Source organism: Budorcas taxicolor, chromosome 11, assembly GCF_023091745.1.
Source record: "Budorcas taxicolor isolate Tak-1 chromosome 11, Takin1.1, whole genome shotgun sequence".
Lineage (NCBI taxonomy): Eukaryota > Metazoa > Chordata > Mammalia > Artiodactyla > Bovidae > Budorcas > Budorcas taxicolor.
The window spans coordinates 128179480-128247458 of record NC_068920.1 but is presented as its reverse complement, the minus strand read 5'-3'; the positions used below and the strand labels follow the sequence as shown (position 1 = coordinate 128247458).

At 46.8% G+C, this 67979-nt stretch overlaps 1 protein-coding gene across 1 annotated transcript; it reads right to left on the bottom strand.

The window, feature by feature from the left end:
- Nucleotides 1–30751: 30751 nt before the first annotated feature.
- Nucleotides 30752–57946, bottom strand: CAPN14 (calpain 14). The gene is made up of 21 exons (XM_052649417.1): nucleotides 57722–57946; nucleotides 56438–56507; nucleotides 55458–55576; nucleotides 55207–55343; nucleotides 54616–54790; nucleotides 53949–54014; nucleotides 51758–51843; nucleotides 48530–48604; nucleotides 46884–47047; nucleotides 45398–45561; nucleotides 44886–44894; nucleotides 42817–43022; nucleotides 41382–41418; nucleotides 40608–40664; nucleotides 39692–39749; nucleotides 37024–37088; nucleotides 35231–35299; nucleotides 33992–34070; nucleotides 33070–33186; nucleotides 32652–32707; nucleotides 30752–30778 (listed from the first exon to the last, which is right to left on the bottom strand). Exons 1-21 carry the CDS (start codon nucleotides 57944–57946, stop codon nucleotides 30752–30754), a joined length of 2061 nt encoding a protein of 686 aa, XP_052505377.1.
- Nucleotides 57947–67979: the final 10033 nt, after the last annotated feature.

Sequence of the window (67979 nt, the reverse complement as noted above, 5' to 3'; positions counted from 1 at the left end):
TGCTTGGGAGGACTTTCCCGCTCGCCGCGGGGGTCTGCCCGGGGCGCTCGTAGCCTGGTCCCGCTCTCTGTGCACCCGCCCTAGGGGAGCTGGCGCTGGGACCTTAGGACGTTGGCAGGCCTGCCGCCTCACCCGGGGGTCACTCTCCTGGCTGTTCAGGGCCAAGGCCGAGTTCAGCCAACTCCCCAGGGTGTTTCTCTGCCTGCCTGCAGGTGCCTGGCAACTTTTTCTGCTTAATGGGAACACTGAATTGGTCTAAATTTAACTTTAAAGAAATCCTTTTAAAAATTAAGGTGCAATTACCTCCCTTAAGAGTTTTCTCTCCCTAAGGATCAGGGCTCTGTGTTTGCAGAAAGGGAGTGGGGGTGGGGTCCAAAGTTGGGTCAACCATGTGGTTGACACTGCAAAGTCAACACTGCAAAGTGACTTGGGGGGAGGCGGGTAGTGGGTGCAGAGGGCTATCTTTCAAAAGCCCTTTTCCCCAAATGCCTTTTGGAAGTGCATCCTTCTTCCTCTTGAAGATTAAAACTACTTGAGTCCAGAGGCAGAGCGCAGTCTGAACTGGATTCCTACATGGGCCTCAGCTAGGCTGGAATGATGCTGATAACACTGGATGAGGGGTTCCTGGCCCCAGTCAGCCGCAATAGCTGTGTGAATCATGGAGACCTCAGGAGGCTTAGATTCCTCATCTGTAAAATGGGGACGATTTACAAGTGAATGAATAGCTGTGAAAGCTAAGTGCAAGGTGCTGGTGTTACTTGATCATCTGATCCCTGAAAGAGGCGGAGAACGACACCTTGCTCTCCCTGGGGAACAGTGCCGTCTTATGTGTCAGCCTGACTTGGAAGAATGCTTATCTCATCAAGTTGTTAGTGAGGTGAAAGTGATGCACCTACTACTGTGGCCATCATCCTCTTTGCCTCTCCCCACAGGGCCCAGCATAGGAGGCAGGCCAGGTGTAAAGTAGGGCTCCAGAATTCACTCTTCAGGAAGACAAAGCCAGCAAAAAGTGGAGTCAAAAATGGAGGCATCTGCCTTGTATTTGGTACATTGTCTTTCAGTCACAGAACAGTCTTTCCTCCTAGCCCCATCGTGTTCTTGGCTAGGCTGTAGGTAAGAAGTTATGGGTGGGAACAAAGATAGAAAATAAAACAGCCCAGAAAAGCTGAGCACTCTTGCCAGCCCATCTCAAGATTCAGCTGAGCTCTCAGACCATCACACAGAACCATTTGCCTGTATCAGAACTCTGTACTCTGAAAGGTGGGGGTAGGCCCCCCAGCCACTGCTTTGGCTGGGCAAAGGTCCAGGTAGATCACGGTCTGGGAGGGCTGGGGGCAGCAGCAAGAGAACCCCTCTCTGCAGTATCATGAGCTTCCTGGATCCCTTCCAGCAGCCTTGCCCTGGACCTGTGGTGTGGGGCCTGCAAAGTGTTCTGCAGCAGGCTCTGCAGGGGACCCCCAGGCAAGTCGCTGAGATGCTGTCAGCTCCAGGCAGGAGCCGCAGCTCCATAGTCCATTGCTCAGCGCTTTGTGGTGCTGCTTCTGAGTAACAGATGGCAAACAGTTACACAACACCACCGCCAAGCTTTAGAGATGGTTGCAGCAGCACACACTGCCTGCTGCTGAGGATGTAAGGTGCTTTGTGCTGTCTGGCATCTGGGGAAACTGAGGTCCTGGTTCTCCCATGGCAGCTCCATCCGGGGCCTGTGATACCTGGGAGTGCGGTTATCAACTTTCAAGGTGCTTGCTTCTTAATTACTACTTTGTCCTCCATTCAAGTGGAGGAGATTCCCTGGGCCTATGAAAGCTGTCAAGAGAATCCAGTTTTGCAAAGTGTCATTACCTGATCCAGCCAAAAGCCATATTAGTTTGGGTTATCAAGCCAGTCACTGTCATTAGGGTTGAAATTGATTTCAGATGGGACTTCAAACATCTGGAAGCCAGGTTGAGTCTCCATGCAGGGCCCAGCCCTTTAAGTCTCTCCCAGCCTATCCAGGGATTCCCTCAAATATTTAAAACTTTAATAACCAGCTTAAGTAATGCAGAGCACAGTTGATCCCAGTGGGGGATTAGCTATCATTGGTGATTAATTCAAGTGACTTTTTTCTCATCACAGTCTATATGGTGAAGAAAAGCTCCTAGCAAAAGATTTAACATGACAGGAAAATAAGTACATTCTGAATTAGGACTGTCCTATTGCCCTTTAATGGTCTACCCTCAGGTCTTGATAGTCTGGAGCAAATTCCTCATTTCCCAGGGTCTGTTTCCCATCCCTAAGGTCCTGCCCTCTCAAAGGCCTTCTAGCTCACACCTATGGGGTGGTAACCTTCCTCATCCCTGAATTGAAGCTCTTTTTTTTTTTTTTTTTTTTGCCACTGTCAATTGGCAAGTTCTCTCCTAGCAGCCGAAAACATTAGAGACTGAATTGGGTATTGGAGCAGATGTGAGTCATCCGCGTTCGTATAAAAACTATGGAATAAAACCCATTATGGCCCGGGAACACTATGTGAAGCAGCATATGGAGCCAGTGTAAGCTGGGAAGAGGAAGAAGCTGTGAAGTCCAGGGCATATGCTCCAGCGCCTTTGGCTGTGGGTTTTCACACTTTGCTTCTGGTTGCCTTTAGCTGTCCTCCTGTCACTCTCACTCAGCTCACTGCAGAGACTGCAGCCTTTTGTTCCTTTCGGATCTGATTCCCCACACCCCTCCTCTCTGCCCACTGCGTGACTTCAGTGAGAGTGTGTGTGTGTGTGTGTGCGCGTGTCTTCCATCTGCATGCTTATTAGACCTGCCACCACCAGCGAGATGCCCTCTGTGCCCAGCCTAATGAGACTGCACCTACAGAGGCCCAGCAGCTTCCTGCTGAGAACTTTACCCCTTCTGGGCCACAGGGAAATGTAACCGAGAGCAGGGCAGAGGAGCACAGTGATGAGCTGACACACAGGCATGCCGGCCCAGCACTGACAGAGGTCTCCAGCAGCGAAAGGTACAGCAGGAAGAATTCAGAGGTGTCTGCCTTTATTCCACAGCCGTACAAACACAAGTCTTTGCATCCTGCTTTGTTCAAGTTCTCTACCTGTAAATAATACATCAGCTCCCTTTTTCTCTGTGTTCCTCTTCTTTTTCCTTGCCACTGTAGATTCTGTCAAACTGTACGTCCCGTGTCTCCTGCAACTCCTTTTTATAAAGTGAGTGATAGGATAGTTCAGGCTATGTGGTAAATGAGAATGAGCTGTTACCAACCCTCTTACTTCCTCTCTATGCCACGTTGGTGAATCTTTGTCAAAAGAATAAAGCCAACCGGCTTTTCCTCTTATCTTCGCTGAGTAGATGGGTGGCTTTATCTGAGGGATCTGAGCCTCACCTTTCTGGATCTTTCTCTATCCATTAAACACCTCCTTTCACCACCCTACTCCCTTCAACCCCTCCTTTCCTTTTTTTTCCCTTCTGTTCCACTGTATAATTTGCCTCCTGGAAAGGGATTTATATCTTTGCATTTCAAAAGCCTGCTCCTTTCTTTCATTATTTGAAATGCCCCCAAACTTTCTTTGTTCCTCACCCAAATGCCAAGTATAAAACTCACTTTTGCTGCAATGATATGCCTTTGCTGGTTGTGAAAGTGGTGTGATCTTCAGAGCTGGTGTCCTGCAGGGACCTGAGCCAGGGACCACCCCTCCCCCCATGGAAAATGTAAAGTTCTAACAGCATGAATGGATGACCCAATTAGCTTAAAGAAAAGTAGAGGGAAATTCTTTAACCTGAATTACCTAGCAGGGTCTCTGAAAGAGGGGAACAGGAGCAGAAAAAGAAATGGAGAGATCCAAACAGAGATTTCATTCATTCCCCAGGACCCAAATTTCAGAGAGCCACATCTAATAGTCACGTGCATCATCTCTGAGAGTCAAAGACAATCTTGTTGTTTAGTTGCTAAGTTGTGTTCGACTCTTTGCGACCCCATGGACGGCAGCACATCAGGCTTCCCTGCCCTTCACTATCTCCCTGAGTTTGCTCAAACTTATGTCCATTGAGTCAGTGATGCCATCTTAAGTTTAGAGCATCAGTGAAAGGTAGAAGTGGATAGGAGAGATCAATTCCTGGAAGAAATGGGAACAGGATGAGTCCTCTCCAATCTGGCAGGAATTTCAACAATGAGAGGAGCCACGCATGCCCCAGGGGTAGAAATGGGACGAATCTGGCTCCCAAGACAACCTGCTGTGGCCAACGGCAGCTTTTTGTAATCAAGTCATTAGGAAGTGTTGCACATTGAGCAGGGTGACCACATGCCCCAGTTTGTTTAGGGAAGTGTTTTCCTGGCATAATTATTAATAGTGCCCCCTTTCACTTTTAAGAAATTCCTATTTTAGGCAATAAATTAGATGGCCACTCTAATGGACAGGGGGATTCCACTGATGTTGCTAAAAGAGGATTGATCATTTTAGGTGACCAAAGGGTCTTTGCTGTTGGAATTCTTTTGGGTATGTGCTGAGCTTGGGGTAGCCTCAGTGTTCCTGTGGGGCACTGTTCTGAGTAAATGATATTCAAAACATTTGTTCAAAGGAGAGAGACAATGTGGACATACTGAGCTGGCTTTAAACGGGAAATCATTGTGCTACCCACATCAGTCAGTGGATGTCTGATCCTATCCACCCAACTGAAGGCACTTTATCCGCCTAGAAACTCACACATCTCAGGAAACATCCTGGCACGGATGTCTTTTCAAAGGACAGGAGGTTCCTGACATTGGATTCTAATTATTCCTCCAACTCTCTCTTCCTCTACCCACATGCCTCTGTGGGCCATGAATGAGTGAAGTGGGATGAGGTCGGGGACAGCATAAACACAATGAAAACAATGGGACTGACATTCAGCTTGTTGGAGACACAGTGGGAAGTGGTGGGGTCCATTTAGGACTCACAAGAAAGTAATCCTAATTGATCATTGCGCGTGAAGATGAAGCAGTACCAGAATTTTCCAACATCTCAACAGAAACACAAGTCCAACTTCAGGATATAGCTTGGATTTTAACTGTTGTAAACTAATTCAATTCCCACCCTTCCTCCAAAATAATATTAGGTAGGCTAAACTAAACAGATCTGCAGACTGGATCCAGGCTGCTGCTTGCCAGTTTACAATCCGTACTCAGGCAGAAATGTTTCAATAAGCACTGAGATTTCCTGTGTACCATCAGTCCACTAACTTAGAACAGACACACCCAGTGAAGACAAAGGAGAAATAGTGGATCAAACTATGTTAGAACCAGAAGGGGTCTTGGAGACCATCTACTTCAATGCTTCTTCTTTTGTAATTGAGGAAAGTGGAGCTTAGAGAAGCTACCTGATCTATTTCCAGCAAGACAAGTTCTTCAGTAGAGCTTGTATTATAACACCTCTACCCCAAACCCCTAATTCTCCCAAGTGACACCCCTCATTAGGTTCAACAGACCAAATGAAACAGGGAGCTGAGATGTTTCAGGGACTACTAAGCCCAGAAGTTTCAGGTAATCAGCCAAGCAATCAACAAAGATATTGTACACATAGATTCTGGGCAATTTGCTGTAAGGAATACCAATAAATACCGCCTGTTCTCATCTCCTCAAGAAAGTGTAAGCTGGTGATTAGGATGCGGGCTTGAGTGCTGAAAGATCTAGTCCATCCTCTCAGTTTCCACTGAGTTCCCACTGAGTAATGATAGGAACTCCAGGTAGAGGTGCTTCAGTCTGCCTGAGAATGAGCTAACGTTGCAACAGGAAAATCGTTTTTGTAGCCATACTCTGCACCTGTCTTCAGATACCCTTGCTAAGTTCTGTACAAATATTAATTAAACATAGATTATTTGAAAAGTGCTTTTAACATTTGAACTCAACAGGGCTGCCTCAGAGGATGATATTAAAACTAACCCCCTGTTGGCAGGATGCTGTTTATAAAAAAAATAAAAACTCTTTCCTTTTTGCAGTTTTCCCCAACATAGACAATTTATTTTGCCCATCCTCTGGCTAGCTCACCTTTTGTGTCATCATTTTCATGAGACAAGTGAAAATAATATTTCCCTTGTGCTCCTTAGAGCCAAATCCCTTTTTTTTTCTGGCTTGATCCAAAGAAGGTGGGTTTGAGCAGTAATAGATGGCTGATGTACAGGCCAAGCACAAATTCTCAGGGAGAAATAATGCATCTCTTGGGGGAAAAAAATAGCTTATACTTATGAGGTAGGAGATTTTCAATTTATAATGGTTTTCTATTTCCTTCAATTGCTGGGATAACTGCATAACAGAAAGGTTAGGTTTTCCATATATAAGGCAGACCTGCCTCTTGGATCTGGAAGGTAGATTCAAAAATGATGAGTGATAAGCATCCCTCTGCCTCCCCCTGGACCACTGTCCCAGGGATTTTGATGCAATGCAAATCAAAGGGTTAAAATCCATTACCCAGAGAGATGGCAAAGTTCCTTTCAGTGACTTCTTCCCCCATCACTGCTCTCAGGCCTGAATTCCAAATTGATTTCCTTAATAACTATTAAAGATCTTTTTAATTAAACCAGGCATCCTCTTCCTTGGCAAACTTTTCTCGATGACATCTCTGGTTAATTAAAGGTTTAAGCTGCAAAGACGTATTACATAAGAACACAGAAAGCTGCTTTGTGGCATGCCTGTAAAAGACCCTGCTGGTTCCTGCTGCAGAAACCAGGGCTGCAGGGAGGTTCCTGGCTTCTTTGAGGGTGGTGTAAGGCGTCCCAGGAAATGTTCATAAGACAGGTAGTTGGGTGAGGGGGGAGTGTTCTTTTTTTTTTTTTTTTGGTTTCCCAAGGTTCAATTTCTCCTTTTAGGCTTGCATGTAAGTGTCCATCAAATGTTTTTCATTAAAAGCATGGTTCATTTGGATCATAGTTTACTGATACTAACAAGAGATTTTTTTACCTTTTCATCCAAAATTCTTGAGGTAGGAATATACTTGGTAATCAGAGAACAACAAATAAAGCCTCTTTTCTCACCAACAAAACACAGCCACCTCTATGATAGACTGAATCAGGTTCTAGTAAGAAGGGGAATAAATTATGTACGTGTTTACAATAGTACATTGCTCTGATCCATTCACCTTCTTTGCCCTGTTTCTTTTTTATTTTTCACTTTTTCTCACCAGGACCCCTATTTTAAAAATGATAGAATAGAGTGAGATGTGCAGGATATCATTAAGGAACACAACTCTGCTTCCTGCAAAATTAAATAGCTTTTCAGTTTGGAATCAAACCCATGAACTTGGCTTTAAGATCACTGTAGTCTAAAATATGGCTCTCAGATACAGATGTATCAGAAATACCTCTGATGGCTGTTAAATCAGATGCCTGTGTCTCATCCTAAGCCTGCTGAAATTCTCTGGGTGGTGTTCCTCGGCACCTTGGTTTGGGAACCACTGTTCTAATCAATACCTTCAAGTTGAGTCAATGTCACCTCTTGATCTGCCTGGAAATGTTAGAGATGGTTTGTCATTCCAGTGCTTTGGTCGGATAGATGACTCAGACAGGAGACACACAGCCATGGGAAATAGAACCTCACCAGTACTGCTGAGGAAAAGTGATTCCAATTTGACAAGACACCAAGCAGGGAATTAAAAAGATTTTTCCACTCACACATTGTCGTTGGTCAGTGGCTCACAGCTCCACATCAATGGGCTCAAACCATTAGAGAAGATCAGGATCACCTGGAAAACTTGTTTTACCAGTCATTTTATTAAAAAATACTCTCAAACGTATAAGAAGTTAGACTAAGAGTCTACTCAACAGCCAGGCACAGATCACACGTACCCCCAAGACTCAAATATTAACATTTGACCATATGTGTGTATACACACACAAGCCTGCAGCTATAATTGCTGAACCATTAAAAAGTAAATTACAGACATGATATGTAATACCTAAACAATAACTCAGAAACACTTTGTCACACAGTCCTCCAAATTAATGACATTCTGGCCGTAACCACAACATTACGATCACACCTAACTGAAATAAAGTTGTGTCACTGGAGAAGACCCTTGAGAGTCCCTTGGATGTCAAGGAGATCAAACTAGTCAGTCCTAAAGGAAATCAACCCTGAATATTCATTGGAAGGACTGATGCTGAAGCTCCAATACTTTGGCCACCTGATGTGAAGGGCAAACGCTTTGGAAAAGATCCCGATGCCGGAAAAGATTGAGGGCAAGAGAAGCAGGGGGCGACAGAGGATGAGATGGTGGGATGGTATCACCAGCTCAATGGACATGAGTTTGAGCAAACTCTGAGAGATAGCGCAAGACAGGGAAGCCTGGTGTGCTGCAGTCCATGGGCTCACAAAGAGTCAGACCTGACTTAGGGACTGAACAACAACTGAATTAAAAATAATTTCCTAAGATCATACAACACTCAGTTCATAACCGTGTTTCTAGGAAATTAAAAACACAAAGCAAAACTGAAAAGCAAACCTTTCTGATCAGATTCCCAAAAAAGTTTATTCAGGTAGGTGATGATTTTTGATTGAATGATGAAGAGGTTGGTCTTGCCAATAGCCAAAATGCAGTTTACTTTTTGTACTTGAAAATTGCTTGGTGATTTGCAAGGCACCTAGTCATTATTTCATGATGTTCTTAGCAGTGATTCTTATCTAAAGTAGATAGGAGTGATGAGGCAACTGGGACCAAGAATTGTCACAACGTGCCCAGGTCCTGCAGGTGGATCTCAGTGACAGCTTGGACTCTGACTTGGGGTAGTAGACACAGCACTGACCTAAGAGCCTGGAATTGGGAATCCTGGTTCTCCTACTGCTTCTAACCCTGCCTGTGGAACTTGGAGCATTAGGCCAAACTTCCCCAGCCTTCAGTGTCTTCACCTGTAAAGTGAGGCACTAAGTTAATGGTCTCTAAGGTTCTTTCCACTTCAATGTCTCTTTGATTCAGTGCCCTTCTGGCCCCTCCTCCTAAACCTTTGGCTTATCTCCATTTGGTTCTGCAGCAGATGTGAAAAGGGGTAAATTGAGTCACAGGGAAATACTCATTAATAACACGCTGATGAGAAGAGGTGTACTTGACTAAAGTCTTCCTGCTTGCTACAGCCAAGTAGGTCCAGGTCCTTCAAACTAAAGGAGGGTATGAGCCAATATCACAAAACTTCAGTAAGTCAGATGGGACAGAGGATGTGTGAGGAAGATTCTCCTTCTCCTGTCTGAGCCGGGAAGGCAACTCCCTGGAGAGAAGCCATTGGGCCGAGATGCTGAGCAGTTGCCTCTGATGCTGACTGCCTTAAAGCAGCATGTTAGAGAAGAGAGAGAATCTCTATACAGGAGCAGGGGCCCACACATCCTCTTCCTCACTCCTTGAAAAGAAAACTGCAAAAACCTAAGAGAATATTCCTGGCAGAGTCCACAGCTTCTAAACAGAAAGGGTAGGTTCAGCTAGAGAACCCCGCATTTCATTAACAAGTGACCCCAGCTTCCCCACCCTTCCCTGTATAACAAGGGCTCCATACTGCCTTAACCCCCTTCCTGGTTCTCCCAAATCCCCTGGAACTGGTCCACGGCAGACCTGTGATCTGACAGGTGAGGACTAGAGCTATTTAAAATTCTTCACTTGGAGGAGACGTTAATTTTATATGTATCATGTGAATTTTTTACAACCAGAACATATTCATGCATTGCTTATGTAATTAAAAATAAATAATTAAAATCTTTGATGGCTGATGGGTTTTTCTCTCTGGCCTCTCAAAGACAAAGCAATCCCCAGGGTGCAGCAAATAGATCTGAGGTTTTCACGGGTGGTGTGTATGTATGTGTGTGTGAGAGAGAGAGATGAAAGGAGAGAAGGTGGTATAGGCTCACATTTATAGGAACTGAATAGAAATGATCCAGTAATGCTCACACAACAACTATAAACATATTTAAGCACTTACATACAGACCATGGGTACATTAAGAGGCAAATGAAAACTAAGGCTACATCACTACGGTGGAAGCTGGACCAGTGATGGGAGGTGGGAGAGAAAGATGTAAAGAACCAACTCCTCTAATTCAGTCTATTTTTCCCCCAACTTCTCTCAGAATATCCTCTCCTTTTTTGCCCTCAGTGTTCCCAGACCTGTCCAGTTGGGAGGCATGTCCTCATAATGTCACTCACAAAACATCTCCCACCAAGGCTCTGAGCATGCTCCTTCTGCAGGGTCCTTTTTCCTCACTAGGAACTTAATCACCACCAGCAGCCTGTCCTGGCCACCTCACCTCTGAAGATGCCCTCTCCACCCTGGGAGTCTGATCTGGTCCCATCCTGCTCGAGCATTCTGGCCACTAGCCCCAGATGTTGAATTGCCATCGATTTGCGATGACTTGTATACTTAAGCTTTACAATTTGTGTGTATATGTTAATAGTTGGTATGAATACAGCAACTTTTTGTTTTTTAAAGAAAGCAGTCTGTCCCTGTCCTTTAGGGAAGGAGCTCACCGGCGGTCAGGTTGACTGCCCTCAGATGACAGCATCCTGCCATCTCACAGAGGGGAGGTAATATCGAGAGCTTCTCTCCTGAAGGAGTCACACACTAGAGTGAGCCCTCCTGATGGAAAGTCAGACGGGAAATGACCTCCATGCTTAGCTGCTCGATGTCCTGCTTCTCACTTAGCCTGTCCTCAGAGGGTCTCTGGTGATCTAGTTTTAATGACACACTGCATCTCCTGAAATCACCTGAGGTGGACAGCATCCCTCAAAAACATGGGACTGGAAAGGACAAGTTCTAAACCTCGAGGCTGAATAAAAGGCCTTCAGAACAACAAATGCAAAGAGGGGGCAGGCAGGCCACCTACACCTGGCATGACATGATGTCAAGCCAGTCTTAGCGGCTTGACTTAGCGGCTAAGCACACAGGGACCAGAGTCAGAGCCCTGGGTTCTAATCCCACCTCTGCCATCAGCTGCAGACTTTTGTCAAGCTACTGAATCCTTCTGGCCCCCAGGATCCCCAGGCCAGAGTTGGTCAGACAGACCTCTGCTTGTAGTCTAGGATTTGCTGCTTCTTAATTGTGTAATGTGGGCATGTTATGGAGCCTTTCTAAGCACCCGTGTCATCATCTGAAAAAAAATGGCATTACAAATAGCTCCTTGCAGGGTTGTTGTCAGGACTTAGAGACAACAGATCCAAAGCACCTGGTGCAGAAGGCAATCAATACACTAGTCATCCATCATCACCACTCACCACCATGCGAGGATGACTCGACAAGCTATCACCCTAAGGGCAAGGACCGTGTCTTCTGACCTTGGCACCCCGCCCCCACCACTTAGTGACATGATGAAAATACTCAATGCTCCATTTGTTTGATGAATTTTTAAAAGCCAGCATCTCCTTTCATTGTATTGACAGAAAGAAGGACTCTGGAAAGAGATGCCAACTCCCCAGTAGCACCAGACATGATATATTGGCAGCTCTGGAGGGTACGTGACTCTGTTTGGCTACCTGCATCTGAACCCTGTTCTATTTAGGGGGAATTCCCTCCCTGATAAGGAACTGGAACAGCCTGTCTCAAAAGAGTTGAAAAATACCAGCACATCCTTTCCCAGCCTCCCTTGCAGCTAAAACCCAGATTTATGCTCTCCTGATCAGACCACTTGGCCAAATTTTCACATGGGAGCTGATGAGACAAAAGAGAAAGAACAAAGGGGTGTGGGTGTCATGACGGCTGAAATGCTGAATTTCTGGCACAGAAGAGGCCTGGTACTCACAGCAACAGCAGAAGCTGAGTACCTGCACAAAAATGGCAGTGGTGCAAATCTGGTATCTAGTTGTGTGCTCATCAGACCAGAGCAACTGGAGGCAAACCTCTCAAAGCTTAGCCCTGGTTCTCTGCGAGCTTCCCAAATTCCTTTTAGTATTCTGCTTCTATCCGCCAGAGTAATCTTCTGGAGCTTGCAACCCAGAATTTGACTGATCAGACAACATGCTTAATCTCAGGAGTTGCTTCCCCATCTTTATAATAAGGTTAATTCCTTAGGGATAGAAAAAGATGGCTTATGTTCAGTCCCTGGCATCAGAGAACTCAAGAAATACTGTTTCCCTTAAACACAAGTCCAACAGCAGTCAGAGCCTCAAGCTACACTGTTTTTTATGTTCCTTTTTGACACTAGGGTATCTATGGTATCTTGGGGATCCACAGAGTTCTAGAGAGGTCCCATCTTGTTGGTTGATTCTCTGGCTAGACTGAGATCAAAAGGCAAGGAATGAACTGTACCCCAGGTTTACATGTAGAATCACTCAGAGCCATCCAGAGTGATGGGACCAGACTCCAAGACAGGACTAGCTATTGCCCTCAGTTCAAAGAAATCACAACTAATATCTCTAAGTTCCCTGGAATCCTTCAGATGAAATGGGTGGATCCCAGCATGAATAAATACCCTTTTAATGCTTTCAAGATTTTAATTTCTTCCATTTTCAAAATTTGCTAAAATTGGGGTAAGAAACAGTTACATTTATTATCTCTTATGCTCACAGACTGGTTTCTGTCCCTTTGTTAAGGCACCTGCACCTCAAGGGAACCGGCACCAGGTGGAGATAGAGAGCCGTGTGTTCTGACTAAGGCGCCTTGACAGAAATTCTAGGGTGACTTGTAACTGCTTTAGACTCACCTTGTGGATTTGTAGATGACTTTGAAATCCGATAACTGCAAGAAAATGAAAGCCACTCAAACTGGCTTAAGCAAAAAGGGGTGATTCACTAGATGTACAGCAGGGGATCTCACAGGACCCAAGGACAGTAAGGACAGCCAGATCTCAGAAGAATCCCTCTCTCCTTTTCTGTGGCCAGAGGAACCTTGTCCCTAATCCTCCCAGCCACCCCCTTCACTCTTTCCTCCTAGCTCGCTACCTTTATTGTTTCCTCATTTCACCTCTTCTGTCCTCTTTACCTAAAATAGCAGCCTCTCGATTCCATCTGTCTCTCTGGTCCTGGTGACTTTTCCTTTTCTTCATAGTGTTTACTACTGCCAGAGCATAGAGTGCATGTTATTTATTTTATGTTTCCCTTTTGCCCCACTAGAATGTAGACTCTACGAGGAAATGGACTGTGGTTTACTCATTGCTGCATCACTGTGTCCTGAGGAGGGTGCAGTGCATAGAAGTAACTCAGCGAATAGCTCTGAATGGGTGGGTGGACGAAAGAATGAGTGAATAACCCTTGCCTCCGCTGCTGCCCGAGTGCTGTTCTCGGTGCTCGTGCAGACATGGCTGCCTAGCACAGGTGTCCGTGTCCTGCCCTCCCCACTCAGGCTCCTGACTAGCAACTAATTCAGTTTCTTAGTGCAATTCTTGAAGATAGAATCTGATTGGCTGTGCCCAACCTATAAATGAGTTCCTTAAGAGTCCACCCGAATTCCAAAGACGTTGGGTTGCATAATGGGGTTCAGAGCACCAAAAGGCAGCCCGGACTATGGGCAGAAATGATTTGTATTCCTATGTTAAAAACCATTATGGGCATGTGCTAAGTTGTGTCCGACTCTTTGTGACCCCATGGGCTGTAGCCTGCCAGGCTCCTCTGTCCGTGGGATTCTCCAGGCAAGAATACTGGAGTGGGATACCATGCCCTCCTCCCCGGGGATCTTCCTGACTTAGGGATAGAACCCCCATCTCTTATGTCCCCTGCATTGCAGGCAGGTTCTTTACCACTAGCACCACCTGGGAAGCCCATTATGGACACAGTCTTTGTTTAAGAGAGTGTGTGTGTGTGTGTGCGTGTGCGTGCACGTGCGTGTGTGTGTGTGTGTTCACAAAAACCAAAGAGTGATTGCCCCAAATAATCCATGAGGAACTTGAACAGTCACTCCTTGTTTTCTGTGATGACATGCATACACACAAAATTAAACAAAATCCACACGGTTGTGTCTTTCTTCATGAATTCCCAACTGTTTCTACAAAAGCCCTTCTAAGTGATCTTCTCAGGAGCCCTGATTGGAAGGCTAAACTTTGCATGAAACCTGGACCCCAACTCAACCCCGAAGCAATTAAGCTTTTCCCTTGACAGACCCTTCGTGCTGTGGTTTCCTTCTGTCCTAAGAAACCCTCAACCATTTCTCTGCTGAACATCCACTTGATTATGAGCTGAACTCCTTTCGTCTGTAACTCCCCGCATCATCAGTTCTCTCCGTGTCTGGTCCCAGTTGGCCTTAAACTGAGACAAAGCCTCTACTGTGAAACTCCTTGTTTCGCTCTCTCCCACACTTCACAGAGGAAGAAAACACCCCAGCCAGCTTCCTCTTCTCTAGAAGCTAGAATAGGGTACAATCACTGCAATGTTAATTAACTAACAGACTCTTGGTCTGGTTGCCCTGGCAATGCTCGCCGAAGTGTCAGAACCCTTCCAGAACAGCACGTCCAGCAGGCAATTAACAGTTTTCTTCACACATATAAGCCAAATGCAAGAGCGCCTGGTACAGAGATGGGCACCCAGGGACTCTCCATAAGCACCTGCTGACTAGGTGACAGTGCCTTGGCCAACGGTGACGGTGCCTTAGCCAACAAGGACAGTGCAGAGTCTGCTGGCTCAAACATCTGAAGGCATTTAGAGCTGGTGGCTGAGACACCATCCAAGGGGACTAGCAGCCAGTGTGATTTTACAAGAACATCAGCGTGGTGCTAACACCTTAGAAATAACCTAGAAGAACAGGGGAAATTCTGTATAAGCCCTTTGCCAGGCCAGGCTGCCCTTGGACTGAAAGAGGAAAGAGCTAGGTTGATTCCTTCTGTGCCTGTCAATGCCACGACAATCTCCCAAGGCAGCAGCAAAGACTTTCCACATTGAACCTCAGCCTCAGCAGTTCCCCCATAGCAGGCTATGAGCCCAAGTCGTGCTGGGTCAGATATCCAGTCAGGAAAGTCTCCCTCACCCAACTGTGAGTAACAGAGAATGCTGACTTTATACATAAAGACAGGAACTGGCTTTCAGCTTAGCTAGACAAGCATGATATTTCCAGCCTGCTTCTTCTGAAGCTGTGTTTGTGGCTCCCATCTTTAAGAAAGGTGAGTACACCCAGGTTCATCTCAAATTCAAATGTAAACTGTTTGCTCCATGACATGCCCAGTTGCTTCTCACATTTCTTTTTGAAGATAAAGAATGAATGAGACCCACTCAAGCTGGCCTACTTAAAGGAGAGTTTATTGAAAAGATATAGAACTCACAGTCACCCGACTCAGGCAAAGAAGCAGCTAATGTCATAAACACCAGCAGGATGATGGAGCTGGGGCTGAGCCAACTGTGCTCCAGATGGAAAAAGGGGGTGGGTTTGGAAACCACTGAGAGCGTGCGGTTTGCTGAGAGAGACAATGAATGTACATAACCTGTGTGAGTTAACTTATTTTACATGATATACAGAAGCTGGCTGGAGAGAAGGGCAATGTTAACTCTATGCCGAGAGGGAGTCACAGAGAACATGGCTTGGAACTGGGGCTTATTAGAAGGTGGATAGATGTAGACCTGCAGGAATGGAGGGGAATGGAGACTCAAATGTTGCCTGGGGTATGTTTCAGGCTGGAGGACGAGTTGTCACACTAGTGTACTTTATACATAGCCTTCCGATTGCCCAGCGAGGAGTCAAACTTGAAAAAATAAATCAGGTAATATGGAAAGTGCGTGGAGGTACTCATTTAACTTTGACCAATGTGTGTCAGGTGTCTCTTCTGTGACAGGCACCGTGATTCACCACAAACCCACAGCGCACAGGCACTGCCCTGAAGGTGCTTAGGGTGCAAGCTCACCATCTTTACAGCCCGTGGAACAGTCTCCGAAAGCAGAGTCTGAAGAACACCTGGTCAGTGTCACCTGCTCAGCTTTGGGAATCCAAACACAGATTCCCAGGCTTCTCCTGGGACAAACCAAATCGACTCTCTGAACTAGAACCCCCGAATCCTCCTTTAAAGCAAATCCACCAGAGAGTGTGTATGCATCTCAAGCACTAGAATGGAGTGAGGGGGCAGAGGAGAAAATAAGTATTTTACAAGTGACTGTACACCAGGCGTGGCAAGCATTTTTCATAGTAATTCCTGTAATCCTCCCAGTGACACTACAGTGTTTATATTACTACCTCCATTTTATAGATGGAGAGAGGCTAAATGTTTTAGCTAAGGATAAAACGTGTAGGTTAGAAAATAGAGGTTCCAAGAAAATTTTTTAAGTTCAGTATAACAGTTAAAAAATTGAGGCGGACCACCATGTTTTAGCTCACCCACAGAATGCCATCAGTCGTTTTGATGAAAATGCCAGATGAAGATTTACAGATGATTTTCCCAACAGAGACAAGCAGGCATAGCTCCTATGGGCAGCTCCAGGACAGGCGACATAGTCAGGAAGGAAAAGGGAGAATCAGGAAAGAAGACCATCGACTGTAAATTGGAAAACTGAGTCAGGTAAATCCGAAGATCACCACGAAAGGGCCACTGGAGGACTTCACGTGCTATCACTTGGTAAAGTCATTGACTGGCAGATAAAACTGCCTCCCTAGCACTGAGACTCTGTGAGAATTCACTGGCCCAGAAGTACAGACCCTGCAGAGTCACTTCTAATAGGGAGAAACAGTAAGCAAAACTATCAACACCCTTTCTTTCCCCTCCACTGCCATTTCAATATAACTTCCTGGGTCGGGCAATCCCTGATCCTTCCTGGATTGCAGACCATATCCACCAAAGCAGACACAAACCCAGAGAACCAAATCTGCAATGAAGCCACTGAGAGTTATAAGGAGAGAATTGCCAGGTAGAATGAGCAGGCTTGAGACTGCCGTAGACAACAGCGGAGGTTTAACTTCATCATGCAGGGGAAGACTGGCAAGCATGTCCCAACAGGCACGGATTATTGCAGTGGAGGTGAAATATTTCATAGTATATTTTCAGACAGAGATGCATGCAGAGGAAACTGTTCCAAATATATATACTTTAAAATATCTTTGCAGTAACAAGCTAGGTAGGAGCATGTGGGTAATTGATACATATGCATGAGAGCATAATTAAGAACTATAAGACCTGGAAGATTTTCAAGCTCTATGGCAATTATAAACTATGAAAAAATACCCTTCCTTGGGGTGTAAGGCTATTATTCAAGCATCTCGCCTCATTATCATCGCTGAAACTTACACAGCACTGCACAGAAACAGAATAAACAAGGGGTGAGTTGTCATAAACTAATAATGACTCCTGGCTTTGTGTTTTTCTGAGAGTCTTCCCACACAAGATCTTATTGGATCCCTACATGTATTAGTTTTCTATTGCTGCTGTAACAAATTACTACACATAGAGAGGCTTAAAATAACCTTTTTTTCTCTTAAAACTCTGAAAGTCAGAAATTCAAAATGAATCTTGCAGGGCTACCTCAAAGTGTCAGAGGGGTTAGGGAGGGTTTTCCTTATGAAAGCTCTGGGATAATCTGTTTCTTCCCTCTTCCAACTTGTAGTCCTTGGTCTGTGGCCCCTTCTTGCACCTTCAAGGCCAGTCACACAACATCTCCTGGTGTCTCCCTGCTTCTGTGACCACATCGTCTTCTGTCCCTCTGATCCCCTGCCTCTTCCTTACAAAGATCCCTGCAATTACACCAGACCCATCTGCATAATTCAAGATAATCTCCCCATCTCAAGGTTTAATTTAATTCAAATTACAAAATTTAATTACATCTGCAAAGTCCCCTTTGTCATATATGGTCACACAGTTGCAGGTTCCAAGGGTGTGAAAATCTTGGGGAAGAGGGGGGCATTGCTCAGGTAACCACACTCTAAAAATCCTATGAAGCAGGCACATCTAAATCCCATGTTGCAGAGGAACAAACTGAGATCCAGAAGGCTTCTTGACTCGCGTTTGTTGGGTAAGCTCATTCACGTGTCCCACCAACATTTACTGAGTGTCTTCTGTGTGGCAGACGGTTATATACACAGAAGAGGAAAATCTACCTTGAGGAGCTGGTAGGAACAATAAACAGTTATTTAAAGACTCACATAGGTACAAATGGGCTTCCTAGGTGGCACTGGTGGTAAAGAAGCTGCCTGCCAGTGCAGGAGGTGGCGAAGACATGGGTTCGATCCCTGGGTCGGGAAGATCTCCTGGAGGAGGGCATGGCAACCCACCCCAGTATTCTTGCCTGGAGAATCCCAGGGACAGAGGAGCCTGGCAGGCTTCAGTCCATAGGGTTGCAAAGAGTCAGACACAACTGAAGCAGCTTAACACACACGCAGGCTCATAGATACAGATGTATTGTGTTGTAAAGGAATGGGAAGGTAGGAAAGAAAAGCGGCAGAGGAATCATCATTTAGATTTGTGGGGAGTAGGGACAGGGGAAGCCTCCCTGAGAAAACAGTGTTTATGCAAAGACCTGAAGATGTATGGGAGGAGATAGCCAAAAAGAGGGGGGGACAGCATTTAATTTTGAGGGAACAGAGAATGAAAATTCCCTGATGTTGGGAGAAATCTATAACAGCAGGACAGACCAGCATAGTGAGAAAACGTCACCTCTGCCTGGAAGCATTTCCTAATCCTAGACTATGGATCCCCCCTGGATTGACATGACCGCTTGCACTGTCCCCTTACCAGAATACCATGCTGACTTCTCTTTAACCAGACTGTGAATGATGGAGAGCAAGACTGGGTCTGTTCATCTCTGAATACCTAGCCTGGCACAGGTCTTAGCATGAAGTAGGTTCTCAATAAACACTCCTAGGATAAATGTACAAATAAGTAATGTATGGTATTTGGATCCTTCTCTGTCTCAGGACCTGCAAACTCAGGCCACAGGCCCACAAAGGCAGAGCCCCCCAGCCCTTCCAGATACACAGGCTCCCGCGGCAGCTGGAGGCCTCCCCCAAATGGAGAAGGTGGTAGGAAAGCTGATTTGCCCATAAGTAAATAACTGTTGTAATTATGGAACATTATTCTCAACAGACCAGCAGACGGAAACCAATTTGCATAACAGACACAGTTATTCATGGAAATGTTTGTGATTTATCTACCAAAGCAGATGAAGACCCTAAAATGAACGTGTATATGCCAGCACCAAGAAGCTAAATGCTCACTTCATCCTCTTCTCAGAAAGGTACCCACGCACTGCCAACAGGTCACATTAGGCATCTTCAGATCTCTTTACATTGGGGAGCTCTGGAGAAAGTGCAGATCTAAGAGGGAGAAGAGGATGGATGCAGAAATGTACACTGACCAGCATTCTCCTTTATGCCAAGAGGTGAGGGATACCAGTGCCCAACTGATGGGTACCTTATATGACTCTGGTGTGTTCTGGAAACCTATCTCTGGAGTGCATCTTGGAAAGAAGCAGGGAACAAATGAAATCTGGCAAAGCAAAGTCGGTTCTTAATAACATCAGAACTTTGCATACATCAGAATCATTTTAGTGATTTTTTTTGTGTATGAAAACTTGTACTTTCATGTCTTGGCCCCAGAATTTCAGATTTACGTGGTGAATAAAGGTGCCTCCCTGCATTCCCTGAGAATCAGCCATTCTGAAGTTCAACCAACAGAAAATCGTCTATAAGCTGGGAGAACATGCCATGCCCTGAAAGTGCCACATGTTAAAATGAAGAGGGTGATCTATGGGCCCCTGAAAGCTGTGCAGTTAAAAGCCCCAGGCAATCTGATATAAGGTCACACTGGTCGCACACACTGAGGAGGTAACCAGGTCCTCTGAAAATGAAAGGGAAAGTTGCCCAGTCACGTCCAACTCTTTGGGACCCCATGGACTATATAGCTTGCCAGGCTCCTCTGTCCGTTGAATTTTCCAGGCAAGAATTCTGGAGTGGGTTGCCATTTCCTTCTCCAGAGCATGTCAATTACCCAAATCCCAGAGTCCACTTGTCTAAACCAAGTAAACAATCAAGAACCTCAGTTCTGAAGCAAAACTGAGCTCCTTTAAAGACCACTTCCCTTATGAATGGGAGTGAATAGTGAGAGCTCTTACAAACCATTAGGAAACTAAGCTGCAGGGGACAAGCAGGTACTCCCCAAATGGAACTTCAAAAATGTGGGAGTCTGAGGGAGAAATTCACACTTGAAGATAAAGACCTGGGGTTGACCTTTAAGGTCTTCATTTCTTCTAGAAAATTAATTTCTAAATGCCTATTCACTGAGCGCTGAAGAACTGATGCTTTTGAACTGTGGTGTTGGAGAAGACTCTTGAGACTCCCTTGGACTGCAAGGAGATCCAACCAGTCCATTCTGAAGGAGATCAGCCCTGGCATTTCTTTGGAAGGAATGATGCTAAAGCTGAAACTCCAGTACTTTGGCCACCTGATGCAAAGAGTTGACTCATTGGAAAAGACTCTGATGCTGGGAGGGATTGGGGGCAGGAGGAGAAGGGGATGACAGAGGATGAGATGGCTGGATGGCATCACTGACTCGATGGACCTGAGTCTGAGTGAACTCTGGGAGCTGGTGATGGACAGGGAGGCCTGGCATGCTGCGATTCATGGGGTTGCAAAGAGTCAGACATGACTGAGCGACTGAACTGATTCACATTTAATTGCTTGACTTATAAAAAAAAGAATTATTTTTGAGGAGTGGAAAAGCTTTCTGTTTCAAAATCCCAAACTTAACTCAAAGGCTGGCCTTTCTTAAGGCCTCTGCACACTTTCTATTGTTTTTGGCTTAAAGGATATTTATGTAAGCTCCCACGGGCTGCCAGCAACATTAAAGGCAGCAGTTATTAGTGAAATAAACCAACACACATGGTGCTTTAAGGGTAGAACAGATCACAGAGAATCTCTTTGATCAAAACTAATGGGAATCTACACTCCTGATGGGGATTAACTGTCTAAAAGGAAATATTTCCTGGAGTAAGTCGGGCTGGGGCAGTGACTGAGAGTTTGCCCTGGTGAATTACAGGCCCTCCCCACAGGCTCAGGGAAGCAGCCACTCAAAAACGCAATCAACGTATAATGATCTGTAAACTTAGCGCAGCCTTCGACAGACGCTCCATGTGTTCAGATGGAGATGATGTCATACAAGTGCCAGCAGATGGATGGAAGTAACTGACAGCTGATGGGGGCGCAGTGGGAAGGCAGAGCCCGCCGCGGTTGTGGAGCGCTGTCCAGGGAGACGATGGGAGTGCGCATCTGGCAGTGCAAATATTTAATCACTCAGAAGGCCTGTGCAGCAGGGGCACAGGCTTGTCTCACTCCCTGGACTTTAAGTCTGTTTAGCCATTTAATGACCTGTTTGCTTTTCCAGGTTCCCAGAGGAGGTGCTTCTTGGAGGGTGGACATGAGCATTTGGTCGCCCTAAAGGAGCCTCCTCTGGGTGGATGCATTTCCAGAATGCATTATAAGGACATGAGCAGGCACTGGGGACCCAGTTGTCCAGAGACTGGTCACTTCCGGGTGACCCGGGGTTTCTGACCTGAAGCATCTTGAGCTGTGAAAGTCACACTACCGTACAGCCCCTCGGAGGCCCAGACAGGAGCTGATCTCTTCTTTTCCTCAACCTCCCACTACTTCTTAATAAAGGGACTTCAATCATGGCTCACACAGTAAAGAAACTTCCTGCCACGCAGGAGACACAGGTTTGATCTCTGGGTTAGGAAGATTCCCTTGGAGACGGAAATGGCAACCTACTCCAGTATTCTTGCCTGGAGAATCCCATGGACAGAGGAGGCTAGCAGGCTACAGCCCATGGGGTCACAGGACAGGACTGATGCTACTTAGCATGCTCAGAGGGCTGGTCTTGTGTAGTGTGAGTCAGAGGGGTTGGCAGTGGGGTAGGGACCTCGCTTGTTCACCGAATGCCCCCATTTGCTCCTGAAACCAAATGCCTTCTGGTTGAGGGAGCGACACTGAGGAGTGAGGGGCAGCTTGAAGTTGCCTCCTCTTCCTTCTCCTCCTCTACCTCCTGTAGGAAACCCCTGAGGAGGGATGGCTGGGCAGGGCACAGGTTCTGGGGAGGCTGCCGCTCCACCCTTGCCTGTCCCAGAGCCACGCTGTCCCTGTCACACGCTCAGCGTGGCCTTAGTCTGTGTGTCTGATGACATGATGTGGGACAGGGCAGCCTCCTTGCTGCTTTACCTCCAGAACAGCTTGATCTGCAGCTGCCAGGATGGGGTTGACAGCAGCTTGTCTGGAAAGGCACCAACCTGGGGTCAGGCCCATCTGGGAGTCTAAGAAACCTGAGGAGAAGGCCCAGAGAGAGTTGAGTCACGAGGACCTGGCACTTCCTGTGGACCTTGAGCAGGTCACTTACAATCTCTAAACTCTTCCCATTTCTACCCCTGCCAACCTGTCCTCTGCTAAGCTGCTAGAACAATCTCTCCAAATCACCCTCTATCCTCTACACCACTTGTGATCATAACACTTGTCCCTCTTCTGATGAATCCACTTTCTAATCTTCGGTCCTTTCCCATGCCATTCCTTCTACCCAGCTCAACCTCTACCACATCCTCCAGGAACTCTTCCAACACTCCCTGAGTGAACCTGAGCTCCCCAGGTGTGTTCTTACCCCACAACACTGAGCTACTTTCTAGTATTTTCCTCCAAGCAGATTGCAACCTCCTTAAGGAAAGGAGCTAAATTTTCATCTTCATATGTTAGGATCTAGGCCAGCACCTGTATGTCTACTTTAAAAAAAAAAACTAAATAAGAAAATAAATCAAGTAGAGTGAGTAAGGGGCTTCCCTGGTGACTCAGATGGTAAAGAATCCCCTGCAATGCGGGAGACCTGGGTTCAATCCATGGGTTGAGAAGATCCCCAGCAGGAGGGCATGGCAACCCACTCCAGTATTATTGCCCGGAGAATCTCATGGACAGAGGAGCCTGGCAGGCTACAGTCCAGAGTGTAGCACAGAGATGGACACGACTGAAGCAACTCAGCAGCAGCAGCAGCACAGGAAGTAAAATAAAGTAAATAAATACCTGCCTTGTTTGTACTTGGGGTTACTGAATAAACATCAGCTGTTATAAGTGCATGGTCAGGCATCATTTTACTAATGAGGAAACTGAGGCCCAGAGTTTAGGTGACTCAGTACATCTCACAGCGAGTACGTGACGGAGACGGGACACTGACCCAGGTTTCTTTGCTCTCTGACACGTAGCCTCTTCAGGATGACGTCCACAAGAGTCTGCGGGAAGGCGATGGTAAGAAAGTTGAAACACTGGTCAGGCCGATGAGGACAGCAAGAAATTCTGTCAGGTGGTTGCTGAAGTCACTTGACTTTCTGCCCTTTTAGGACAAGGGGAGAAGGGTGGCAGGATCCCTGGGATGCTGCCCACAGTGTATTCTTGGGCATCATTCAGCACTCTGCGTGTGAGCTGACCCACCTGGACCAGAGGTGAGGGGGAGCCCCGAGGGACCCCTCCACCCACCACACATGCAGACACAGCACCCGCATCTCAGCAGCTGGGCTAGAGAGTTGGAAGCATGCAGTCCTCCCACCCCCAGTGCCCAGTCCCCGCTTCTGGCCCCAGGTGTCGTGGGGGGATTACCTTGCTGCAAGGATAGCGTCCAACTCCACTGCCCACAGATCACCAAGCCGAAGGGCTTTCAGAGCAAAGCAAGAGCCGCAGCTCATGTGGGTGACTGGATCAGTTTAAAACACAGCGAACGCAAGCTGGGGAGAGACGCTCAGGATATTGTGAAAGGACCACACCACCGAACCCTGGGTGTCCTGTCTGTCTGCCATATCAGCCCTTCCTGCTGTTGGTGTGGTCACAAGTGACAGAGCTGAGGCTTTGAGTGAAAGACAGAAGGGTCTGGGCCCAGCCACACAGGTGCTCTATCAGTGAGCCTCAGGCAGGGACAGCGGGGCACAGCTGCAGATCATCAACTTAGTCAGCTGAAAGCCGAGGTGCTTATCTGCGTTTCCAGGGGTTAGAATGGGACCAGATGGGCGTCGCCAATGGGCAGCTGATTAAAGATCGAGTGTCTCATGGGTCTCGTGTACGTTTGGCGTAGCCTGAATATTTGATGCTTCACATGCCTCATGTATATTTAGTGCGAATCATGAATATTCAGAGCCCACTCTTCTCCATCCCTTCCTATCTACGCTCACACTGTGGTTCACTCTCTTTATCTATTTCTAATTGGTCTTTCAAGCCATTTGCTTCTATACTAATTTTTATCTATCCTCCTTATTTGTTTGGTTCCCTTATTTTCTAGAGTAGAATCAATTATTCTCAAATAATCCAGCAAACACACATGACTCCAGGTCTATGCACTAGAATAGTAGCCCCCACTTTACAATTTGCAATTCTCTCTTACACTCACAATCTTACGTAATCTTTGCCACCATCCAGGGAGGCGGAAGTCACCATCCCAAATCAGAAGATGACTATACCGATTCTCAGAGAGGTCAAATACTTTCCTAAGACTACCCAACCTCACCTCCAGTTGCTGGCAGAAGGGACGTAAGTTCACACAATCTGGCTTCTGGTCAGGCGTGTTGCCCTTTTACTAGCCCACTCCTGAGTCATTCTTAATCCCTAAGGACCCAACTTTCACAGCAGAACTTGAAGGATTCAGAATTCCTTTCAGTTCCTGAGCGTCCAGCCCCACATAGCCTGATCTGAAGAAACCACTGAATCTGGGAGCCTGGGTGTCAGACACACATGCACCTGGGCAGCAGTGAACAGCCCTGCGCGACAGTCTCTCAGTCCCCTTTCCAGTTATCACCTACAAACCAAACTGCAAACACACGACCTCCAGAGTCCCCAGGAGGGCTCTCTGTAGCTCCCTCCTCTAGACGCCCTGCCCACACCCAGAACACCATGGTCCTTCTGGCATGAAAGGCCTGGCCAAGGCCCTCTAACAATCTCTGACTCCTCTGATTCCTGGCCAAAGACCAGGAAAAGAATGTTCTATGTCCATCAACCATCCAAGCTGTACCCAGAGAACCCCAGACCATGCAAAATGGGAGTCAGCCCTGCTGTGGGGCCTGAACGAGTCCACTTCTCTGGGTGTGTGTGAAACCAAGGGTGAGAGAGCGGAGGGGCTGGCCCAGGGCTGCAGGCTGGTCTGCCCGTTCTGCCTGAGCAAGGCTGCTGCGGCCGCTGTGTGGCCTTGGCTGGGCTGCCTCTCCTGTTACTGCTCAAGAGCAATTTGGCCATTAACTGAGTGAGTGGACAGTCAAGCTCGATGACAGTCCCTCTTGCGGGTGACTTGATGTGAAGTCAATGGGAAGTCAAAACAAAGACAAAGATCATTTTGATCCTTTCATTCGGCCAAAAGGAAAATGAATCTGGGAAACATTCTTTGTATGAAAGCTCTGAAAGCCATATTTTCCAAGCAGAACTGAAGCTTGGGTTTCAGGCATCAGAGCCCTGAGGCCTCTGGTTTGCCCTGGTTCAGAAACCACTTGGCTTCATGCCTGGGGGAATCCTGGGGTCACTGCAGAGTGGAGACGGCCCCTCCTGTGGGTCCACGGTAAACCATAGCAGAGGCCTGGCTTGGTGCTAAGCAGTTCACCATCGTAACCACACATGACATGTGATCCACACCATCCTGTGGACCACAGAAACATTGGCAACTCGCCAAAGGTAACTTACGCTAGTAAATGGTGGAGCCAGACTCAGGCAGCCTTTTTTTTTTTTTTCAAGCCCAGCCTGTGCTCTTGGCAAATTTATCTCCAGCCAGAGGCAGATTTAGAAGTTACACAGTCCAGCCTCCTCCAACTGCACATATAACTTTTGTAAATAGTTGAATTGAGAAATTAGGAAATGCATCTAAGGCCCCTTGGAGAGCTTTCCAGAACAAAAAACACCCAGATTCCCCACCCAGGTGAGCCTTGCTCCTTCCACCTCCCTTCCCTGCCCGTGTTGGGCTGCGCGACTGCTGGCCTCATATACTTCTGCCAGCAGGGGGAGCTGTTGAGGCTTAGGCTGGAGATGTCTCAACAACCAGGACCCGCCCCCTCCCACTGCCCACAGAGCGGCCACTGCGACCCTGAAAGCAAAAGTCTCTGGAACTTTCCCCAACTGGTTAATACCACTGAATTCTAAATGTGTAAGAGAAAATGATGCCAGAGTCCCCGGAATGTCAAGATGTGGAAAGTGTTTTCAGATAGAGCTTGATAACGCTTTTCACAGGCGGTCCGAATTGTCCCCTTGGTCACCATCAGCATGCAACTAACCCTTATGCAACATCTGAGGGACCTTTCAGAGGAAAGTCGTTTGTCCCTAGGCAAACTTTATGTACTAATATTTTCAGCTAGAAACTTGAATAGATGCTGGCTTTTTAAATGACAGGATTCACCTGAATTGTTTCAAAAATCATCCATTCATTCAATAAAAACCAAACGTGAGTTAGGCGATAAGGCAGGCGCTGGGGTCCAAGGGTGAGAGAACTGGGTGCATCATCAGCGATGCATTTGAAACAAGGGCTTAGAAACACAGCCTGCTCTTTCCGCCCCCCACCCCCCCCCCCCCGCCCAGAAACGAATAAGCTGTAAAATGTACTTCACTGTAAAATGAAGTACAGTGCAACAATTAGAACCTAAGCAGAAAAAGGAGGCAAGAAAAAGGGAGTGAACCCACGTGGGGCTGAAAGTGGCTTTTCTAGCTGAGTCAGGTATCGGGACTCTAAATCAGCCAGGGTGTCCCGGGCTAGGGGCTGAAGATGTTAGTGGCAGTCCAGCTCCCAGGAAGGAGCCCGAGCATGGGAACAGGGCGCCATCTAGTGTCTATACAGCCTCTGTACATGCCACAGATGGCTGAGCCACCACCACCACCACCGCCCCCACCCCTATCTGAGGAATCAGGTTGAGCTCACATCTTTTTCAAAAATTTTTTTATTTTGTATTGAGATACAGACAGTTAACAATGTTGTCATAGTTTCAGGTGAACAGCGAAGGGGCCCAGCCATACGTGGGGGTGGGGGGGGGGGGGCGGTGGTGTGTTCAGTTGCTGTCATGCCTGACTCTTTGTGACCCCAAGGACTGTAGCCCCTGCCAGTCTCCTCTGTCCACAGGATTTTTTCAAGGCAAAAATATTGGAGTGAGTTGCCATTTCCTCTTCCAGGGGATTTTCCTGACCTAGGGATCAAACCTGCATCTCCTGCATGGGCGGGTGAATTCTTTAACCCTGAGCCACCTGGGAAGCCAGCCATACATATACATGTATCCATTCTCCCCCAGACTCCCCTCTCATCCAGGCTGCCACATAGCATTGAGCAGAGTTTCATGTGCTGTTCAGTAGGTCCTTGTTGGTTATCCGTTTTAAATATAGCAGTGTGTACACTTCCATTCCAAACTGCCTACCTATCCCTTCCCCCTCATCCTTCCCCTTGGCAACCGTAAGTCCATTCCCTAAGTCTGTGAGCTTGTACTTTTCAAGTGCTGGAACAACTGCTGGTCAGCCTGGTCTCCAGAAACTGCTTGGTCTGTGGTCCAGAAAACCCCTCGCTGACAACCTGGGGTTCTGATGAGTAAACCTTCTCCTGCTTCCAAAGTTCAAGGGGAGCAGAAGGCATCGCCTGTGTCTGTTTGACTTGAGAGGAGCCTTCATTACAAGAGGGCCCCTTTCTCAGAGGTGCCTAGAGTTGGACCCCTGGCGTTGGAGACTGGGCTGGACCTCCTGGGACCACACTTCAAGGAAGGAGTAACACATTCAGGAGACGCAGGTTCGATCTCTAGGTTGAGAAGTTCCCTGGAGAAGGGAATGGCAACCCACTCCAGTATTCTTGCCTGGAGAATTCCATGAACAGAGGAGCCTGGTGGGCTACAAACAGTCCATGGGATCACAAAGAGTCAGACACTACTGAGTGACTAACAGTCAAAATCATAATCACAATCAACACGTTCAGAGAGGAGATGCAGAGGAAGAGGAAAGTAAGAATGGGGTGTGAAACCTTGGGCATTCCAGGAGAGCGGTTGTTATAAGTGACCATGTCTTAAACACATAAGACATTTTTTTTATGTTTTATATATTTTTTATATTTAATAAATACATTATTTATTTTAAAAAATAATAATATTTGTAAGAAAAAAATCTGCTCTGCCTAAGAAAAAAAGAGCTTCATTTACTGAGTGCCTATAGCATACCGGCATTATTTAGTCTTCATAATCACCCAGTAATGTAGACATTTTGGGCTCCATTTTACAAATGGTAACCTGAGGTCCAAGGTCATACAGCTAGACTCTTCCTGCCCAACCCCTCCCCATTTTCATTGCTGTTGGACTTTGTACCCCTTCAATCTTCAGAACCCTGGGTGAGAGGGTAACTCGCACACTACGGCCAGCAACATGACCCCAAAGGGCCGTCTTACCAGAACTCCCCAAGAGCTGGACACACAGCTTGCTCATCCACAAGCCAGGCAGAGCTGGCCTCCTCTTACCTACCTAGGGCCCACGGAACTCATTTTTGCCTTTTTTTCCTAAATATAAAAACTTATATTCCATTGGGAAAACATCAGCTTGGAAATCCTAGAGGCTAAAATCACTTCTCTAATCCAGAGTAACAAGAGTAGGAAAGCAGTGCTCTGTACAGTTGGCAACTGACCACCCTGCCCTGGGCCTTAACTGGCATCTGGAAGGTTCTCTGTGGTGACTGAGGTTTCATTAGAGGATAATTGCTTTATAATATTATGCTGATTTCTGCCATGCATCGACATGAATCAGCCACAAGTATATAAATATATATCTCCTCCCTCTTGGACCTCCCTCCCATCTCCCACCCCATCCCATCCCTCTAGGCTGTCACAGAGCATTGGGTTGAGTTCCCAGTCAGTGACTGAACTTTTATACAAACCATGAGAAAAAGGAGAAAAGAAAAACCAGAATAAAGAAATAAACAGGGTAGCTACTTTAGTCCCTTTCCTTTTATCAATAAGAATCCTTTCTTTTCCCCCTGAGATATGAAAGCTTAGGACAGGCTCTCTTGGCATGCTCTGCCTACTTGGGCTGGTCTTCTGGACAATCCAACCCTTTGGACTCCTGCCTTCACCTAACACCTGAGGACTGGCTCCTTGCTACTTCATTGCTGGACTTCTGGATTGCACGCTTTCCACCTGTTATGACAAGCTTGGGCTTTTGACTTCTGGAAATCGCTGACATCCAGCACTCAGATCTTCAGCGTGACTTCATCCTGACCTTCAACAGTCTATCCTGCCCTAGAGCTTTACTTGCTCCCATGCCCTGGGTGACACCAGATGGGAAGGGGTTATGTGGGTAGGGACGTGGCTTTGCCCCTCATTTCCAGCACTCAGCTTTGGGAGGCACAGAGGAAATCATTGGGGGTGGAGGTCAGCAGGGCCCAGGGCATCCGTGAGTCAGCACAGAACACAACGATACATAAATTCAGGGGAGTGGAGGTTATACATGAGTGACAGGAGGCCATCTCAGATCATCACCAAGCAGCTGAAAGAGGGACTCTGTCAGAATTCATTTCAGCGTTGATTCCATCTGCACCAGCAAAACCATCACTCTGCAACCCACATGTCATGAAACCTTCCCCAAAATCTGCAAAACTGCCTTCATGGTACAAAGCAATAACAATTTAATTAAACCAAATATTTACAATGGCAGAATCTAAAAATAGAGATATTGATAAATAAACAAACATAAAACTCTTTAAAAAAATATAAATACAGGATCACTATTTATAAAATCAGTAATACCTCAAGCAGTAGTATACATGGCACTTTAGGACAAACTGTTGTAGTTTTCATCATTTGGAATAAATAAAGGTTTTTCTAAATAAAATACTTTTCTACTCCCTGAGCCATTCTTTGAAAGTGCTCCCTCTTTCTCCCATACTGCCCATCTACCAGGCTGTCAAATTTCCTTTAGTTCTGCCAAAAGACACCCTTTGATCTCCCCCTTTCAGCCTCCTCCTTTAGTCTGCTATGGGCCTGGAAACCAGGCAGTCCCGATGGTTAGAACAGTTTGTAAATGAATAATAAATAGAATTTTAAGAATGGCTCTAGGTTGCTAACTTATAAATAGAATGTATGGCCTTGGAAAATGGCCAGTGCTCTGGTTTTCCATCTGGGTTCTGGGTTGGTAGGGATCCCATGAAAATGAGGTATGAACATAGTTAAAAAAAAAAAAAACAGATATACTGACCATTTACTGATTAACTCTATGATGTAGCATGGATTTGTTATTTTTCTTTGAAGTAGATCTGATAGCCCATAGGTCAGGTAAACAGACTGACACCCATCATATGCAGAAAGCCCTTTAAGAAGCTGGATGTTTCAAATCTACCGGTACACACCAAATCCAACTATCTGGAGATATTGTTAGCAGAAGATCACTCAGTGACCTCAGAGGCCAGGGCCAGCCCATGCCCCCAAACCTTGCCAATTCTATTATTTTCTGCACTCTTGAAAGTGCAATATGGGTCTACTTCACCCCTAGACAGTTAAAACTTGGCCTATGCTGCTACCAGTTTATAGATGCCAATTTACATATGTCTATAAACATATCATTCCCTCTTCAGATCTTGAAACCTAGACGCTTACCCCAAATACGATGACATAGCACATCTAAGGTCATTTAAGTTAGACTCCCATGGAGGCCGTATCATACAAAGATAAGCACACCAACCCACAGTCAGCTCAGGCCATGTCTCTGCTTGTGGTTGTGGTCACTGGGGAAAAGAGCTGGTCTTGACAACCCCAAGGCAATCTTTACTCCCTCACTTCTCTTTTTGTATGCTGCCCATCCTCCCAGATGAGACGGTGATAGCTGGAGACATGGTCCTGAAGAAATGTAGGTGGGTTGAACATGGGTTGGTCCCAGCTAAAGGCCACCCTTGGTCCATATGCAGAGTCCTCAGTGAGGATCAGTGAGCTTCCAGCCTTCTCAGCAGTACAGAGCCATCATTAGCCACTGGAATAATGGGGAAGCAAGTTATAGTCCATTCAGAGCCATCTCTGACATTCAGTTAAGGATGCTTCATCTCTCAGTCACCTGGTGACTGGACTTGGGGCCTCCTCCCTCTCACTCCTGGGAAGCCATGGAGACAGGACATTAATGGATGGCTTAGCCAGAGGGACCATACCATCTGGTGGTAAGTATAAATCAACCTGAAATATAATCAACCTTGACTTCTCCTGGTGCCTGTGAATGATGATAGCCAGAGATGCTGGTTGATTCTATATTCAATTCACAATGCAATTTTCCCCCACGAATTCAATTTGGCACGCTCTTGATAGCAGTGCGCAGGTGTGTGGACCGACTGGGCAGCAGAGATCCATTAGAGCATATTCTACATGTTTACATTTATGAGCCCATTGGTCTGACAGCTTTATGTATGTGTAATGAATGGTCCCTCTAACTCACACAGTTGGGATCTCTGGAGAGGCCACACCCCAGACCAATTACATTAAAAGGGTGATGCTGATGCTGGTGATGATGAAGGTGATAATGGTGACGTTGCCAAAGGGATCAGAGAAAACCCCAGAGTGAAATCCCAACAAGTTGGCTGCTACTCCCTTCAAACCTCCTTGAGTGACTTTGAAGATCTCCTTAAGGAACCAGAGATGGTCAGGGCTGTAGAGACTCTTAGAGACCACCTCGCTCAGCCAGCTCATCTCACATATTGGGAAGTTGAGGCCCAGAGGTGTAACATGATTTGCCCACAGATGGTTACAAGGGGTGCTGTGGCTTATAACAGTCCATTCTTTTGTTGTGATAGCACATTGCTTTTTAGAAGCCTCCTCAAACTGTGGGCTATCCCGTGTCGATTGCCACACTGACATCGTCCTGCTCTCAGTGCTGAGTCTGCTGCTATGGATGGACTGCTTGAGATCAGGAGGTGGTCTTGGGGACCTTTGCTTGGGGATGGGCTCAGGAGTTCTAAAACCATTGCCTCTCTAGCGCCATCCCACCTTCACATTCAAACATGTGAGTGATTGAGGGTAGACACACTGTGGGTCCCTATATCTTAGAAAGTGAAAGTCACTCAATCGTGTTCAACTCTTTGCGACCCCATGGACTATACAGTCCATGGAACTCTCCAGGCCAGAACATTGGAGTGGGGAGTAACCTTTCCCTTCTCCAGGGGATCTTCCCAACCCAGAGATCAAACCCAGATCTCCCACTTTGCAGGCAGATTCTTTACCAGCTGAGCCACCAGGGAAGCCCACCAGAGAACCTTCTATATCTTAGAAGGTTATTCCATAAAATGGACATCTGGGGTCAAGAGAGAAACCCCAGCTTTTATCAGTCCCTTCCTAAGCAGCTCAGACAGAGAGTGTGTTTTATTTTTTTTGGCCACCCTGCATGTGGTATCTTAGTTTTCCGACCAGGGATTGAACCTGAGCCCCCTGTAGTGGAAGCACAGAGTCTTAACCACTGGCCTGCCAGGGAAGTCCCAGAGAATGTTTGAGAAAGAAAGGGCAGATGATTCAACTCCAGACTCCAATGTCTATGCAGCAAACACCGTCTAACACCACATCTGGCTCATAGAAGGTGCTCAGTAAATCCATGCAACCCGAGTCCCCGGGGAAGATAATCAGTGTCAGACACTGTTGTTTTCCCCTCAGCATATCACTTCCGTCATTCAACAAATACTTGTACCTTCCCTGGCACACAGCAGGTGCCCCATCAAAACAATGCCTGAATGAATGAATGCAGTGCTGCCTCCTGAACTCAGCAGAATGAAGGGTCCCCAGCACCCTTCTCCTTCACAAGACCCTGGACCCGCACTGGCCACCACTCCCTAAGATGATGAGACTCAATCCCGTGGAGAAGGTCTTACCTCTGGCTTCTGGAGGTATATCCCTTTGCCGTCTTGGGTCAAGTTTTGGAAGACATCTGTGAAAATGCAGCACAAAGGAACGTGTGTGTGTGTGTGTGTGTGTGTGTGTGTGTGTGTGTGTTGGAAACATAAGGCACTAGCTCCTCCCATACATCCCCTCACCCAGGAACCCAATTTTGGCCTTGGTGCAACCACACGTGCCACACTTGTTCTAAGCAAGCCACCCACACCTCTGTCCTGGAACAGGCAAGGCATCCGTGAGTTTGGGGAGATGCAGGCAGGTTTCACAGAAACAGAGCCAGCGTTCCCCAGAGTTCCCTGCACTGGCAGCATCCTCTTTTCGCGTGAACTGGGGATGGGTGGGCAATCCACGGGGAGAGCAGAGGAAGCCCGGGTCCACCCTCCTTCCCCAGCTCACCCTCCATGTTCTCCACACGCAGCATCAAGTGGACAAAGCTGACGAAGTTCATCTGGAGGTCGGGGCCGCCGTAGCGGATAAGCATCAGCTGGCAGACGCCATCACTGAGCACGATTCCTGCGTGGAACACAGGCTCCCGCCGTGGGTGCTGGGACCTCACACCTAGCTCCCCTGCTACCTGACGCCCCTAAATTGTCCCTCCACCTCCGGGACCTGAATTCTAATAGCCCGGGGTCTTCTTTGACAGGGTTCATTGTGAATTAATTACTTATTTTACTAATCTTATCTTCTCTCCATTCTCTGTCCCTGTCCCCTAGACAACCAGGAGGGTTTCTTGATCAAGCGGGTTACTGGCCTTCCAGGCAAGAGGCCATCTGCTTAGTGGTCAAGACAATCTGTTTTGGAGTCTGGGAGTCCCAGAGGTAAGCCCCAGGTGACTTAACTTATCTGAGATGCTATTTCTTCCTCTATAAAGTGGGGATTATGACAGGGTGTCGGCAAAGACTAAAGTGTGGGTGTGTGCCAGCCCTCAGTAAATGTTAGCTGTGAACATACTGATAATCCGTGTTTTAGTTAATCACAGATCCGCATCTTTGGGCCTCTGAACTCAGGGAGTAACTCTGCTCTTTAGAATGACTGTTAGGCTTCCCTAGTGGTTCAGTCGGTAAAGAATCTGCCTGCAATGCAGGTAGGCCTGGGTGTGATTCCTGGGTCAGGAAGATCCCCTGGGGAAGGAAACGGTGACCTACTCCAGTACGCTTATCTGGAAAATCCCATGGACAGAGGAGCCTGGCAGGCTGCAGTCCATGAGGTCACAAGAGTCAGACACAACTTTGTGACTAAACCACCAGCAGGACGTCACGCACCCCAGCCCCACCCCTGCCCCACCCCCAGCCCCCCTCCGGGCCTGCTGTGTGCCTACCTGCCTCCCTCATGGCAGCCCGTAGTTGGGCCCAATTCAGGGATCCTGACTGGTTAGTGTCTTGCTTGTGGAAAACCTCCTGGGAAGAACACAAAGCAAAGGCTGAGGAAGCCAGCCATCTCCAAGCACCCTCTGAGAGCCCCTTGCACCCCAGTGTCAAGCCTGCAGGACTGCTAGTGGGCGTGAGGCTCCATCTTCGGGCCTAGCTGCCCAGACAAGAACAGGCTGGGGTCTCCTGGATGGGATCCCACCCCCTGTCCCAGTTGTCCTTTAGGCTGTAAGAGGGGGCAGTCTTTCTGTCATGAGGGATGGAGAGTCAGGATACAGGTAAACATGCTTAATCTAAGCAAATCATCCAAATTTTGAAGGGCTTCCAACCTGATGACTCAGGAGACAGGAGGAGGGTGGTGAGCAACAACTGGAAAAGTAGGCAGGAGCCAGTTTATGAAGGACTCTAAATGCCATGCTAAGGGGTGTGAACTTGATCTGAAGGCCACAGGGAGTCTCTTCCTTTTAGTTAGGAAGGAGGCAACATGATCAGATGTCACTTTCAAAATCCAGAAGACTGTTGCAACAGGCTCTCTGGGTTTGGAAGAGAAAGCAAGAAACACTAGAAGGACACTTGGGAAGACTGAGTGAGTGGTTGGGTAGTGTCAGGCAAGGGTATTTTCCTCGGTTCTGTCTCATCTCAACAAAAATTGGAAGCAACGGACATTAGAGCCCTCAGCGTGTCATTGCTCTTGGACAGACCGTGCTATAGCTCTTGGGTCTGGGAAAGACTATGTTATAGCTCTCAGGTCTTGAACAGACTGTGTTATACCTCTTAGACAGATCAGTGTTACAGCTCAATTTTGTTTAAGAAAATAGCAGGAAAATACATCCTTGAGGTGTGAGGGCATGCCGACCCAAAGACGCAAAGGGAAGAGAGGGGGAGGCCCGACCCTTCGGCTCCTCTTTTATATGCTTTTCCTCCCCCGGGCCTGCCCTCTGTAAATCGGGCCAGCCAGAAGTGCTGTTTGTTCTACCTGAAGCCCTCACTCCAGCCCTCAGACCTTTCTTTGTTCTATTTTCACAGGCTTTCCCTCCGTTGTCCTTTAGCCACCACCATTCTGGACTCTTGTTTCCTATTCTAACTACTTAACAGTAGAAAGGGCTGAAAGGGAGAGGTCTCGTACAAGTTTTGCAGAATTGCCCTTTCTGCACCGTCCTGCGGGAGGCAGGCTAAACACTTGTTCTCACCTGGTAGAACATCAGCTGCTTCCACAGGTCCCTGAATTCCTGGATACTCACAGTGCCGGATGCGTTAAGCTGAAAGCAGGGTTAAGGTCAAAGCCACCACAGGAGTTTCATGCCCACCTCTGGAGGCAGTGATGGGCCCTTCACAGAGCCGCGGGCAACTTGGGACACCACAGTCAATGTTGGACGTCCCTTGTTGGCCTCCCCTGACTGGTCTGTCCAGCCCAGGGCTCCCTGGCCCTTGCTAGGAAAGGACAGAATGAGCTGGAACACAGCAATGCTGGGAGGAGAGGTGGGGATGATGGTGGTGATAAGAGTTTCCATTTAGTGAAACAGGGTGTTCTGATGTGGCCGATTTGATACAGTTTAAATAAAACATAGTAAATATTTTATCACTATTGTTAAAACTAACTTATGGATGGATTCAGGCACAAGGGTGGATGAGGATTTTTATATTTAGTCATTTTGTGACAAGTTAACAGCTGAATGGTTGGCTCTGTAGACCATGTCCAAGTCCCCCCACCTCAGAGAGACTGGGTCAGAAATACCACCACACACCAGCTCTATTGGAGCCCTATGGTGGCCCTAGCGCTGAGCTACACACTTGACCTATGGAACTTCATTTTCACCTAGCAGTTGGGGTAAGTACTAACTGCTCCCTGCTCTGAATGATGAAACAAGAACTCAGCAAGTGTGATCTCGTCCAAGCCCATACATCTGGTGACAAGGCTGGGACCTGCCCCAAAGCCTGCACACCTGACCACCATCCCCATCGCCCCTGGCCTCTGCAAAGTTGCTAACAAGAGTCTTTGTATTTGCAACCCTCTTCACGCTATCCGTTCTATGTGCCTCTCTGTAGTGTGGGTAATTAAACTCCAGTTAACTTGTCCACTTCCCTGGTGGCTCAGATGGTAAAGCATCTGCCTGCAATGCGGGAGACCTGGGTTTGATCCCTGTGTTGGGAAGATCTGGAGAAGAAAACGGCAACCCACTCCAGTACTCTTGCCTGGAGAATCCCACGGACGGAGGAGCCTGGTAGGCTACAGTCCATGGGGTCGCAAAGAGTCGGACACCACTGAACGACTTCACTTTCACTTAACTTGTCCACTTAGAAAATCAGAAGATTTGCTAGAAAAACCACAGGGTTGAGAATGAGGAAAACTGAGTTCTCGGCAAGTCACTGGACTCTAAGCTCTGGTTTCCTGATCTATAAATGGGGGCAGCTGCTGCCCCATCAGCAAAAGGAAAACTCGGAAATGTGAGGCTCCTTTAAAAGCTTCTTGTCACCCAGAGAAGTGTTACTATCCACCACCCTGCAGCTGCCTCATCCTCACTCTCCAGAAATAAACTTTTTGTTATTAATAACAAAGCCATTTCAGTCATGTCCAACTCTGTGAGATGCTATGGCCTATAGCCTGCCAGGCTCCTCTGTCCATGGGATTCTCCAAGAAAGAATCCTAGATTGTGTTGCCATGCCCTCTCCAGGGGATCTTCCTGACCCAGGGATCAAACCTGGGTGTCCTGCATTACAGGCAGATTCTTTATTTCTGAGCCACTAGAATATTGATCACTTATTCAATGACTCAGTGACAGTTCTGTCCTTAGCATTTCATCTTATTTGCATACCAGTCCTACAGAATAGGCTTTAACACTACCCCCAGGCTACACGTGAGGACTCTGTCACTCCTCAGAGCCCTAGTTAGGTGCTAGGGCTGGATTTCAACCCCAGGCAGTCTGGCTCCAGGGCAAAGCTCTCCAACAGCAGAATGCATCTACCCACAAACCTGGAAGGATACATCCAGCAGGGCCAGGATACCCTGACAGGCCTCAAGGCTGAAGAGAGGCTGTTTGCTTCCTAGACCTGTGAAGGAACAGAAAGAGTCTGCATGGGAGTGGCTCTGGGACTGCAGGGAGAGGCAGTGCTGTCTAGACCCTCTGGAGGTTCCAAGGAGCATCATTTATGTTGAGGGTGGGGAGACTTACAGCAGTGGAGACAGAGAGAGAAGGCTTGGCAGGTGGGGGCGCAGGGGGTGATTCCTACCCCCAAGGAAAACAGTAAAACCCTGCAGAGAACATTCTGGCTTACACAGTGGGACAGATGAACATGGCCCTTTGCACCTGGTGGAGTGGCAGAAGGGTGACATTTTGTAACTGGGGGAATGGCAGAGGCAGGTAGCCAGCTAGTCACAGACTACCCATCCTGAAAGAGCAACTTGTTCAAGGTCCCACCCAAACTGGGAGACAGCCTCAGACATCTTGACAGTGCTCCCGTCAGCGATGGGACCTCTCTTTTTCAAGTGAATCCATAGCTCCAAGTCAGGAGAAATTTCTCATTTAATTCCAAAGGAACCTCTTTTCTCATTCATTCACTAGTCCTAGTTTTACCTCCAGAAAAGCATAAATAACTATCTGTCCCCTCCTCGACATCTCCCCTCCATTCTAAATATCTAAACATTTCTCCAACGCTTTCCCAGATGACATGGTTTCCAAACCCTCACCTCCCTCTTCCATGATCTATGCTTTGCCAGCATCTCCCTAAAATGTGATACCAAGACTGGAACACACGCCTGAAGCTACAATTGGATTAAGCAGAGTACAGTGGATCTATCACTTCTAACATTTTCAGTCTGCATTTCCCAAATTAGGTTCCAAGGGAGATGTTTTGCAGAAAAAGGGTTTTGAGTTCAAATACATTTGAAATATTTTGTATCTACAAGCCTTTTTCCATTATCATGTACCTTAGCACGTGATTGGTATAGAGGAGTCAACATTGAAATTTTGTTTAACACAGAATTACCTAAGTTCAGTTGACCGTAGAATGTAACCCCTTATATTTCACAGAACACTCACTAAAACCTAATTTCCTAAGCACAATTGACTACAGAACCTAACCCTTTTTATTTCATGGAACACTCACTAAAACCTTTTGGTTTCTAACATTTCTTGGAACACGATTTCAAAAACACACATCTAAAGCTTCCATTAAATACTGCCTGAATTTCGATTAGCTTATTTATCGGCAACTTAAAACTATTAGCACATGTTAAGCTCAAGGTCAACTAAATTAACCAGATATCTTTCAAATAAACTGCCACAAAGATGAGGTCTCTTCTGTTAGGAACTTGTGCAACCAATTTTTTAAAAATTACAAAATGGCAGTTTTTAATTATCACCCTGACTGCATTTCATCTTTTTGGCTTGGGCACAGCTTGTGGTGAACATTCTGAATTTCAATTCTGTTGTCTATTAATGATTCCTCCCAGCTCTGTGCCATCTGCAGATCTGATAAGTCTTCGTGTCTTGTCTTCCTCCAAGCCATTGATAAAAGCTGAGGACGTGTAGGGGGACCAAGGGCAGAATACAGAGATTCATCTAAGTATCTAAACATGTAGACTCTGATCCATAACATAGAATTATTCCTCTGGTTTCATATTTATATAACTCTTGGGATTGATGCTAAAATTTTGAATCATATTGCTACTTTCCAACCCCCACTTCATCACTTGTTATGAGAGACTTTACCAACTATTTTGCCAAAATCTATAGTAGCTCTTTGATCTGTCCACCAGAAATCCTCTCATAGGAATAAATGAAAGCAATGTGTCCATCCATTCTTTTAAAAATTTAAGTGTGCAGAAGCCATCTCTTTTAGATAATTTCCATAGAATTTTTTTTTTTTTTTTTGATGAGGGGTAGGGAGGGGGCGCATCTTATATTCTATCATTTCTAGAGCCTCGCCTTCTGGCTCTTTTATGATATTCGAGTGTGGTTTTGAGAAACCATCTGGAAATTATGCAATTTCTGAGTTTGTTAGGGTTTGAAATCTTGGCTTCGTATAAAAGAGAAGCAATCAAATACCCTTCAATTGTTTGGTTTACTTTTTTCATTTTGAGGTTCATTCTCTTGCCTGGAGAAATTATGTTCTTCTCATTCAAAATCTACATATAAAATACTTTTAGATGGGCTTTAAGCTTTCCTGATGATTTATGCCAGGCTTCACACAAAGGCATCCACATCAAAGTTCTCCTATATGATGTGCTCCCTTCTATCAGATTTTTGTAGGTTAATCAATTTAAATATGAGCTCATCAGAGATCTCCCTGGTAAGCTACTCAATACTTAATTATTTATTTGCTGAGTTGAAGAAATGAGTGCTATTCGTCCACAAGGACTTTCTAAGCCAAAAAAGGAATACTCAGCTATTCTTTGCAAACTAGCAGAAATCTTTATTTTCTCTACCATGTATCTCTATATACCCAACTAAGCAAAAAAGAAAAAGAGCTATTTTCCCAAGCTGCATAAATTCCTCTACCTCTGTCAGACCACACGACCCACCCTGGTGTAGGACACAGCTGCTGGGGAGACCAGTGGGCATTCACATGGCCCACTAGGAGAAAGAGAAGCAGACCTGGAGTTCAGGAAAGTCGTGTCCCCTGAGTCCAACAGGAATGACTGAAATACTCACCTGACCAGGGCATGTGGTTCAGGATATTCTGCAGTTGGATCGCATTTATTTCTGGATACTGAAGTGGAAGCAGAGGGTCAGGAGAAAATCATCATTCCTGAAGGCTCATTAGATGTAGAACCCACAGATAAACAGGGCTGGGAAAGGCCTCTCCCACATCTGCTTAGAACAGCACATCTGCCATTTCTGGGCAGAATAAGTGACACCGTTTTCTTACACATAAGGACGTGACTAGACATAAAATTAAATCCAAAATTTCATAAGAACTTCAACAACAGTTAACTGGGTGTCAAATTCAGAGTGCCCCACCAGGGCAGGACTCTTCAAAGGTAGACTAATAGAGATGTTTCTCAAACTGGGTTCTATAGAGATGCTGCAAAAGTTTAGCAATTGAGTTTCAATTTTATTCTTATTTAACTATCCTTAGCCAAGAGTCCAGATTTCCATTCTAGACTTCATCAGAAGCCACTCTTTACATGGACATTTGACTTTAAAACATGTTAATGAAATGTAAGTACCATAAATTTGAACTTATAAAATGGATATGATACCTTTATATGTATCTGGATTTTTATATATCTTAGGATTCTCTATGAGATTCCATTTGATAAAAGGACTGCAGCAGAAAATGTTTAGAAACGCCTGGCATGGAGGAAAATTCTTGAAAACAATACACAAAAGATTTTGACGTAGCCTCTCTAACTATACTCAGCAAATGCCAGTGTGAAAGTGAGAAAAGATGGGAAGGCAGGCAACTTGTGAATTAAATCAGGAGTGTTACTAATGCAGGAAGTTCATGTTCTTACAGTTTTAATGAAATCTCTCAGATGTCAGACCCAGATTTCTTGCCCTGTTCCTAACTGGGTTTGGCTCCGCAGTGTCCCCTGCTCCTCACTACCTCCCTTGGTCAACTTACCTTTTCAAAGAGTTTGGTGAAGAATTCATCCTTCCCTTCACTTTGGTCTACAATTTCCTATAGAAACAGACATACAGAAGGACAAGATCAGTCCCTGGACAAATGGACTCTCATGCATACACTAATGAGTCATGGCCTCCAGGCCTCTAAAATCTACAAACTTGACCTTGAGCACCACTTTAAATTTTCTGCCATAGCCTTCACATACATCTCTTGTTTCTCTAACCCTCAGTGGCTTGGGGGAAGTAGCAAACCATGAAAGAGGCAGAAGAAACACCAGGTAGAGAGAAATAAGAGCATGGATGTGTAACTCATGCACAAGGGCTCTGGGCCTTCAAGACCAAGGACCTGATCAGAAGGGCAGTTCTCCTGGTACAAAAACAGCAGAATCAGAGGACTTTGGGGGCATGATAGATAACACAATGTATGTGCCATAGAGGCTTCCCCAGTGGCTCAGCGGTAAAGAATCTGCCTGCAGTGCAGGAGACAAGGAGACTCCAGTTCGATCCCTGGGTTGGGAAGATCCCCTGGAGGAGGAAATGGCAACCCGCTACAGTATTCCTGCCTGGAGAATTCCATGGACAGAGGCTGCGTCCATAGGGTCGCAATGAGTCGGACACAACTGAAGCGACTGAGCATGCACACGTGCGCCATGGAGTAGGGCCTGCGGGACCTACGAACTCGTCCCCCAAATCCTAAATGTGAGGGGAGAAGCCTACCCACCCTGGCTTTGTGAACAGATCCGGTCACATGCAAATCCACCTGAAAACTTACCTTAGAGAAGATGACACTGGAATTGCTGCCAATTTCACTGAGAGAGGAGAAAAGACAGACTTACTTCTTGGGGATAGCCTGGGAGCCTTTTGGCCAATACCCTCCCTTATCTTCCCAGCTCCTTAGCTAATGCACCATGCGGGCCTTGCCCAGCTCCACCTCATGCCCCACCTGGCCTTGAAGTGTGCAGTTTGGCACACAGCTCAGCACTTGGCTGTACTTCTCCACCTGCCCTGCACTCTTACCGCCTGCATTTGCTCAGGATGAGTCCTCTACCCCGACCCCATGTGCCCTTTCCTTCCCCCCCAGCCCCGCCCTCATCTAACTACTTCTACTCACACATTAAGACTCAGAAGTCTCACAAGGCAGTGAGACCCAGGACCAAGTTAAACTACCTACGCCCAAAACATGAAGGAAAAAGAACTGGGTCCTAAGTACTGAAGGGCAGTCATGTCAAAACAATCCTTGGCAAAATACAGGCCTACCCCATTTCACTGTGCTTCGCTTGATTGTATTTTTCACAGATTAAAGGTTGGTGGCAACCCTGTGTCAAGTAAGTCTATGGGAGCCATTTTTCCAACAGTATTTGCTCACTGCGTCTCTCTGTCACATTTTGGTACTTCTCACAATATTTCAAACTTTTCATTATTGTTTTATTTGTTACGGTGATCTGTGATCCGTGTTGTTATTATTGCAAAAAGATTCTAACTCCTTAAATGCTCAGACAATAGTTACCATTTTTAAGCAATCAAGTATTTTTTACTTAAGGTATGCACATTGGGTTTTTTTTCTTTTTGACACAGTGCTATTGCACAATACTATAATACAGTATAAACATAATTTTTATATGCACTGGAAAACCAAAAACCCCTGTGACTCTTTTTAATGAAGTATTTGCCTTATTGCAGTGGTCTGGAACTAAACCTAAGATAGGCCTGTTATAAGTTTGGCTGGGGTGTATGTATATTGAATTGTCTGAGCCCGATAGTTGATGGCAGCCTCCCTCATCTGAACAATCCCAGTGCCTCCTGTAGGAATCACCACCTCCATGAAGCCACCCCTGCTTCCCCTAGGACCATGGGAAGCTGGCTCAGATGCTCCTCCTTGATGTTCTCCTAACACCCTGGGCAAATAAACACTTGCCCCAGACAAAGTGTACCATAAATAACTGCTCACATATCTATGTCCTTTCCAGACTGAGCTCCTGGAGGGCAGGGCCCAGGCCTGTTCTAGCTTTTTCTCTAGCAGAGTGTTCACTTGTTAGGAGAGTAGGGAGGAAAAAGTGAAGGTGTCTCCATGCAGAGAGCTGTCCTGCTCTCGGGCTTGCCCTGTCTCTCTTCTGTGTGGTCACAGAGACCCCATCCTCCACCATTTTCTTACTCTCCCTCCCTTGGCCCAAGTGGACCCCAATGTCCAGGAGAGGCCTGGCCCTTACTAAAACACGTGCTTCCTGGAGAAGACTCTGAGGACGAACTCAGACTCCTGACGGGCCTTAGATGTGCAGGGCACGATCACGTACGTCCCTGGCTCCAGCCACAGTTCCTGGCTCACTTCCTTCTCTGTGAGAAACGTCGCAGGGCAACTCAGGGAAGCATTTTTCCAGAAGAACTCAGAGGGCAGTTTCTTCTGGGCATCGAAGCTCTATAAATGGAGGACAGAGGGCAACAGATGAGGTGATCACCCATAGCTTGTGGTCAGGCCTGGACACCTTGTCCAGGAGCCAGGACTAAAGTGGCCTCTGATTTGCCAAATGCCACCTCCCCCAGTGGAGGGGTGAGGAGTGGAGAGAAAACACCAGGACATGTCCTGAGTAGGCACCTCTGCTGGAACCTTACATGAGGCTGAATACATAGGTCATTTGATTTAACTTTATGTTAAAACATTATGCATTGAATTAGGTGAGGAAGGTCACTATGTCTACACGTCCACGTTACAGTTGAGGGGCTGAGGCTCAGATAAGTTAGGTCATCTGCACAGAGTTACCCAGCAGGTAAGAGTCTCTGCCAGGACAGGAATTCAGGGCAGCTAGGCCCCAGTGCCCATGTTCTAGATCCTTCCTGATGCTGCCTCTAGGTATGCGCTGTAGTTTCAGGGTTGATTATGACATGATTATGGTCACAGGTACACACATACCACCAGCCATCTGCCTCCATACTGATCACCTGGCCATTCCATACCATCGCAGGGAAAATAGCCTCATAAAAGGGAAAGAGGACTGGCCAAAATCCAGAAGACCCAATCAGAGGTCTGGTTTGTGTTTTGTTTTTACAGCATAAATTTTTTTCTCTCTCTCCCTCCCTCTTTTATTTCCCCCTCTGGCCCTGTTTGTCTCTCTCACTTCCTCTTCCCTTGGCTCTCATGCAGGGCTATGGAGGGAGGGGTGGTCCACGTGGGGATGCATACATTTGCTGATAAGACACTACCTACCACATAAAGACATTTCCTAGATTCCACTCAGGGCTGGGGAAACAAAACGTATCTCCTGGTCATGCTTGCTTTCTTATTGAGACAATGAGAACTAGAGAATCAGTCCATTACTCTCTTTGCCCTGGTTTCCAGGAATCTCAGAACTCACTTTTACAATCAATTGTAGTAGCTATCCTATGTATAGTGTTCCTGGTACAATCAATTGCTTCCTTCTCCCTTGTCCATTTATAACTTTTTTCTCGCCAGTTGAATTCTATAACTGGTTCGTGGTTTTGCTCTGTTTACACTTTTTATTGTAGGTTGACCCAAATTCTATTTAGGAATAGGCTTGATATAAATAAATTTTTCTTTTTAAATTAATAGGTAACTTTGGGAGCACACAGTATTCCCTTGGGAGAGAAGAAGGGAAAAAAAAAAAAGCCCAAACCGAACCAAGACACCCAACACAAAATGGTTTCTTTATAAAAATCCTTTTACTCTAATCAGTCTAATCTGAGAAAATTAAGTTTTTCACTCCTGTTTTCTTTGGGAAACAAAATAATAGCTGCCACCCTTCAGAGGCCAGGAGAACCCAGGCCTTCTTAACTGATCCCTCTAAGCTGCCACTGCAGCTGAAACACAGAGCTATCCTTGGCCTCTGCCTGCGTTTTCTGTTTGGTTTCCCAAGCCTTCATCCCTGATTCCTAGGCGGTGGGTTGCATGCTCTCCTGTTGTCCCCCCTGTTACAGATCTATTTTATGATGGGCTTCATAACTCAGGCAAGATTGTGATTTATCATTCTTCCTCTGCTGTGACAGTCTGAAATATTTGCCCTAGGTATTTATGTAGAGATTTAATAAATTCTTAAATTTATTGGTTCTGCATCAGGCTCAGACCTCTCTGCGGAGGCATAGGGACTTTAGGGAGGGTCCTTGGATAAAAAAGAACAGCAGATGTTCAGCACTTGCACACACAGGCAGTTGGCATTATTGCCAGCCCTTTCCAGAGCTCCTTACATACGGCTCCTGCAGTCACAGTGACCCCGGCCACAGGGGACATCACTCCCAACCAGGGCCAGCGGGCAAGTGTGCGACTCACCTGGCTCATCTGAAAAACAACAAAAAAGAGGCCTCATGAGGTGCTGAATCCAGCTCTTTCACAAGCACAAATTCTAGTAGAGGCTGACTTACAAGAAGGCTCTACCCAGAGGCCACTACCCCTCCCAGAAGACCTGCTGTTCTAGTCAGTGACATTTTAATCCATCATTAGAAATTCTGGAAAAGGGTGAGGCAAGGTAGGCTTGGCTTGGGAAGAGGCAAAGGGAACCAGAATTAACTGTATCAGCTGTGTGCCAGGTACAGTGCTAAGCACCAGCCAAAGGATTTTCTTCTGCTCCACCCTTTGCATAATTATCACTGTCCCCATTTTACAGATGGAGAAACTGATGTTCAAATGCAAAGAGGGGGCTTGTTCTAGATCACGTATTCCCAAGGGACAGAGACAGGCTTTGTACCCATGGTGGACAAAGGAGGTGGGCAGACAGAGAGACAGATGGTAAAGGGGACAGGGACCAGGAAGAAAGGATAAGACCTCACAAGAGGCCTACTGACCTTGAAGAGGTAGAAGCCAATGGCGAGGTGAGGCTTCCGGTTGCGGTGCCTGTGTCTGGGCTTCTGGAGCAGGGACACCAGCACACTGCAGAGCGACCGGGACCTCCTGCCCTCCTGGGGCCTCCAGATGGACAGCAGGAACTGCGGGTTCTTCCAAAATGTGTCTGGGACAAAACACAGCAAGGTGAGACAGATTTCCTAAGTATCCTGCTCACCAAACCACAGGGAGGGGCACAGATCCAGGGCACCTGCCTGGGATTCCCACTCCAGGGCCACCTGGACAGAGCTGGGGCCTCTCCCACCATAGCTCTGTCCCTCTCCCACCCACCTCCTCCACCTCGGGTTCTTTTGTGGACACACAGACCAAAGGTTGCTGCTGCTGCTGCTGCTGCTAAGTCACTTCAATTGTGTCTGACTCTGCAACCCCATAGACGGCAGCCCACCAGGCTCCCCTGTCCCTGGGATTCTCCAGGCAAGAACACTGGAGTGGGTTGCCATTTCCTTCTCCAATGCATGAAAGTGCAAAGTGAAAGTGAAGTCGCTCAGTCAAGTCCGACTCTTAGCAACCCCATGGACTACAGCCCAAGAGGCTCCTCCGTCCATGGGATTTTCCAGAGTACTGGAGTGGGGTGCCATTGCCTTCTCTGAGACCAAAGGTTACTCTCCCTGTATGAATAGCTTTGGCCCAGCACACTGCCTGGCACAGACTTTGTGTCCTTTATGTTCACTGCCTGGGTTGGTGACTGTGTTAACTAACTGGAGAGAAGATGCTCGTGGTGCCAGGGCAGCTGCATTTTAATGGAGACCAAGCCTTAGCTTATGGGCAGCTTCAGCCTTTGGGGGGACACTCAAGGGGAGAGAAAGTCAGAGCTGAGAGGGAGAGAAAGTCAGAGCTAAGACCGCTGTGACCTTGCTGAAATCCCACCCTTCTAATCTTTCCTGCCATGGAGATGGCTCAGTACCTCCACTGTGGAGAAAGGGATGCAGTCCCCAAACCACTCCACTTGGAGAATGTATATATGTTCACCTCTTGTACTTGATGACCTGGGAATCCTTGACTTTGTTTTTCTATCAAACTCCAAGTAAGGAGGGCCTGATACATACAATATAAATACTAATTTCAATCCTGCCTGTTACCGGGTTGTTACTTCAGCATATCAAAGGCCTTGTCTGAAAACCACAGAAAGATGTAACTTTTCTATTATGCATGTGCACCTGTGGTCTCCTGGTGCTGGTTGGGAAAGAGAACCCACCCTCTAGAAAGCTGCAACCCCAACAGATGGGCCACTTGACAGAGTTCTATGCCTCTGTGCAAATTAGGACAAAGGTGTCCCATCTTCCCACTGGACACAGCCCAGGGCCAGCACACAGAGCTCGGCCAGCAAAGCCCCCTACCTCCTCAGCCAGGTGCCCTGGGCAACAGCTCTGCCCACAGCCCCGCCTTTACCTAGCCACGAAAGCCTCTGGCTTCCATATACAGACTCACCTTGGGGCGACTTCATCTGGCCACCGGCAGTGCTCCCTTTCTCCCATCTCGCCTCCAGCATGGTGTACGACCACTTCTGGCCCACCTCCTGAGTCAGCAGGCCTGGGCTCAGTTTACAGATGACCAGAAGCATGAAATGTGCTTTAAAGTCCCGCAGTGACATCCTGTGCAGAGGATGAAAGAAAGACAAGAAAGTGTAGTTGCTCAGTTGCGTCCGACTCTTTGCGACCCTGTGGACTATAGCCCACCAGTCTCCTCTGTCCATGGGATTCTCCAGGCTAGAATACTGGAGTGGGTTGCCATTTCCTTCTCCAGGGGATCTTCCCGACCCAGGGTTCAAACCTGGGGCTCCTGCATCACAGGCAGGTGCTTTACCCTCTGAACCACCAGGGAAGCCCATGGAGATGCCATCCAGTCATCAGGACCAGTGGGAAACTGCAGCCAAGGACCGGGCGCCCAGCCCTCTCCAGTCCCAGGGCCCCATCCTCCTGCCCTCATGCAGACCCAGGTGAGTGGGGCCGGCTGGAGCAGCGTGAGGATCCATCAGCAGCAAGAGGTGCTACAGAGAAACCCCACTCTGTGGCTGAAAGCAGCCTCCAACAATGGCTGCCTGAGGGCAATGATCCTGTGCCACTGATGGCGGTGATAAAGCAGAACTGGGGTATTCACAGCTGTCCATTGATTTAGACATGTTCAGTGAGAATCACACAGATCTGTTCCTCGTCAGCTGTTGATTAAAAAAATCTCTGCCCCTACAGGCTAATGTTATGGCCCGAGGCATGCCACCTGAACCAGCAAATAGTTTACTCTCTGTAACAGGAAGTAATAGTATTTCCAGGGCTCTTGAGTTCAATGACCTCTTTAAGAATAAGTCTGAAAAGGATTGGTAAGGGGAGAAGAGGGGCCTGTGGGACAGGTTGGAAATTAATAGGAAGGGTGAAATGCAGAGGAAACGAGGAACAGGTGGGTCTCCTGTCAGACACCCAGAAGCAGCATCAGCTCAGGGCGTCTGGCAGCCATTCATAAAAACAGGTGAGAGGCTTTGGGGTGGGTAGGGTAGTACTGCTTTGCTCTGGAGGGCACAGGTGCAGTAGCTTATAGTTTGGCAAGAAAGAGCAGTCAGAGAGGAGGTGGTGGCCACCCGCACGCTCTGCTCTGAGCACCCGCTGAGCTCCATGCCACAGGTCTCTGCTCTTATCACAGAGACTGTGGATGTTGGATTGCCCGGCTAGGCTGTGAGCCCCTAAAGGATCTTCTTGATCTCCTAAAAGAAGTGCCTGGCATATATGCTGCTGCTAAGTCACTTTAGTCGTGTCCAACTCTGTGTGACCCCAGAGATGGCAGCCCACCAGGCTCCCCCGTCCCTGGGATTCTCCAGGCAATAACACTGGAGTGGGCTGCCATTTCCTTCTCCAACGCATGAAAGTGAAAAGTGACAGTGAAGTCGCTCAGTCGTATCCAACTGTTCACGACCCCATGGACTGCAGCCTACCAGGCTCCCCCGTCCATGGGATTTTCCAGGCAAGAGTACTGGAGTGGGGTGCCATTGCCTTCTCTGCCTGGCACATATGAGGCACCCCATAAATGTCTGCTGAATGGATGTCCTAATGTAAGCCACATGTGTCCTGAGTCCCTGCATCAAATACCAGAATTCTCCATCATTATCTTTTCTCAGCAGCAGAATCTTCTCCTTGGGGCTCAGTAGATCCCACATACTCGAGCTGAAAACAGAAAAGAAATGTTTTCATGGGGGAGGAATGGATTACAAAGGACATGCAAGAAATTCTTCAGTAAATGCTCTATAATGCGCTTAGTTGCTCAGTCTAGGCACATCACTTGAGCCAAGCTCTGGACTAGGCTCTTGACATGTTTTATTTTATTTAAGGATAACAACAACTTTACAAACTAGGGATTTTTATTGTCATTTTTGTGTGCGTGCTAAGTCGCTTCAGTTGTGACCCACTCTTTTGTGTCTCTATGAACTGTACCCCTCCAGGCTCCTCTGTCCATGGGATTCTCCAGGCAAGAATACTGGACTGGGTTGCCATGCTCTCCTCCAGGGGATTTTCCTGACCCGAATCGAACCCATGTTTCTTGTGTCTCCTGCACTGGCCAATGGGTTCTTTACCACTAGCACCACCTGAGAAGCCCCACTGTCATTTTTAGAGGTAAGGAAATTGAGGTTAAAAGAGATCAGGTCACTTGCTTGAAGCCACAAACTTATTAAATGTCAGAACTACCACCGAATCTATATTGCTATTTCTTTTTTTCACAACCCGTCATTTTGGACTTTATTTCTGGCCATAAAAGAGTAAGGCTTTCATGTATCATGGAAACAGTGCCCAAGAGAAGAGGGCTACTTAAGGAAAGAGCTCCAGAGAACTCCATAGGGGGTCCCTTGAGTCTTTGGCTAAAATAAAATCTGTGCATACATGAAATGAAACCCCACAAGACTGGATTATACTGAGCACAATTCCCAGAGTTGACACTAGGTTGGAAATCATTTGAATTCCCACCAGCCAGGATTAAAAGACCTTACAGAATACATGGGGTCTTCAGTAAAGAACCCAAAGATTCTACACCTTAGTAGTGAGGTCAAATTATCCCCTCAATATAGTTTTTCCTAGATCTGTCCTAAAAGAAAACTTCAAAGTATCATTTTAATCCCTAAGCAACTAAATTTACAATGTCCAGCATCTAATAAAAAATTACTAGGTGTATGAAGAAGCAGAAAATGTGATCCATGACCAGGAATAAAAACTGACTTAGAAATAGGAGAAATATGATTGAACTAGTCAATAAGGACATTAAAACACCTATTATAAATATGCTCCATGTTCCCAAAGATGAAAAGCTAAGTGAAAGATATTCTCAAATGGTATCTCTAGATTTAAAAAATATTTATTTAAAATGAAAACTACTTTGGATGAGACTAACTACAGATTAGACACTATGGAATAAAGCCCATCATTTTATTTAATCCTTATCACACTTCTGGCTCAAAGAAGATTGCTTAAGATCACACAGCTAACAAAGTTAATTTAACTCATCATTTTTTCTCAAAACAAGCACTTGTTTTCCTAAACAACTAGCAACAACATTATGATGCTATATTTCTGTAACACTTTAAAATTTATATATATCTTTGGATGCCATTTTTCCACATAGACCCAGTCCCTCTGGCAATTCTCTTTATTAAAATAAAATAAATAGAGTGCAGTACAACCTATCAGGAGTAAAATTCCACTTACTTTTCTGAGCCTTCAATTTGTCACCCATAAAAATGATTCAGTGATAATGCACATGTGAAAATGTTTCTGTACTCTTAAGTGATATGTGAAAGTGAAAGTCACTCAGTTGTGTCTGACTCTTTGCTACCCCATGGACTATACAATCCATGGAATTCTCCAGGCCAGAATACTGGAGTGGGTAGCCTTTCCCTTCTCCAGGGGATCTTCCCAACCCAGGGATCCAACCCAGGTCTCCTGCATTGCAGGCAGATTCTTAACAAGCTGAGCCACAACAAAAGCCCAAGAATACTGGAGTGGGTAGCCTATACCTTCTCAAGTGAATCTTCCTGACCCAGGAACTGAACCAGGGTCTCCTGCAGGCAGGTTCTTTACCCACTGAGCTATCAAGAAAGCCCCCAAGTGATATGTAGAGTTAAGTATTATAAATCTTCATTGCCAGACAGGGAAGGACTATAACACTTGGTCTGCCTTTCTGCCTGTGCCCTATGCCAGCCTGTAGCCTGTAAAGCCCACAGGGTTGATTTTAGGCAGAAACAATAAAAAAGTAGGCATCTAATCAGAATGCCCAGAGGTCATTAAGTGTAATTAGAGTATAGGGGCCAATCCTGATCTGTCTGACCCTGACTCGACAAGTCCAAGTGTACATTGACTAGAAAGAGCACCAGACTAGTCATGCTGTGAGACCCTAAATAATTCACTTAGTCAAACCAGTCCATCCTAAAGGAAATCAGTCCTGAATATTCATTGGAAGGACTGATGCTGAAGCTGTAGCTCCAATACTTTGGCCCCCTGATGCGAAGAACTGACTCATTGGAAAAGACCTCGATGCTGGGAAAGATTGAAGGCAGGAGGAGAAGGGGACAACAGAGGATGAGATGGTTGGATGGCATCACCAACTCGATGGACATGAGTTTGAGCAAGCTCCAAGAGTCGGTGATGGACAGGGAAGCCTGGCATGCTGCAGCCCATGGGGTCACAGTCAGACACAATTGAGCGACGGAACTGAATTGAAGCATCAGTTTCTTCATGAGTAAATGGAGATGAAATCACCTACCCTATAATAGTGTTGTTTGGAGGACTCAATGAAATGATCAAAATTCAAAAGGTTTAGCACAATACTGGCAAGCTCTCAATAAATATTAACTTTAATTATTATAATGAATGAAGTGAAATTGTTAGTCATTAAGTTGTATCTGACTCTTGGCAACCCTATGGACTATAGCCCGCTGGCTCCTTTGTCCATGGAATTCTCCAGGCCAAAATACTGGAGCAGGTAGCCATGCCCTTCTTCAGGGGATCTTCTCCACCAAGAGATCAAACCTGGGTCTCGTGCATTACAAGCAGATTGGTCTGTATATTTAAGCATTGTATATGTGTGTGTGTGTGTCTGTGTAAATCGCTTTGCTATACACCTGAAACTAACACAACATTGTAAATCAACTATTATTCAATTTAAAATAATAATAATTATAAACATGAGGGATTGAACCACACCGTCTAAAAGTTTTCCTGATTCAACCTGAGACCAAAAGCATGCACTGGAATTTGTGTGCCAACAACAAACTTCTTTGCGGCCTTCACCTACCCCATCCTCACCCCTCCCAGCCAGCCTCAGACGTTCACCTGTCACTCCAGTCTCCTCTCCACTCTATCTTCCCCCAGGGGTTCCGGAGCCTGACGAGATACTCAGGTCCATGTCTGGTGGTCACCTGCACAAAATGAGAACCAATTCAGGTGGCTGGGCTGAGGGCCAAGAGCAAATGCTGCAGATATCTGAGTGAGATTCATGCCTGCAGCTGAGACCTTGAAATGAACCATCAAAGGCCCCAGGAGCTGGCAGAGGAGAAAATGGCTCTGCTGTTTTACTCGCTGTGAGACCTAAGGCAAGTTACTTAACCTCTCTGTGTCTGCTTCCTGATCTGTGAAAAGAAGTTAGTGATCACGTCTATTGCATGAGCTGAACATTCAAAGATATGTCTACTGAGAATCTGTCAATGTGATCTAATCTGTAAAAAGGGTCTTTTCAGGTATAATTAAGTTAAGGATTTTGAGACGAAATCACCCTGAATCAGTGGCAAATGTCCTTACAGAAGAGAAAGGGAAAGACAGAGGAGAACGGCATGTGAAGACGGAGGCAAAGACGAGCTATGCGTGTGAAGCTGGGAAAGCTGGACACGCCCTGCGTGGGAGGAGGTACAGAAGGATTCTCCCCAAGCCATCAGAGGGAAGATGATACTAAGGACACGTGGATTTCAGACATCTGGCTTTAGAAAACACTGTGAAAAAGGCATTCCTCTTGCTTTACATCTCCCGATTTCTTACTAACGTACCTAACTCATAGGACTGTTGTGAGCATTGAGTTAACACTGGTAAAGCAGTTAAGACAGTATCACACACTAACTGCTAAATTTTGTTAATTAAATATAAAATCATAAAAATAAATATTTTAAAGTATAAATTTTGTTATCTAAATATGAAAACATTCTTAACACACCAAATATGATTGATGGAGATCTAGGAGATAGAAGTCAGGTGTGAATGGAGCTGAAAACATCTGAACCAGAGTTAAAGGGAATTGGAGGACTTTGGGAAAGTCGCATCCTCTACAGAATAGCAGAAGTTCTCGAAGATTCAATCTGCTGATTCCTTATCTCCATGCTCTGCTCCTGCTGCGCCCTCCACGGCTGCTGCTGCTGCTAAGTCGCTTCAGTCGTGTCCAACTCTGCGTGACCCCATAGACGGCAGCCCACCAGGCTCCCCCGTCCCTGGGATTCTCCAGGCAAGAGCACTGGAGTGGGTTGCCATTTCCTCCTCCAGTGCATGAAAGTGAAAAGTGAAAGAGAAGTCGCTCAGTCATGTCCGACTCTTCGCGACCCCAGCTCCCTCCACTAGGAAGGCCCTTCTCTTCTGACACAAATCTACTTGTCTTTTAGGGCCGACTCAAGGCCACCTACCCTACAAAGCCTTTTCTGATTTCCCTCCAACCCAACCAGATAAATGTTCTCTCCTACCTCTAAACCCCAGAAGACTTTCATCATTGCTTCCTTCTTTCAGCTTCTACTTTGCTTCCCTATAGATTTCAAATATGATTTGTCTCCATACTTGATGGTAAGCTCTTTGGAGGTAGGGTCCCTGTCCCTGTCCATCTTCCTCTCAATGTTTAATAAAGCTCAAAAGATAGAGAGCATGGAAGGAAACTGGAAGATTGTTGAAAAGGAGCATGTAGGAAAGAAGCAGGAATTTGAAGGGAAACCTCAGACAGAAAAGTTATCATTTAGCAGCCCAGGGCAAAGCAAAGCTCAAGAAATGGATATGAGACATAAGAGGGCTGTGTGTATGCTTGGTCACTCACTCATATCCGACTCTTTGCAGTCCCATGGACTGTAGCCCATGAGGCTCCTCTGTCCATGGGATTTTCCAGACAAGAGTACTGGAGTGGGTTGCCATTTCCTTCTCCAGGGGATCTTCCCAACCCAGGGATCGAACCCACAGCTCCTGTGTCTTCTGCATTGCAGGCAGATTCTTTTACCCACTGAGCCATCAGGGCTAGATGGCCGACAGGCCAGGGCTGCCCCATGGCAAGAGAGGCTGGGATGATACTGGGAGGCGGCAAGCCTGAACCCACCATTTCACCCGAGAAAAGTGACACAGAGGTCTGGGGAGCTCACCACCTGCTTCGGCAGGCCCACCAGAGAACTGACCCCTAGACTGGGCACAGGTAGTAACATTCACCAAGATGATGTAAGGCATTGGGAAGAAGCCCTGGAGAGAAGGGAGAGGCGGAAGGGAGACAGAGGGGCCGGGTTCCACTCACCTTCCTGATGCCTGTGAGTGTGTAGGCATGGCCATCCACCAGCCCATTCTCCAGCACCCGCTCCTTCTGCAGAGACAAGGACAGTGCTCTGTGGGGCACAGCCAACCTGGAAGTCGGGGGGGCCTGCTGGCTGGAGCAAGGGTTTATGGGAAGGGTTGGGAGAGACCTATGTGGTCTTTCTCTACAGTTTTCAAAGCTCTTCAGCACCCACAGTCTCATTTGAGCCTTTGAAGAAGTCAGGGTGCCATTCTTCAGTGATTAGCACCCTGCTTTCCAGAGGGCAACTCAGCTCAGAGCTGCTAAGTCATGTGGGGCGACATGATGATCATTAGTGGAGGCGGGGCTAAACTGAGGACTTCCTACTCCAGTTCCAGGCTCTTGTTTGTTATGAAATCAGACAGTGATAGCTAGCAGAGCTGGTGAACTGCCTTGCATGTAGTTGACACTCAAGAAATGTTAGCTCCCTTCTCTGCACACCATGTGTATTCTACGGGGTTCTTACCTGCCCCGGGGGCTCAGCTCTGCTCGTTTAGTTTGAACATCAGGACTCTGGGTGCGGGAATTGGGGGAGTCCGGGGCATACACTGAGGCAAGAGCAGCAGCTGGTGGGTGAAGGGAAGGGGAGTGGGGGAGGATGCTGTCCTGCCAGGGCACAGCCCAGTCTCACCCCGCAGTGGGTCTGGCAGCCAATCAGGGTTCTGCTGTAGATGGCTCGGGTTAGGACATCCCAGAGGTTGTCAGGGGCTTCTGCCAGGTTGATGGTCATTGTCACCCCTCCAGTGAAGTCCACAAGGGCTTCAGACACCTGTCCACGCTGCAAGTCTTCATAGGAGCCAGAGAGCCTGCCCAGGAAAGGAACAGATGTGAGAGAAGGAAGAGTGTTTCTACTGTACACAGGACAGTCCAAACAAGTCTAAAGAACCCCCTGCTTGGTTATTCCCAGGGCATGTGTCTGCTATCCCTTCCTCCCATCCCAGGGGCAGAAAAAGAAATACATACTCAGTTTCTATCCCTACTACACAAGTCCGTCCATCAGGGAAAGGTAAGATTCCAGAAAGGTTGTTCCGATGGGGTGACCCTTACAGAAGAGACCCTTTTGTGTCACTTCTATATTTGTTGAGCTATGCCTCAGTATCTCACTTGATAAACTTCCCCTGCCTCCTCTTGCCCTTCCTCAATGTTGATGAGAGAGAGACAGAGACAGAGGAGGAGGGAAGGGCCAGGAAGGAAAGGGGAAAGGTTTGTGTGGTTGTCTTACTTAGCATAGGCCTTTTCCAGAAGAGCTCCCCAGAACAAGTTCTTGTAGGTGGAAGAGACGAAGACCAGCTGGCCAGCTTCATTCACAGGCAGTCGGTCATCCACCACAACCGGAACCCACTTTCCAAAGTGCCAGAACTGGAAGGAGAGAAGGCCATGGAGGATGGTTAGCCCAGGGAGCAGAGATGTGACTCTTCCAGAACCCTCTTTCCTATGGCCTCCTCCAGGCTGGGGCACCCAGAGGACACTCACCCAGAACTGGAAGATGCCAGCATACTTCTCCGTGAAACTCTGATTCAGGGGAACAACGCGACTCAGGATGTCCTGGTGCAAACTCAGAGCTTGCAAAGCTGCCAAGAACCAGCAGTCACCTAAGCCAGAAAGCACATGAAATTCACATGAATCTGCTGGACACACATGCGAAGACCACAAGTGTCTGCGTGGATGTACTGTACAGGCCTGCACAAGCTACCAGTGTCCACGTGAATCTACTGAGGACTAATTGCAGGCAAGAAATGCCTGGTCCCAGTTGCTATCCTCTCTGGACTTGTGGCCTAGTTTAAGAGAAAGGAATTCTGTATCAGAGAGAAAGATGGTGAGTGAGCAGAGCAAGGGGTAGGGAACATTATCTGGAAATCAGACTTGACACCAAGAACTGAACCATATTCCTAGACTAGTTTTTAGCTTCCCATATGCCCCAACATCAGGAACTGGGACCCAAACCCAACCAAACTTTTCTAAATCCTGCTTCTGTAACTGATTTATGCACTTCTGAGAAAACTTCAACCCTTCTGGACTCCATTTCTCTGTCTGTGAAATGGGTATGACTATACACGTGCCTTCCCTCATGGCCAAGGATTTTTCCTCTTCCTCTATAAAGGAAGTTGGGTTAAAGATAAGTCTGCTCGGATCCTAAAGCATCTAGTGACTGGTATGCCAAGAAGGACTCATTACAGGAACTATGGTAGAGTGAGTCCCAAGATGAAACCCAGACCTGGAGACTGGTTAGGGAGGAGGATCGTTAGGCAAGGTGTAGCGTCCCCATGTTCCCATGCACCCTCAGAGGACCAGTTGTGATTGTTCCCCCATAAAATGACAGCATGTCAAGATGGAGCTCAGGGTGGCCATTTCCTCTCTTGGGATCTCTCAAACCCCCTCCTCCCCACCCCACTCTGCCTTGGCTGGGCTGGGCTGGCAGGTACCAGGTGTGTCTCAGGGCTGTGCAGACTTACCTACCAATCCCTGGCACAGATACAGCCGTTTGGCCTTGGCAGAATAGAAAAGGGGGTTGCTGTGCAGCTCCTGCAGGAACAGACAGAAATGTCCTTCTGATGGAGAACAAAGAAACCCCTCCAGTGACCATAGTTTCCCATGTCCCTGAGCTAGACTTCTGGGCACATAGATACAGAACATGTGTGAAATCAGGGCTATTCTGGGATTCTGCCCACTGTATTTCTCATTCCTTCTTGCTGCTTGTGTTAAGAGAGAGTGCTAGAGAACCCTGGGTAGACAGTGAGAAGTAGCTCTTGTCCCTAAAACGCCTTTTCTTGGAGTACCTGTGACAAATGGAAACATCTGTTTTCTGGGGTGTTCTCACTTTTCCTGGAGATCTTCTCATTCCCATTATTCTCCCTGCTACTCTTCCTTCCCACCCCCAACCCCCAGTCTAAGGGGTCTCCTTGGCTTCCATGCTGAGATGCAGGCATGGGTGGGGTCAAGGGGAGAGTGGGGCAGAGTGTCTCAAGGGGAGACAGTCTGTGCTCCATGGCATACCCTAAATCCCTCTGTCTTTTCCTGGGCACCATTCCACAAGGTCTCCCAGCAAACGGGAGACCTGGGCACCACACCACAAGGTCAGGTGCATGACAGACTCGCTACCTCAGCAGTTCCCTAGAGTCTCTAGGAGGAGGAGAGTCTTGGCTATCATCTAGTGTAGGAGATTTACTGGGGGATTTACACGCAGAGGGACTTGGTGAGTCTTGGGGTTGTAGGCTCTGATGGGGTTGGCTGATAGGGGACAGAAAAGGGGAGGATTTGTAGCCCGGAGTGATTTCGTTCTGTTCACCACACATCTTCAAATTGTTAACCAAGTTTGGGGGAGCTGGGTTGCCTTTCAACACATTAAGAAGTTGCCTTTTAAAGGAACTGTTGATGCATTTCACAAAGAGAAGACTTTTGTAAAGTGATTAGTAGCTTCTTCACCTAAGTGTTTCATGAGCCAGATTTGGGGAGGGTAGTATTAAACTTCCTCTCTGATAGATGGTATTGGTCAGTCAGATAGAGCCAAGCAGTACATTGAGATATATTTCTGGCTGTGACTGTTGTGTACTTCAGGGCAGAGGGTAAGGGAGTGCTTAGACCCCTTTCAAGATCACCCTGGATTTTCTCTGGAAAATGGGAATGTGGGGACTTCCCTGGAGCCCTTCACGTGGGGATCAATGACAGTGAGTAAGCCCTGAGCCCTGGGAAGATGGTCTGGGCTCACACTTCTCACGTGGAGTCCGGAGGCCCCTTACCGGAGGCCGCCTCCACTGCAGGCGGCTTGGCAGCTTCCGCAGCAGGGGCCCACTGCCGATGGAGCTCAGGGTGGCTGGGAAGCTCTTGTCCTCAAAGAGACAGCCGTCCCTCAGGCACCTTTCCTTCAGGGCCTCATAGTCCTGTCTGGGGGGCTGCGAAAAATCGCCCGTTGAGTCCTCGCACCCCAGCTTCCAGTTTCTGCAGACAGGAAACCACATGGCCATGGCCGGGACCACACAGACCCCAGGGCCCTCTGGACAGTCTCTGGCACCTGAAACAGAGAGCAGAGGGTGCCCAGTGTCCTCACGTTCTGTTGAGGCTTTGCCAGGCTTCCCAGGAGGAAGAGGAAGATGGAGGGAATGTGCTGGTGGTGCAGGCCAGGTGGGGGGGGGGGGGGGGGGGGGAGGCGGGGAGGCTATGAGAACAGGACTGAAGCACCTGGTTTATCCTCATCCCAGGTAGTGGGGGACCTGGAGCACTGCTTGTTTAAGCGTGGGGGCTCCTGGCGGGAGGTCCAGGCTCCCACAGGGAGTCCTGTGGGAAAGGAGGGTCTCCCCAGTCTCAGGGCTGAGTCCTGGGCCCCTGACTGTGCCAGCATCACAGGGATACTCCCGCTTAGTGGGGACACGGGGAGGAGAGGAGCAGGAGTGAAGGCTCCGCTCGTGGACTTGGGGGTCTGTGTGCTACACCTGGAGGCGGCAATGGCTGCCCCTTCTCTGCCCCTGCAGGGAGTCGGAGACTCTCCCTCAGCCCTCCACCTGCTCCCGTGTCCTCCTCCATCTTCCCTGAAAAACCGTATCTCTTGCTTTCCTCCCTTTATACTCTCTTCAAAACTACTTCCTTGAAGACATTTTTGGCAATGTGAAAAAAAAAGTCACACGTGTAGGGGCAAACGCCAAGAGTTGCCTGAACCTAGCCTTTCACTCTTTTTTCTTATCGGTAGAATTCCAGTTTTGGCTGCCCAGCTGCAAAATTTGATTTCCCTGGGCTTCTTGGCGGACAACGGGGCCACCATGGCACCTGGTTCACAAGGTGGCAGTGGAGGCGGTCCTAAGGCGGCGGAGGAGTAGGACGGGGAGACCACTTTCTCTCCCACAAATTCATCAAAAGAACGTTTAAACGCTGAGTAAATTCCACAAAACAACTTCTGAATGCTGGCAGAGGACATCAGGCACCCAGAAAAGCAGCCCATTGTCTTCGTAAGGAGGTAGGAAAAAATATAAAAGACAAAAAAAGAGACAAAAGAGGTAGGGAGGGAGCTCTGTCCCGGGAAGAGAGTCTTAAAAAGAGAAGTTTCCAAACACCAGGAAACACTCTCACTGCTGAGTCTGTGGCGAGCCTTGGAAGCACAGAGGGCAACATAACAGGGAGGAAAAATAAATAAATAATTAAAACCCACAGATTACGAGCCCAACGGCAACTCCCCCAGTGGAGAAGCAGTGCAGACACCTGCACCCGCCACTAGCAAGCGGGGGCTGGGCAGGGAGGCGTGGGCTGCAGTGCTTAGAGTAAGGATCTGGCCTGAATGCCCCGAGGGCAATCTGAGCGAACTAACTTGGGCTAGCAAACCAGATTGTGGGATAACTACCACGCGAAAAGCCAGCCCTAACCTAAGACATCACCAGGCCCGCGCACAGAACAAAGAACTGAACAGAGATAGCCAGCTGCAGACCATCCCTCCGGGGACAGGCAGCCAGAGCCGGAAGGGGGCAATCACAGCCCCAGAGAGACATCATCTACAAAACTGTAAGCAGGCTTCTTTGCTAACTAAAACTTCTTGGGGTTCTGGACGGTCAACATCCGCCTGAGAAGGTGCGCCGGTTGTACACCCAGAAAACCAAGCGGCAGGGACGGGGGAGGCGATAAGTCGCAGCGACCGCGCTCACCAAACACCTCATCACCTGAGCTGCTCAGACCTGGGAAGAGCACAAAACTCAGGCCCAACCGAGTCTGCGCCTCTGAGGACTACCCGAGTGCCTGAACCTCAGCGGCTTAGACCTGGGAGGTGCATGCAGCCCAGGGCCGGCCTCGGACGGTTCCCGGTGGAGCAACCTAGAGCCTGAGCAGTGTGGGCAGGGAGGGCACACGAGCCGTGAGTGGGGGCAGGCCCAGTGTGGCTGAGGCACTACGAGCACACGCCAGTGTTATTTGGTTGAAGCATCCCTCCCTCCCGACAGCACGACTAAACAAATAAGCCTAAAAAAAGTGTCCACCACCGCCCCCTTTGTGTCAAGGCAGAAACCAGACACTGAAGAGACCAGCAAACAGAAGAAGCTAAAACAGAGGGAACTGCCTTGGAAGTGGCAGGTGCAATAGATTAAAACCCTGTCGTTAGTACTGACTACAGAGGAAGGAACTGACCCCACAATACCCAGAACACCACCAGAGAAAGTCCTAGATATATTTTTACTATTTTTATGATCATTCTTTTTTTTTAATTTTTAAAAATTTTTAAGTCCTCTATAACTCCTTTAATTTTCACTTTTATAATCTACTATTACTTTGCAAAATAAAAAGACCCTATTTTTTAAAAGCAAACTTCATATATATATGTATTTTTTATAATTTTTGTGACTTTGTTTTTTTTCTCTCTTTTTTTCTTCTTTTCTTTAATATTGTATTTTTGAAATTCCAAAATCTACTCTAGATTTTTAATCTTTGCTTTTTGGTATTTGTTATCAATTTTGTACCTTTAAGAACCCAATCTTCAGTACCCATTTTTACTTGGGAGTGAGATTACTGGCTTGACTGCTCTCTCCCCCTTTGGACTCTCCTTTTTCTCTACCAGGTCTCCTGTGTCTCCTCCCTACCCCCTCTCTTCTCTACCCAACTCTGTGAATTTCTGTGTGTTCCAGATGGTTGAGAACACTTAGGGAACTGATTACTGGCTGGATCTGTCTCTCTCCTTTTGATTCTCCCCTTTTATCCTCCTGGCCACCTCTGTCTCCTTGCTCCCTCTTCTCTTCTCTGTATAACTCCGTGAACATCTCTGAGCAGTACAGTTGTGGAGTGCACATAAGGAAGTGATTACTGGCTAGCTTGCTCTCTCCTCTATTGATTCCACCTCATCTCATTTGGGTCACCTCTAACTCCCTCCTCCCTCTTCTCTTCTCCTTGTAACTCTGTGAACCTCTCTGGGTGTCCCTCACCGTGGAGAAACTTTTCATCTTTAACCTAGATGTTTTATCAACGGTGCTGTATAGAAGGAGAAGTCTTGAGACTACTGTAAAAATAAGACTGAAAACCAGAACACCAGAGAACTCCTGACTCCAGGGAACATTAATTGACAGGACATCAAACGCCTCCATACCTACACTGAAACCAAGCACCACCCAAGGGCCAACAAGTTCCAGAGCAAGACATACCACGCAAATTCTCCAGCAAAACAGGAACACAGCCCTGAGCTCCAATATACAGGCTGCTCGAAGTTACTCCAAAACCATTGACATCTCATAACTCATTACTGGACACTTCATTGCACTCCAGGGAGAAGAAATCCAGCTCCACCCACCAGAACACTGACACAAGCTTCCCTAACCAAGAAACCTTGACAAGCCACCTGTACAACCCCACCCACAGTGAGGAAACTCCACAATAAAGGGAACTCCACAAACTGCCAGAATACAGAAAGGACACCCCAAACTCAACAATATAAACAAGATGAAGAGACAGAGGAATACCCAGTAGGTAAAGGAACAGGATAAATGCCCACCAAACCAAACAAATGAGGAAGAGATAGGGAATCTACCTGATAAAGAATTCCAAATAACGATAGTGAAAATGATCCAAAATCTTGAAATCAAAATGGAATCATAGATAAATAGCCTGGAGACAAGGATTGAGAAGATGCAAGAAAGGTTTAACAAGGACCTAGAAGAAATAAAAAAGAGTCAATATATAATGAATAATGCAACAAATGAGAACAAGGTGGCAGTGGATGTCTATTAGGTGGAGCTTTTGGAAAAGCTGTAACTTCACTAATGAAAAAAGATAGTCTCGGGACTTCCCTGGTGGACCAGTGGTTAGGAGTCTGCCTTCCAATACGGGGTTTGATCCCTGGTCCTGGAACTAGGATCCCATATGCTACAACTGAGCTCATGCACTGCAACTACTGAGCCCAGGATCTCTGGAGCCCATGGGTAATGAGGAGCCCAGGCACCACAATGAAAGATTCCACATGCTGCAACTAAGACCCAGTGCAGCCAAAAATAAATTAAAAAAAAAAAAGTTAAGCCTCAATGGGCACTATTTTTTATTTCCTCCCGCTCCCTTTCCTGGAAACTGGATGTGATGCCTAGAGATGGAGCAGCTGTCTTGAAACTACTAGGGAACAGCTGCACGCTAGAAGGGGTCTGGATCTCAGTGACTGCTTTGAACAAAGCACCAGCTTAGGGTGGTTTGCCTCTAGATGTCCTCTTACATGAGAAGGATAAAACTTTGGCTTACTTAAGCCATGGTAGTATCCAGACTCTCTAAGGTTTTTTATGTCAGCCACTGTCCAGATGCCTGCTATGCATTTGGTTGAATGCTATGCTTCAACCATAGCATTCTCAACTGGTACTTGATAGCATATTAAATTTTACATGTAATTTTTAGGGGGTCAGTGGGTCCCTCCTTTGAAGCTAATCCATGAGTTTCATATTAAGAGCTCTGCAAGCCATAGCCCTACCAATCTAAATATTCTAGCATATCCTTGGATCTCCTGCATCTATTTTTGTGCAGTTGTGATTGGTTAAGTCAGTGATTTTACGGCCTCTATTATTTGCATTCTTATCCACTTAGAAAAAGAAAATGTCAAAACCAGAATAAAATGCCTTGAAAAACATGTTGTCTAGTATTTCCCAAAATTACGTTAGCAGTGGGGTTCTTTCTTCATATGAAAGAAACCCCACAGAAACTCAAGGGTGGAGACTTGAGTTTGCAGCTTGGACCCCACTGCATATTTACAAAGTTTCTCATTGTATGGTATGAAAATCACCAGCCTTTCTAGTCTGCCTCATTTCCCAGGTGTTAAAACTGAAACCTGTTCACCCATTCACTCATCAAAAATTTTGTTGGAAACTTGTCATCTGCCAGGCTTGAGCCAGGCACCATTCTCCAGAAATGGTCCCCATCTTCATGGCTCTGACAGTCTAGCGGGGGTTAAATGACCTTTCCAGTTGCACGAGGAAATTGAATCAAAGCCCAACCCAGAACTCAGGACCCAGGACTCTGATTCCCATTACAGTGCTCAGCCCTTGATGCCAGGAACTCACATTTGTGTGAAGTATAGCCCTTGGGACAGAATGTATTTGCAGTAAAAGCCACCTACACACAGTCAAATGAAGTTTGAGTATTCCCTCACAGCTATAGAAGCGACCTAAGGGCCCTCTTCATTTGTCAAGATCTTACCCATCCTCCAAAATCCAACTTGATCCCTCCTCCAGGAAGCCTTCTTTGAATGTCTAACCATCACTGAGCTTCCCTCATCCTGACTACCTTCTGACCCCCTACTGCCCTCTACTTGGTGCTTCTCAAATTATCATTCATGAAAGACCTGTATTCTTTTATTTCCAATTTGTCACAGAAATCTAATTAAAATAAATTAATAGAAACAGAAAATTTTAAAGAATAATACAAAATGCAAGGCCTCCTTTTAAAAAGAAAATCCAGATTCAACAGAAATAATTTTTTTTTGGTCAATTGCTATAAAAGTTTCTAAACACTGACCTTTGTTTTACACTTAGCTCATCATGCGTTGATAGTGACCTGTTTGCAGAATGGCCTTGTCCTTGGATCCCACTATGGGCTCTGCACTGAGTGATTCATGCACTGAAAGCTCTCCTGCCTGATACCAGTCTTTTATCCCCAGGGGGTTAATGCTGGTGCAATTCTGTTAGCCTCACACCCTCACCTCCCTCTGAGGTTAGGATACTCTGATTCCTGAAGATTCTCATTTGTCACAGTTGCTGGCACACCTCCTGGGGGAAGACTCAGTCCTCTCCTGAACCTGGGTTAGAGGGATCCAAAAGCAGTTAGTCTGGTCTTGTGTTCCCCCGTGCTTTTTCCTTCCTGGTATGGACTATCAGGCAAAGCTTCCTCCAGCCCACCTCCTTCCCAACAAGTTTCTTCCACCATTTACATTTGTAAACATCAGGCACCTAAAGGCAAGTTCTTACTTTTTTGTCCTTCACGCACAAACAGCCATTCCTCACTGATTGTGACATGACAAATGGTAGCGGGTCCCTTGGCTTCAGAACCCAGCCCAGGGTCATGACCTCCTCATCAAGTGCTGACTCACACTCAGTTTCCTCTCTGGGCCTGAAAACACTGCATCTCAACACAAGCCTCGGTGTCTTGCGGGACTCAGAGAACAACATGCCCTTCACAAGATACTCCTGCTCTAAATTTCAGGATGAGGCAATATACATATATATCTTTAAAGAAGTATTCCTAAGTCACCTTCAGGAGAGTCTAGACCCACATGCGGTTTGTTGGAAATTCTTGTGTGTCTTCCATGTATAACAAGCTGTTCAAGAAACTGGCTTATTCCCAGATTGCCACAGCTCTCCACAAAGGGCCAAATGGGTCTCGGTCATATTTGGAAATGCACTTTGACCACTGTGAGTGAGCAGTGTTGGAGCAGGCCAGTAAAACAAGATCATGCAGATGAACAGAGGCTTGCTAACCAGGGTGCAGATATTAGCCAACGAAACCTAAAGACATGCTATCTGGCCTGAGCGCTTCCTTGGCTCCCCAGAGGAAATTGGACCTCTCTGTCACATTCTTCAGGTCAGGATCCATTTGAACTCAGCAAATCAATAGTCAGAACCTCAATCTTCACCTTGCCTTATTGGCTATACCTGCCTTCTCAGTAGATGTTGGGGGTAAGAGAGAGCTTTATGATGGGGAGGAGGATCCCTGGTGCCCATGATCCCAAAGAGGGCTTAGAACAGTAACTGGAGCAGCAGCATTGAGTGAGACTCTGGTTTCTTCCATGCCTCGGGTCCCTGCCCTGATGTTCATTCAGATGTTTGCTGAGGACCTACTGTGTGCAGGCACAGCACCATGTCACATGCATACATGTGGTTGTTGACCCACCAGTAAGGGTAGAGTCAGGGCTCTGGAAAGGAAATGAAATAAGTACATCCCTGCTCACAGGCACTGGGGACCTGTAGAATCCTCCTATGGGATGACTGATTCCCGGAGAGCTCTGGCATCTCGCCACAGCCCGCTGAGTTACCGAAGTAAAACTGGAATAGAAACCTAAGCTCCTTGCACAATGGCCCTGTCTACATGATAAAAAGCGTCAGATTGAAAAAATGATCAATTCCATTCTCTTGACAGTTGGAACAAAAGAACAAGACTAAGAATCAGCCCTGCCTGATTTATCTTGGGCAAAGCTATCTTTCTTTTGTGTAACGGTCATTGTACAGTGTTCATGGTGTGCCAGATTTGGAATTAGAAAACCCAGAGGTGGCTGGGTTTGCTACCTCTTACCGTGTGGCCATGGGCAGACACTTTACCATCTCCCAGCTGTCTAGCTTACCTGTAAAATGGAGATGACATATCCTGTGCCCACTCTCAGGACTCAAAGAGACAACGATGTGAAGCGACTTGAAAAAACTCTAAAGCAGGGGATGGCATTCTGTGATCCATGGGTCAAATCTGGCCCACCTTTGGTTTTTGTAAACAAAGCTTTATTGAAACACAGCCATGCTTACCCATTTACGTATTCATGGCTGCTTTTGCAACATACAACAGCACAGTTGAATAGTTGGAACAGAGATCATATGACCCGCAAGTAAAAATATTTAAGGCCTAGCCCTTTCCCTCGTAGCTCAGTCGGTAAATAATCTGCCTGCGAGGCAGGAGACCCGGGTTTGATTCCTGGGTCAGGAAGATCCCCTGGAGAAGGAAATGACAACCCACTCCAGTATTATTGCCTAGAGAATTCCATGGACAGAGGAGCCTGCCAGGCTACAGTCCATGGGGTCACAAGAATCAGACGTGACTTAGCGACTAAACCACCACAGTCTTTTACAGAGAAGTCTGCTTTAAAGCACTATCTAACCCAGATGGATTGTTGCTACATGGTGCTAGGCACAGGGGTAAGCTCCAAGGAGGAATTCACAGAATAAAATGTGGTTAATTGAATTAATTACTGAGAATTTATCTTAATGCAACAGAATTTTATCTCTAATTGATTCATTGCTGTTTTTTTTAACAGACTCTTAACATTTTGAGTTACATTTGTGCCTCAAAAAGACTTAAAGATACAGCTTGCCATTTCTCTCTGCTAAAGTCTGGTCTCTAATACATTTTTTACAGGTGATGACATCAGGCATTCCTGAGCAGATTTCAGGTGGCTTTGTGGGTACTGATGACGAATAGGAAAACCCATATCTCTATGTACAGATTATGATCGGTTCATGAAAGAGGAAATGATTTTACAAAATTAATGATTGGAAAGGATTTTGAAAGTTTTTACCTTTTTAGACATCTGTCTGAATTTAGATTGCATTTTTAATAGAAAATCCCAAGACTTTGTCTTTCAGGAAACAATAAAGAACACAGTCCAACTATGAACTATTTTGAAGGCAAGAATAAGATTTGTTTCCTGGATTCGCAGAGCCCAGTCATGAGCAAAGAAATGGCTGATATGTGTTTGCTGACCAGCTGACTGAATGAATGAATCAATGTTTCATTTGTAAAATGTAAAGAATCATAAAACCTGCCCTCCCCACCCCTCCGAGTATGAAGCTAAAGGAGAAAAGGACAGGAAAACTTTTTGTGAGACATCAACCATGTGACTGTTCTTCTGTTTTTCTGATCACATCCCTGGGACTGGTTTAGGCTGAGACTTGGTTTCAGTGGCCTCCCTAACAACACCCCTTCTCATCCAGGTTGGCTGTAGTGGGTGATACGCGGGATCTAAAGCAAAGTGCCCTGAGGCACAAAGTAAAATCAAGAGCGGCTTCAAAAAGCAAAGGAGTCTCCATAGCAACCAAGCACCTGGAGAGGATGCTGGGTTTGGGGTTGGTGGGGAGAAAAGGCCGGACGCTCCCTGCCTTCACTGGTAATGCTGGGGTGATTACATGCCTATGTGAAGATGTAAGGACTTGGCTGATGGAGTTCCCTGCCCACTCTCAGCTGCCTCATCTTCCATCTGACTCCGTGAGACACTACACTGCCACAGATCTTTGTAGAAGTGCAGATACCCCCAGAATGGGAGTGTACACCCTAAGTTTCCATGTAACTTTCCATGGGCTTAAGAATCTTCACTTGGCCCCTGCAGAAGGCAGTCCCTGATATTAGTCACTCTTTGCAGCTGAACTCAACATCAGGCTAGAAGGAACTTGGTGTCCTGAGCAGCAGTTCCAATGGCTGTAGCTGCCCAGACTCACTAGGGTGAGCCCTGGGGCCTCTTTTTCTCACATCTTCTTTTTTCACTTTCTTACAGGCTCTTAGACTGGAGCCTCAGTGGGGTCACGCTCTTGCTCTCTCGCCTCCTTCTGCTCTTAGAGTTCCCCAGGAAACAGCAGCACCCTGGTCTTAGAGCCTGATTTCTCCACCATCTCCCACACTTCCATCATCTCCCACACTTTTGAAGAACCAACTTTTTTGATCTTTCTCCCTTCTCCATTTCAAAACACATTTCAATAGGAAGGAGTTTTAAAACAGATGTAAATGAGTTCTTTTTTATTTTCAGAAGTATTTGCATCTGAAGAGAGTCACAGGCTTTGAACTGCATTATTTGATTAAATAAAAATAGATTTCCTTCCCCTCCTCCACAGAGGGTGGCCTCAAACCCACAGAGGCTCTCGGGGTTTGGACCTCTTTCTGGGTAAACAACCCACAGCACACACCCTCTGCTCTATCCCAACACACCTTTCAGTCGCACACAAACACAAGATGTGTCTTGCCCTCTCTGGTTCAAATTGCATCCATTCTTCAAAGCTCAGCTCATTTCCCCTCATCCACAAAGGCCTTCTCTGGCCCTCGGGCACATTTTTGCTTCTCTTCACAGCTGAGTTACCTGACAGAGGCACAGAGTTTTTACACCTCAGGAAAGGTACTCTCAGGGCCTCTGAGCTTGTGTGACTGCGTGAGAAGGAGACTGTTGTAAAAGGAGCAGCCATGAAAGAACAACCCTGAATCTGTTATGACCTGGGAGGTAGGGGGATGATGCTGGGTAACAGCACTTCCGGCCCCCAAAATCCTTGGTCCTGGACTCTAGAAATGGATGGCTCAGGCTATGATTAGCACTACTCCAGA

Coding starts and splice junctions, on each gene's coding strand:
- CAPN14 (XM_052649417.1), bottom strand. CDS start 57,946: ATGGCCATGTGGTTTCCTGTCTGCAGAAACTGGAAGCTGGGGTGCGAG. Junction 54,015..54,615: donor GCTGCCAGACCCACTGCGGG/GTGAGACTGGGC, acceptor TTGTCTCTGCAG/AAGGAGCGGGTGCTGGAGAA. Junction 30,779..32,651: donor TATACCTCCAGAAGCCAGAG/GTAAGACCTTCT, acceptor CCATTATTCCAG/TGGCTAATGATGGCTCTGTA.